Raw genomic sequence first — 72089 nt, forward strand, 5'->3', positions numbered from 1 at the left:
CATCTGGCCCGGGGACACAGTTCCTGCTCCTACTCCTGCCAGGGAAAGGATGCTAGCGAGTTCCAGCAAGCTGATACCTGCTTCACAAATTTTATGAAGGGTCAGAAAAGTGAAACTCTGCTTAAAAGCTCCATTAAAATTATTATTTAAGCTAAAACTAGTCCAAGGTCACACTACAAGGTAGTATCTCCTATCTCCATGCTTGGTGCCATAGCCAAAGATAAGACAGAGCTATTTATAAGATCACTTCTGCAACCAAGTTTTGCCAAAAAATAAAAAAACCTGCATTATTGAATGTGAAATGGTCTGTCTGGAATATCTCTTACTTGGCAGGAGTTTCTGAGGAAGCCCAGCAGATGTGGGCTGGACAACACCAGAGGCAGCAGAACTTTACAGCCCTGAGATCAGGTACGGCTCTGAGCTGGGAGACAGGCAGGTCCAGCAACTTCTGGCTCACAAAAATGTTTTTAGCTGAGGGAACTGAGGGGAAAAAAAGCTGGTTTTTTTATTAATTTGTTTGGGTTTTTTTGGTTTGTTTTGTTGTTTTGTTTTTTTTTTTTTTTTTTAATACAGATGCATTGCAAATGGAAAGTCTTCTTTTTAATAAGTTGCAGTAAACTCAGTTGATGCTCAGCCCTGAAGCACATTTCTCCATTACTGGACTCGATTTAATGCAGCAATGATGAAAAATACTAGAGTTTCAGGTCTGTTGGTACTATTTCAATTTTCTTTCATGGTTTTATTAGAAAACTATGGAAGAAACATAATTCCTTTCTTCTTGCTCAAGAAAACAACAGACTGAGGACAGTCCATGCCAGCCATGCCTTTTCCCTATTCTTCAGTGGAAGATTAGCATTTTTGTATACTAAACTCAAGCGTTTTAATTTCTTTTCAAAAAGTTCCTGCCCTTTTTCCTTAATTATTTGTGTGTGACAAAGTCTGACCTGTTTTAATGAAATCCTGTTTTAAAAATATTTTGGCAATATTTAGTGGGAAAAGAGATCATAATGTAGCCACTCTTTTAACAGTCTTAAAATGAGACAATCCCACATGAAGCAATGCTGCCCTGCCTTGCAGAATCATTACCCAGAGGAAAAGCACACCACACCTATTGTACAGTTTATATCTTCAGAAGACTCTGCCTGGACCTTCAGGGTGTTATTTTCTCTCACTGTCTATAGAACTGAGGAACACAAAAAATAAGAAACTAGTTCTATGTTATGAAAATAGAAACTCAAAACAAAATATAACACAGAATAATGTATTTAAGGTAGTAGAAAAAAATCGGGTTTTCATGTGAAATAGAATGGTTCTAAAGTACTCACATTTATCTTCTTTTTTCTTTATATTGGTATTATATTAATACATACTCTGACTAAGACACCAAACCTCACAGTGGACTCTAGGTTTAGGAGCTCAGAATAAAATGAGCCCATCATTTGCAAAAAGAGCTGCACAGGATATCTTGAAAACATCAAAACCATTCTTGATTTTGACTAATTTCCCTTTCTAGTATTGCAATTTTAGTGAGTCTGTGAGGCCAATGGACTCTAGATTAACCAAACTATTACAACCAAATTGGTAATTACTAATGGTCATCCCTTCTGGATAAAGTTTGTGGACTTGTAAAAGAGCTAATGAAAACTGTCCACACAGTAGAAATGTGAAGGGAAAAGCTTGGAAGTCTGTCAGGGAGGAAACCACAAGATTTACACTTTAATAGATCCACTGGTTACAATGGAGAAGTGGATGAGGACAACAGCTGGAATCAGAGCTGACAACCTCGCAGTTTCCATGGAGTTTCCACCACATCCTATTATTTATTCAGAAGCTATTTTCCAGGAAAACAGCCAGCCAGCTCATGAAAGTGTTTTCAACAAAATAATTTTCAAAGGATGGTGGAACAATAGAATAAGGAGGCCACAGAGAACAGGTGGCCAGGCTTTTCTTTTGGGTTACCCATATTTGCATGTTTGAATAATAATTTCAAGTGGGTGGTAGTATACTAGAATGTGGTAAATATGAAGTATCTCAATTTCGCACAGCCAAATTACATTTTTACACTACTGGCTCATTTCATAGCCCAGTTAACATGGAAACATGAAAGGTTTTTCATCTCATCACTACCAACTGGTGTATCTATGTGTGCCTCATAGTGTTTGGACCACATTAGTGGATCTCTAGCAAATGCAGAAGGAGATGAGACATGAATATTTTTGGTTGCCTGAGAAATATTTTTAACAGAGGAATGTATTTTGAAGTGGAGTTGGCCAGCAGCACCAGTAGCCAAAAGCACAGCAGCAGCTGAGCATCTGGAAAAACACTCAAGGACAGGCACCAAGTTTAGAGCAGCAGCAAGGCTGACAGCAGCAGCCTGGGATGAGGTTTGTGGGGAGACTGACTGGGGTGGGGACTTGGGGCACCAGTAGAAACGGGGTTGTGAAACAAAAAGCTTTGGCAGTTAGCATGGGACAGTTCCTCGCTGAGATATCTCAAGCCAGGGGCCCAATATGAAGCAAATGGCACAAGGCCAGGGCTGCTGAGCCACGCCAGCAGCACAGCACCATCCTTCGTGCTCTCAGGAACAAGGTGCAGCCACCACAAGCACTGCAGTCTGCATGCTGCTGCCCAAACACACCACAGGAGAAGGGAAGAACAGTTTGGTTGCACAATGAATTTTGATATCAAACTGAAATGTTGCCATAGCTCATCTAAAAAGCAAACAAACCATAAAGATACAAGCACTAAGCAGAAGAGGCTTCACTGGTTTCTCATGAACTCACGTGCTCACTAAGGTTCACGTATTCCCTGGAAAAGTCACGAACAGCAGTGGCATCTCAGGGTCATATAGCAGCATAGTTCCAAAATAAAGAGTGACAAAATCCAAAATATCCAAAATAAAGGGTGACAAATTTTACTTATTCCTAGAACAAACACCAGTGGGGGTATGAAACATGGGAACTTAAATGCTAATAAGAAATTTCTTACTCTTCTCAGACAATATTGCAATAACACTGCTAAAGAAAAAGCAGATATATTTTTGTCCTGAATTTAGCCCATACAATTTGGCCTATAAAGTTTTAAGAAATAAGTAAATAGCTACTTCATCTAGAAGAGTTATTCAAATGTTCTCAACAAGTATTAAAACCAGAGAGTATAGAGAATTACCACTCTGATACAGTTTAAAAAAAGATTTTTAGTGCAGAAGAGAAAAACCTTTATAAATCAGATACATACACACATATGTATTTGCATCTATGGGTATGCATATATATGTACAGACATAAATAGATCAAGATTCAGATTCCACTTACACAGTAATTAATCTTTTTTTCCCTCACTTCAATAAATGAAATAAATTTCAATAAATTATATAAATTTTTTTACTTTTATTTACCGGTACTGGAAAGAAAAGAAGATGCCAGTGGGTGACATCTAAAATTTAAGGAGCCAGACACCAGAATTCACATTCCTTGCTCAGCCAGGAAAGCACTCTGTATCATTGAGGGGACACTCCACCACTATACGTGATAGATATAAGTGTAAGAATATGAAACCCTAAATATATTCTACAAGAGAGTGCCATGTGAGCAAACTGGCAATGAACTCCTATATGAAATTAACTGCATATTTTGTAGTTGGTGGATGACTTCTCCTCTGTCATACAGCAAGACATTTAATACAAGCACTCTGGGTTTTTCTTTTAGACATAAATTATCTCATAACTGACTATTTCTTTTACTAAGTGATTCAATGACTTCTGTGAGAAGAAAAATTATAAAAATTACCTAGTGGAAAAAAAAAACTCTTTTAAATTTTAAATTAAATTTTTTGTATTCCAGGAAAAACTTATTTCCAGAAGTACCACAGTGCTCTGAAGACAGTAAGTCCAGTAAGATAAAGAAAGTAGAGTGATACAAGTAGTTCAGTTTATGGATTTATCAGTGCTGTGTCATTTGGTTTTACTTCAACAACTGAATAAGAGCAAAGGGCAAACCTTCTCCTGCAGGTGAAGTGTCGCAAACAAGTCTGCACCTTTTCCCACAAGTGACTCAAGTTCCTGTTCGCACTTAGAAGTCAAGGCTGAGAGTATGACTAAAGCAAAAATGTCCAGACAACAAGAATGACAACCTTCATTTTCACTTCAGTCCCTTCCTTTCCCAACAGAAAATAAAAATAAAAAAAAACAAAAATTTCAGCACTTGTATTCAGTTTACCTCCAGTAAAAGGATGAGGTGCAGCAGATAAAATTGTTACATAAATACCTAAAGCTTGCCTGGTATAAAATTAAATTTTAAATAAGGAAGAACAAGCAAGTCACTTGAAAGCCTTAAGCCTGTTGTATAAATAACCTGCGATGCTATCCAGAATCAGCTGAGCTGTAAGCATCATCTGCCCCGACCATGAGTCAGCTTGAGTCAGTTCACTGTACTTTTATGGTACTTTCAAAGGTACTTTTATGGTACTTTCAAAATGCATCTCCCAGCAGCATGAAAGAACTCTCTGAAATGTGAAATGAGTATTTGGTGGGAAGGTGTTCTCTACTATAAGATGGCAGTGAAATTAGTGGAATAAATAAAATGCCAGTATACTTAACATTTCTGTCTCCTTATTTTTAGCCCAAAGAGAGGGCTGAAATCAAAGCATGAAATGAAAAGCAAATCATGTGGTCTTAAGGCCAAGAATTTTAAACTCTTTGTGAACTGCTCCTTCTGCACAGCAATTCTCCAACTGTGCAAAGCAGCACTGTGGCAATATGGATTCAGCAAACAGGGAATGCTTCCAGCTGTTTGCATCCCTCCCACTCCCAGTATGCATAACATCCTGCCTGGTAGAAGTTTTATTTGTGTTTAAACATGATAAGGCTGATTTACATTAGAGGAATGTTTCTGATCAATCATTTGTGCTGAACAGCCAGTGACTAAGTGGAAATGTTTCACAGAGAAGAACTGAGTAAGAAGTTTAAAAAACTTCAGGACGTGGTTTCTAATCTATTTAGCAGAGAGCTCACAACTTCCTGTGGCCGCCTGCACAGGACTCTCACACACTTCTGCCAGTGCTCAGATCCATTATCCACAACCGTGGGACATAAAAGGAGAGAGGGAGGGCTCTCCACACCCCACTTTGTCCATGGAAAGTGAAGTGCCAAGTTCAAACTGGTTGTTACAGTCAAGGAAGAGAGATGCAAAATTTTCAGGCACTAATCTTCAGGCAGCATGAATCGGTGTCCACTGTTTGGGGTCAGCCTGGAATCTAAGGAGCTGCCCCTGGCTGGGATGGATCTCAGGGAGGTTTGGTGCTGGTTGCTTGCAGGATGGATCATGGGCTGGGCTCCTTTGTCAAACCTGGGAAGGTTTGGTGCTGGTTGCTTGCAGGATGGATCATGGGCTGGGCTCCTTTGTCAAACCTGGGAAGGTTTGGTGCTGACTTTTGCAGGATGGATCATGGGCTGGGCTCCTTTGTCAAACCTGGGAAGGTTTGGTGCTGGCTGCTTGCAGGATGGATCACGGGCTGAGCTCTTTTTTAAGCTGTCAATAGTGATGAGGCCAGTGCAGGTGTGGAAACCAGCAGAGGTGAAGAGCTGCTCTTATTTTAGAAAGCTGAGAACCCACTGGCCTGAGTACAGCAGATGTGTTCTTGAGGGCGCCTTGCAGAATAGTTTCATAGTCCACAAATAGATATTTACACTAGTAAAACATTTTTGCTTTGATGTTTGAAAAATAATTAAAGTAAATTAACTTAAAATAAGGTGTTAGGCTTTTATGATGCTTTCATAAAGGAAAAAACTAAAAGGAGGAGGTTTTGGACAAAAATGCCAAAATTTTTTTTTTTTTTTAAATACTTATGCTGTCAAAGGAGAAACTATCAAAATGGATATATTTCAAAGCTAATTTAATATATACTATTAATCATAGCTTTTAAACTTAGTCTGTCAGATCTGCTTAAACAATGAAATTACACAGCACAGACCAATTCTAATTTAGGATTTACATGTTATCTCACAACTATGTCACTTAAGATAATTATTTAAATTGAACACCATCTGCTTTTCATTTTACAGCTTTTTACAAATCTCAGTTCTGGGAGATTTGTAATATGTAAATTTATAATACGACTTCAGCAAGGTCCCCGTAAACCTACAAAACTAGTAGTTACTGTCTTCAGTTAAGTCTAAATTTCTGTTTATAACCCCATTTTACCTATTATAGCTTTGCTATATTAATGCATCAGGATGAAGGTATCTAAGGAAATAATTTTCCTGAAGTTGTGTGTTTTGCTCTGGAAAGTAAAAACAGACCTGCAATTTTCAATGGTGTAAAACAAAGATAACAAAAAATGAAGTTAAAATAATTCCTGCAACCTCCCATCCTCAGGGCAAAGGTCTTAAAGCCAAAGGCATCCCTGGCCTTTCTTATGACTGTAGGGGCTTGAGTTAACTTATGTATTGTAAATATATGTATGGCAGTGAAAGATCTTTGTATTGTATTAGTGACCCTGCCCTGATTCTAGTTATTGTAAATGGGCTGCAGCTGTGATGTCCTTGCTTGGGCAGCAGCTGTAGCCCATGGAGGTAGCTGAGATAAAAGGGGGTGGGGTGGTCAGGGAGAGCCTTGGAAAGGAGCCCTGACTGAGAAGCAACAACAACACTGCTGTGAAGATCTGCTGTGAGAAAACCACCCAGAAGGTATGAGACTCAGGAAATATAATTATACAACAATATGAATACAACATATGACTGCTTTGTAAATCAAGTTACTTGATGAGACTGGACATGTATATTTGATAGAAACTAGAATTTGACATTTTCCAAAACTTTGTTTATAGCGTGCTGACTCCAATGTGGAAAGTAGCTTGGTGGAGTTTCCTTGGAGCCTGCAGGTTCATTTTCAGAGGACATTGTGTGCCTCAACAGCTCTCAGAATTAATTTTTCTGAATGGGAACTGGGGACCGATCAGTGCAGCAGGAATGCAAGCATGAGGGTGTATGTGCCACTGGCAAAAGGAACAGCCCAGAGCCCACACTGCAGACCAGAGAAAGAGGACTGTACAAAACAGGTCAGGAAATCTGAAGGATCACAGATGAAAATGGGGAGATTAAAAGGGAAGGATAGGGTAAGATGGAGGATGGATCATACATGGTACAAGATTTTTTTGTGATACAGACACCAGACAAGCAAAGAGAATTAAGATTTATGTTTACTAGTCTGAAGACAGTTTAATTTTAGCTAAACCTCAGATACAGCAGAAAGCCAATGCCACATACTCAAGTATGTGGTTACAGAAAATACCACAGATCTCGGGTAAGCTGCAAGGCAAAAGGCTGAAAGCCAAATGCCTTCCTACCATCTGAGTAATGGGACATCCAGGATGGCCTACCTGTGCATTAGAATCATACTAACTTTAAAATACATTTTTAACCTGTACTAGAGTGATCAATTCACCTCCTTACAATGTTCAACCTTGTTCTTTTTGAGCTTTTCTCAAAATTGTTTGTGAATCTCTCTGTTGTATGTAAGTTCATCAACAATTATCTTTTCACTTTCATTCCTTGTTGGTTCATTACACCCAGCTAAAATCAGAATTTTGTGTTTTTAAATTCTGTGGCCAGAATATCCTACTGCCAAGGATATTAGCAAACTACAATTCTCCCTACCTGAGGATGAATTTCATTTAAGAGCCTGAACCTGTAAACTGAGAAACTCAGTTTTTGCTTGATGAGTCCTGTGAGTTACACAGCTTACTGCTGCAAAATAACGGCAACTGCTGCCAGAATCGTAAAGAAGGCAAGAAAAGCTGGCTGAATAGACAACAGAAAGTCAGAATTGCTTTGTATTAGACTCTGCTTAGATGGCAAGGTAGTGGGACAAATCAATACTAAGCAAAACTGTTATTAACGTCCAGACATAAGCTCTTAAGAAAAAGAATATTGATGGCACTTGTTCTAGAAAAATGACATCATATGGGGATCATTGAGAGTGCACAAGCAAAAGGTTCTGACTGTAAATCTCTGGCATCTTCATCCAAACATCATTACTGCCAAAGCATTTTAGATATGAGCCTTTAAAAAATAAGTTTTAAAAAAAGTCAATGAAATTATTTGATGAAACACAATCATGAAAATAACTTGAGGTGTTTAATAGTGGGGAGGATAAATTGAGGGTTTCAGAACAATCTCAACATAGGACTCTACTATTTGACAGAATTAGTATTAGAAAAAATATTCTGTTCTGCCCTTTTTTGCTATTGTTTTCCACTAGAACAGCCAATCACCTCATACAATAGTCATTCCATTTGCCCACATGTCTTTTCCCAGTGGTACCATTACTACTTATTTCCTTCAGACTATTTTTGCCTTTTTTTCTTGCCTACTAGTCTTGCTTGAAATATTCTGTTTTCCACATAGCTCCTCTTTCCCCTATATATCAATGAACATTAAATCTGTCCTTATTCCTGCTCTCATGACAGACTCAGTACTAGCAGACTTTTTCTACAGCTGAATACCAAAATCCTCCTTTCTCATTTCTATCCTTCCTCTCCTCTGCACAAGTCTAAATTTAAGTAATTTTATGCACTAATAACTACTGCATTGAGCTTAGAATGTTGCAGGATGTCCCTCTGGGCAAAACCGAAGCAGAAGAATTCTTCAAGGAAACTCTTGCAGTCCTCCTTGCTCATTTCTTTGGGGGCAGTGGAATTCATTTTTCCCCTGAATGAGCATGAGCTGCTTGTCTAAACAGTGGGAATCCCCTGAGAAGGATGGAACAGAATATGCAGGCACGTGATCTCAGAGTCTCACAGGAAAAAAGCAGCACATGGTAAGAATTAACTAACTGCTGAATCTCAGAAATTTACTGTGCATTCAGAATTATCATCCTTTGGGGATATTTTTAATCTCCCAAAGGCATTTTTTCTTGGGTAATTAAACACTAAAATATCTTCAAGCCTGAAGTTTTTAAATCTAGTTCTCTAGAAAACATGATTCATTTCAAGCAACAGAAGGAGCTGCAGAAGTTCTCTGCCCTGTGTTACCATGAGTATGAGTGTTTGAACATAAATCTCAAAGACTTTAGTCTCTTCACTTAATTCCTGCTCACTTTACTTTGGAACACAGGGGGCAACCTGTAGTTCATGCCTAACCATGAAAAAGGATTCCTGCCTTGCTTATTGAGGATCAAAATGTCTTATAGAATTTCTGCATGAAACAAACTCTCTTCACAATGACAGAGGAGTTCCACAAAAGTGCTTTCAAAGACAAACAATAAGGAATGTGTATGCTAATGGCAGCAGGGACTGTAACAGCAACAGCACAGCCTACCCTACCCAAACATATGCACAGAGGGGAGAGCAGCTCTTCAGCTGAAGCAAGTGCAGAAAAGGAGTCAGAGGAAGCATGGAAGGCACAATGCAGCTGGAACAAAGCTGTCCCCCAGCCCCTCTATTCCAACAGCCAGAAGGGCACAGTCCCACCAGAAGGGCCATGTGCTCTGGTGACCTCTCCTTTCTTCTTGCCTGACAGCCACAAGTTGCTTTTTAAATGCTGGCGAGCTGAAGGAAGGGCTTGGTGGACTCTGACCTTTCCAGGCTCATGTTAAACACAGGACTGTCAATTGAACAAAGCAGAGATCTCAGCACTGATCATAAACCAGGTGTGAATACATCAGCTTTATTGCACCTAAGCGCTGAACATTGCTCCCGTGAACAGCAGGCAGACAATCTTGCAGGGCAAAACTTTGCCCACAGGATACAATCTGTGGCAACCTCCTGGCTGAACATTTGTGACTCACTTCACTGTTTGTGTGGGGCAGGAGAACCAGGCTCTAGTGTAAACACAGCATTCCATATCCTGGGCACACTATACATGTCTGACAGGCTGCCTCCAGAGAAGTGCTGCTCACTCCTCAAGAGCAGCCAAATAGGGGCTGTTATCAAAAGCAATGACCACAACCATTTAGCACCATCACTTCCTGTACCAAGTGACCCTTCTAATAATACTTTCTCTGTGAATCTTCTGTCCAAGCCCCAACATCTCCTCCATCCTCCACTCTGGAAGGCAGAGCCCAGTGCTGACCAGCTGCCAGTGAGGTCTCAGTGCTCGCTGTGCCCCTTGGTGACTGCACAGCTGCTGCTGGAATAAAACAGCGGCTGCTGCTGCTCTCTGCTCCAAGGTCAGGCCAGGAAAACTGGGCACTCCCACAGCCAGTTCAACCCAGGTGGCTGCAGTCTGATGTATTCCCAGGAGAATATTCCCTGCTTTCTTCTCCTGGCTTCATTGGCTGCAGTTTGATCTGTTCCCAGAAGACCTGCTTTCTTTTCCCGGCTTCATTCCTATCCTTGGGAAAATGACTTTGACTTCCTCTTTTCTCTCCCATCCTTTATCTATCTTTTGTGATCAGACCATGATTTTTTATCTCAGCTTTATAATTTGGTTTTCTTTAGTTTGGAAAAAAAGATACCTTAAGTAGGGTAGGATCATTTTGAAGAGGCAGGGAAGGAAAAGAAGTGGAGTGGAAAGGGAAAGTACTTGCTGCCAGTAACAACGTTTGTTGGGAAAGTGGGGCAGTGCAGATAAATTATCGCTCCCTGGGGCAGAGGTGAGAGAGATAACTGGTACAGTATGACATAGTAAAGGTGCAAGTGTAAGTGGCTGGTGAAATTATGAAGTTGCCTAATGGTTGCCCTGATGGGAGGCATTTGCATTTGAGTATTAATGTGCAAACTATGCACATTAAAACACATCCTGTGTTTGTTATTACTGAGGCCCCAGTTGAAAAATATCTCAACCCTTTGCAAGCTGCAGGAGTGGAGAAGATGCTGGAGAACAGGGAGACAGCTCCCTGGCTGTGTGGGCTTTGGGAAGTCAGAGTTCAGCAGCCTGGCAGCAACATGTGGCAAACGGGAAACTGCAGCCAAGGAAATACCCTGATAACTGGTTAGGAGATGCTGCAGCTGTTCCTGCCAACCAGTTCCTGCTTCTCTGGAGGCACCCAAGTGACCCCTGACTCCAGAGGTTCCCAGCCTGACACTGGGAGGGATTGCAGTAGAGCTGCCTGGCACAGGGACTGCACAGGGACTGCCTGGCACACTCAGCCCCAGCCCTGGATCTGCAGCTGGGCACCCCTGATTTACACAGCTGGCTTCTTTACAAAGGCAGCACTGGACACAGCAAAACCTGCTTTGGGATTGGTGTTTGTGTAAAAGTTATAATAAAATCTGTATCTGCAAGGTAAGTTAATATAGTAGGAGTCCTAGTAAATATATGTATTGTATAAGTGGCCTTGCCCCAGTCCTAGTTGTTCTAAATGGGCTGCAGCTGTGATGTCCTTAATTGGGTGGCAGCTGTGGCTAATGAAGATAGCTGGGATAAAAGGGGGTGAGTTGGCTGGTCAGGGGGAGCCTTGGAGGAGCCCTGATGAAGAAGCAGGAATAGCACTGTTGTGAATAGCTGCTTGTGAGAAAATCACTGGGAAGGTAGGGGACTCTAGAAATAATATAACAATATGAATAGAACAAGTGGTGACCCCGACGTGATAGAAGATAGGACAGCCAAGAGTTGTGGCAGCCTGAGAGCTGGGACTCTAGAAACATAACAACAAGATATGATAGAAGATAGGACAGCCAAGAGCTGTAGAAGAACATGGTCTTTGAGTTGAGGAGCTGTGACAGCCAGGAGCTGTGAGAATATGGCCTTTGAGCAAGGAGCTGTGTGTGCTGTAAATGGCCTTTGAGTCATGGGGAAATATGTGTGTTGTACATGGCCTTTGAGTCATGGGGAAATGTATGTATTGTACTTGAATATCTATATTGTATTTGAATATCTGTAAGTAAAAGAAAAGGGGAAATATAATATGAGTCTCAGTAAAATATGTACTGTATAAGTGGCCTTGCCCCGATCCTAGTTGTTCTAAATGGGCTGCAGCTGTGATGTCCTTAATTGGGTGGCAGCTGTGGCTAATAAAGATAACTGAGATAAAAAGGGGTGGGTTGGCTGGTCAGGGAGAGCCTTGGAGGAGCCCTGACAAAGAAGCAGGAGCAGCACTGTTGTGAAGAGCTGATTGTGAGAAAACCACCTGGAAGGTATGGGACTCTAGAAATATTAATTCAACAAGTTAACAGTGAACAAAACAATTCCCAGGTTCCCACTCAATCCATGAAAACCCATCTTTTCTTGAGCCCTCCTGTGCAAAACTGTTCATTCACTCTCCCAGATGCCATGTACACTGCAGTATAGAGATGCTGCATTAAACATTTTGACATCACCTACAATTGTGTCTACTGGCTCAGACACCTCCAGCACTTGTTTTTTTCCCCTGACATCTTTAGTACTTCACAAATGTTGGAAAATAACTCATGATTTTCATACCCATCTGTGCTCTCCAAAGGAGTCCAGAAAGCAGCCAAACAATTCAGTGATTTTATTTTTCAGCCATTTGTGAGACTTTATCCTCTTGATTTCCTACTGCTCAGCACAGCCAGCCACTGGCCACTTGACACAATAAGATCTGAGCAGAGCCTTGGGTAGCACTTGAACCAGTCTGTTGAGCAGTTTTATTTACTCCTCAGAGCCCCAGTGATCTCAGTAGCACATTTTTGCCACCAGTTCTTTGCAGTATACTACAGTGGACAGCTGCTCACTATTTGCATATTCTGGCAAAATCACAGAATATTCTGAGTTAGAAGAAACCCGTAAGGATCATCAAGTCCATCTTTTAAGTGAATGGCCCACACAAGGATCAAAATCCACAATTTTGTCATAATTAGCACCAGATGTGATTTTTTTTTTTTTCCCCTGAAATAAAGAATCAGAGAAGAATACCACGGATAAAACTAATTTTTTATCTTCCAATCCCTAAATTTCACACATTTTTGGCAGATCACGACCCCTCTGCATTTGCTTTTACTTTGCATGGTGTTAATTTTTTAGCATTTTTAAAGCTTTGGCTTTCTGGTGGCTTTCTTCTTTCCTGGCAGTATTAATATTATATCTTGATTTGCCTGTTGAAACATATAGTCCCTGCTGTCCTTATCTGGATGTCAAAATTATTTAGCCACCATTTCATTTGTCCTGTGCTTGCTTTTGATGGAGCTGCTTGAAGCAGTAGTCTGTCATTTCAATCTCATTTTCCAACAACACTAAAAAAGTTTTGCAATTACAGCTGTGCCAGCATTAAAAGCTTCTGCTAAAACAGCTGTTATGAGACTGCACCCTAAGCCACTGCACTGCCCAAGTGGAACACGGGGTTGAATCACAGGCCACACGAGTAAACTAGAATCATTCCTTTCTTATTCCAAAATGCAGCTAGAAAGCAAGCAGAAGGAAAGTGATCGAAATTATAAACAAGTTGCAGCATTGCTGGTTAAGTTAACCATACAAAAACAAGAACTGGCACAAGCTCCAGTAGCCACACATAAAGGCACAATGCTTAGAGCTCTGAGCCGCGAGTTGATTGATAGCTTGTGTTTCCCAACACCTTACCTTCAGAAAGGTGTCGAATGGCACGCTTTTTCATTTTTTTTTTAATCGGTAATTTCCCAAGTACCTATTTTAAGGGGCACTCTGAAATACCAAGAGCATGCTCCGAACACCAGCAGGCTCCGGCCGAGGGATTTGGGGAAAGCTACTTTTTAGCTCGGAGAGTGTGTTAGCACCAGACAAGCCCACTCATCACTTAGTGACTTCCACTGCTCTTGGCAAAGCTGCCAACAAGAGGGATAGGAATCTCTGTCTGCCCAGATTCCCCGCTGTCCCCACGCGTGGAACCAGGCAGAGAGGGGATCAGGAGAAGAGCTCTGGACAAGGGCTGGGGTCGAGCAGCCTTTCGCCACCGCCGGGAGCGAGGGGGCCGCGGGGCAGCCCCAGCCCCGTCCGCACCCACCGGCCCAGCCCGGCAGCGGCCGGCCCGCGGGCAAACCCCGCCAAATAAGGCGCTGGCGGGCGGCAAGGAGGGAAGCGGGAGGGAAGCGGGCACCGAGCCCTGCCTCAGGAACGGCTCTCCCGTCCTTGCCCGCCGCGCCGGAGACGCCTCCCCGGCCCGCTTGACGGCAGCGGGGAGGAATGTGTTTCCGGGGCGGGTAGAGCGGAGCGCGGACCTCCCCTCCCCTCCCCCGCGGGCCGGGCTCCCGCAGCAGCTCGGAGCAGGCGGCGGCGGGCAGCCAGCGAGGAGCGAGCCCGGGCGTCCCGCCGCGCCCAGCCCAGCCCTGCCCAGCCCAGGACGCCGCCGCCGCCGCAGCGAGCCGGGCGGGCCGGAGCGCGCCCGCTGCCCGGAGCCATGGCCGAGGTAAAGGGAGGACGGGCGGAGGTCGCAGCCGGCCGGGAGCGGGATGAGCGGTGCCTGTGGCCGCCCCGGGGCTCAGCGCCTCGGGCGGGCTCCGGCGGGCGGCGCGGGACTGCGAGCGCCGCTTCCCGCGCCGGGAGCCGCCGCCGCCCCGAGTGCGGGTCCCTCGGCGCCGGTCCCCGGCGGAGGAGGGGGCGCCGCCTCCCGCCGTGCCTGCCCGGCGCTGTGGGCGGGAAGGTGTCGGGCCCAGCCTGCGGCTTCCTGTGGCGGCGGGACGGCGGCCTCGGGCCTCCCGTGCCGCCGGGGCCGGCCGGGCCTTTGTCCGGCCTTGGCCCTACCAGCGGAGTAGCGGCCGCCCCGGGCAGCGCCCCGAGCCCTCCTCTCCGAGAGGCACTGAAGCCGTGCGGGTGCTCTGCCCTGTGCCCGCCGCCGCCTCCCGCCGGCGGTGCCCGGGACGGGGGCAGCACTCGGCTGGGAAAGTTTCGGGCTTCTTCCCCGGAGTGTGGGCGAGGGCGGGCGGCCGGAGGGGGACGGTTCCTTCTACGGGAAGCGGGCTATGGAGTTACAAGAATGGGAACGAAAAGAGTGAGGCAGTGCTGGAACTGAGTACCCCGGGTTTTGACCTGCACAAATCTGCAGAAAGCGAGCCCTGAGAGCGGGGTCTGTGCACTTTGAATGACGGGATGGTCGCAGTGCAGCGTTTGCCTGCTCGATCCGTCCAAACTGGCTCTGAGCCTCTGTAGTTGCTAAAACTTGTGTCGGGATGGAGTGGGAATGCGAGGCCGCTGTACCGTGTCCCACATGGGGATTTCTGAAAAATCTTACAGCAATACCGCACTGCTTTGTCTCCTCTTATTGCCTTCAGTTACTGGTGGTTGGAAGGAAACATGGAGCGATGGGAAATTCATTCTGACTCACTGTTCAGGCCCATGTCAGATGTCTTTATGTTATGGAATAAGGATCTGACTGCCTGTTAAACTCATTAGGTAGTCTGTGACTGTTTATGAAAAGAAGCTGATCAGCGTTCATGTTTGCTTCTTCATTTGTCCTTGATAGAATACAGCAGTCCATTCATGCCAGCACATGTGCACATAGCTGTTGGGTGAAAAATGTTGATTTTTCTGGTAGATTTGCCATTGCTGCTACAGTCCTATTCATGCCAAGGTACACAAACTTTCAGGAGTAACGATTGTCTCCATTTAGATTAGTGGAACCACTCACGGCTAATGCATCTTGTGTGCTAAAGCGTTGAAATTAAGCAGGACCCTACGTATGTGGAAAAAGATTTAAATAACTTGTACTCCTGGCACGCAGATCATTTGGTAGGTGATGGTAGCAGTGTGAGGAAAATTAGTTTTGAGAAATGAGGCAGCTTGGTGGCAGTGAGGGGATTTTGTTGTTCTTGGTTGTTTGTATGGGCCTTTTTAAAGTAGTATTATACTACTAGAAGGATGTAAATTAGACGAAATTAAGCAAGATTAAGAGCAAAGACATTCATTGTCCACATCCATCGCAGCGATGAAACCGACAAAACCGATGATTCATTCTCCTGTCACAAAAAGTATTACTTGCCTCTGGGTAATGATTAAGTAGCATTTTGCAAGCTTGCCTAAGGCTCTATTTATAAGGGTTGCAGAAACAGTGAGCCATTGGCAATAGATTGGCAAGACAAGACAAGTTTAAGATGTGAACACCTTCAACTTTTGTCCTTTTCAAAGATGTCTCAGCTGAAAGGTGAAAAGCTGACAGGCATGCATAATCTTACCTTAATCAGAGTTGGAGCTGCTAAGTGCTGTATCTGTTTGCCAGCCACATGATAAATGAACCATATTTATTTCAAAATGAAATGTCAGCAGTTAAAACTCTGTTGTTGTCTGTGGGTGCAGCCAGGGAGCTCATTCTGCTGTCTCTCTTCAGGCACCTGATCTGTGCCGTGTCTCCAGTGAGGCCCACCCTTGTGAAGGACTGATTTGGAGGGATGCTTGTTTCTCTAAGAACGTGCATGAATTTCTGATGGGAGTGCAGAATTTTAGTGTCTTGTCCTGAGTATTTTAAGTGACTCAAGTGGTTAGCCTAACACCACTTCCTTTGGGAAGTGAGTCCCAAAGCTGAAAAAAAAACTGTCTGAGAACTTTTCCTGCTGTTCTTTCTTCCTGATTCATGATTCCATTCCCCTCTCTAAACCATTCTCTGTATACCTCTCATTGGGTAGCTCTGCTGTAGTTCAGATTTGAAAAAAAGCTTGTTTGCTGTAGCAATACTCAGGAATTAGATATAACTTGGGTGGCAGAAAGGTGAACTTGGGGAGAGCCGTGGCCTCCCTTGCCCTGAATACAATTCCCTTGCTGCTGCTGGTATGAGTGCCCGTCAGTTGTTTGTAAATAGTTGTCATGCCTGCCTTTCCACCCAGTCTCGATTTAGTTGGGTGATGTGATGCACGCTTTGCTTGTGGTTCTCCCAGCTTCTCATGGTCTGCTACAGGCCTCGTGCTGGGCTGTGGCTCTTGGTGCTGAAACAAGGTGCTGATTGCTCCACAGGCTGTTAACTACCTTGTCTTGGTGGGACCCTTTGTAAGCAAAGGCTCTAGTTCTGCATCAGGCTCCCTTTCCTTTTAGTGGACAGCCGTGCAGGGTCCCTGGTGTTCCTCTCCTGCTCGTGGTCCGAGGGCCTGGGTTTCTTCAGTGTGGACCCGCTCATGATGCCTCCTGCAGCCTTTGCTGGTGTCCCTGTTGAAATAAACAGGGCCAGGAGACTTCTTCTCCTTTTTAATGCCTTTATTAAAAGTGATCAGCTCAGGATTGGGCGGCTCGACGGGTCTGCAGCATCCCGCCGTCTCCTAGGGCGACTCGGAGGAGGAGGATATGCACAGCTCTGTCCACCAGGGGCAGGGCTGGGGGGATCCGGTCCTCCTGGGAGCCTTTAGGGCGTGGTATCCCCGTCAGATGTTAGGTCGGTCGGAGTCTCGCTCCCCTCCCAGACCTGGCCCGGCGGATCTCTAAGACAGGGTGAGGAACGATGAAGGTTTCCAGCATCTCTGCAGGCCTAGCGCTCCGCTCCTCACATCCAGACATCACTCCAGTCTCTCAACTCTTATTTGGCTCGTTGTTTTTGGGGTTTCTTCGTGGGTTTGGAGTCGGGGGTCCCACAAAGCATTCTGGTCCTTGGAGTCACTTTGCCTAACCCCCCCCTCCAGGTCTCTTCTCCTCACCGTTCTCGGGAAGGTCCCTACCCTTCACTAGCCAGGGCTTTTACTAATACAGAAACAACCATTAACGACAACGACCCGTAATTACCATAACACAGGCAGCAGCCCAGCAGTAGTGGAACTTTTTCTCACAAAAAAAATATTAACTGAATTTTTGTTCATAACACCTGTCACTGCTGCACAGGAGGTTTAGGGGTTTAATTCTGTGCTACTTTCTCTGGTAGTTCTGCCATGGTGTAGGAAGTGGGTTTTGTGGAGGAGGTCTGGATGAAGCTTGCTGGCCATTGGTATACCTGACCTTCCTCTTCCTCCTCATTCCTTTCCAAATGTGTCTTGCACCCCTTCCACGTAGAGACTGTTGTAATCAGTGAGGCATTGCTCAAATTAAGTTAAATCAGTATTAATCACTAGCTTTAAGATTGCTCATGCCACCTCATGAGGCACTTGGAAAAGACATTGATTAGATAGATCCAGAAAAGACAGAACCCATACTTAACAATAGCAGAACCTATTCTGCCTCCTTTGCTTTTCTAGAATGTCAAGTGATTTATTTTTTCCAACTTTTTTTTAGGATGGCCAATCCCCTTGGCATCCTTTTAATTCTTAGGGGCTGCCGTCAGCCCTCTGAGAGGGAATCCTTGTTGGGAGTGCCTTTTTTTCTTTTTTCCTTTGCCTTTTAAGCTGCATCTATTGGTAGAGCTCATAAAGCAATTACATAAATTTAATCAATCTTAAAAATGTAATTAAGGCAATATGCAGTTAGATTTATTTTGGAAGTGTCATTAAAAAGTACTTGCCAGTATGTGTACTATTCCCCTATGACTAGATTTTTAAGTCAGCTGCTATATTCTGTGCCTGGTAGAAAATTTCCGGTCTCCCAGCAGCAGAAAACTCCGAGTTCAGTCTGTGTTTTCCTGCCTCTCATCTCCCATCTGTCTTTATATTGCTGATTCTTCAAATTGTTTCACTCGTCCCACTCGCCTTACTTTGAAGTCACCTTCTAATAGCAGCATTCTCACTGCCACTTCTACTCCAGGTTTTTCAGCCTTCTGCTCTGGTGTAGGTGTGCAGGGATGTTTTTTAGACAAACACATCTCAGACCTGTACATGACAATAAGTTGTTGTTGTAGGGGAGAGTTAGCTGTTTTTTTCTGAAGAGGATGTTTGTTTGCTTTTCAAAAGGGAGGGAGTATCACAGATTTGAGAACAGATGAATAGATGAACAAATTCAGTGGCTCTGTCACCTGGACAGATACTAGCAATATCTGTGTGTGATTTAATGCTCCTTTTATGTCAGAAAATTAAAATCTGTTGGATAGTTCTAGTGCTGCTGACTATTGTCATTTATGGTGACAAATATGTTCTCCTTTTTACTGTCTAGTTCCTCCTTGCTCTGCTCTGTGGTGTTTTGTGTTGACAACTTTCTATAAAGGATGATGTTTCTTGTCATGTGGTCACCAGAGGGGACCACAATATTGACCAGTATCTGTCAGTTGTTGTGGTTATGGCGTTTTTGGGGTAGCCTACAAAGCCATTTTTGTGTTTACCCACAAATGGGAAGACATATTCTATTTCTTTTTTTTTTTTTTTTTTTTCCTAATTTGTCCTGCATAGGCGTGGTCCAATAACCTGAACTCCTAAAACTGTAAGTCAGAATAAATTTATGAGAAGACTTTTTCTCTGAACTTTTTTCTTTCCCAATATGTGGATTATTAGGGTAAGAGCCAGTAAAAATATATATGGCGTCATTGAAAGAAGTGGTTGTGTGAGTTTCTAGCCCAATGTATCTAAGCAGCAATTGTTGGGAATGTTATGCAGGAAATGAAGATTTTAACTTCTGTGAATGAAAAATGGGACCCTAGGCACCTTGTTATACATCACTAAATAATATTGCTTTTTTCACTACTAAAGGTGCTCTCTTTAGCAGAATGTTGCTATTAAACATCCTGTGTTTTTGTGATAACCACCTTCTATTATTTTTCTAGTCTTAAAGTAATCAGAGTGGTTAGTGGACTTCGTAGGCTATTGTATTTTCTCCTTAATGGATTGGATATGTTCAGAAAGATGTTAACAAAATTTGCACTTAACCAAGCACATGGTAGGGGAATTAGCCTGATGAGACTATAATATTAATGTTTTCTTTTGCAAAAGGTCATAGAATTCCTACTTGGAATCATCTTTGGGGTGTCACTGAGCAGAGGCTCTTTAATATTTTAGTGATTTTTTTTTTGTGCTATATCTTTTTCATTTCTCTTTACAGTCAGATGCAAAGTGGCTTATGAAACATGCTTTCTGTCTTAAAAGCAGTTTCATGTATTTCATTTGTTTCTTTTTCAACAGCAGCAACGAAATGCCATTAGTATTCTTGTGGTTTTATTAGAGGGGAAGTTTTGAGTAACAGAACTGAGTCTGGAATCTTAACTTTGTTGTTGCTCATAAGAGCTGAGAAGATATCAGTCTTTTCTTACCATCCTATTCATTCCTTTCTGTCACAGAAAAATGTTTTGCAAATATTTGTTTAATTAATGCAGTTCTCACATTTTGTCAGCAAATCATTAGACTATAAAAGTCACTTTCTCAAAAATTCTAATCTGTAAGACCATGTTTAAGTGCAGATTCCTCTTTATAATGCTCATAAACTGCAGCATATACAATACCTAATGCCAGAATTTCCTCACTCAAGTGATTGGCATCATATTTGTAGTTCTCCTATTTCTGCTCTGGGTTTTGTATGAGATCACATACTTAACTTAGTCCTAGTTTTTACTCACTTAGTTTTAACTTCTGCTCTTGGTACGTTCTAGTGTAAAAGCAGGAAGGGCTGTTGTTTGTATGAATTCTTGTTGTTTTAAACTACAAATTTCTCTGTAGTATTTTTACTACAAAGAAGTACCTGCATTTAATTTTCTATTATAGCTATTAACAATATATTTTAAATTGTGTAGATATAGAAGTAAAAGCATTTTTGATGTGGAAGCTGAATAGAAGAAGAGAAATATTTCTTCTTTTCTCATCCTTTGTGGTAGAATGAATTATAATTATATATTGGGCTGAACTGAAACACTGAACTTACCCTCATTCAAAGATGACTGATCTGTGGTTATTTAAAAGAGAAGAAAAATAATTGTGTCAGATTAATTTAGAAGGAGTCAGTATTTCACTTAGGAAATGGTGATGAGTCAAGGTGGTATCTTGGATATCAGTGGTCTCAGGAAAACAATTCTGATACTGGGATGGGTAGTTTGGCATAATCTTGCCCTTGAGGTAAATATTGAAATACGGATGTGTCCATTTGGAAAGGAGGATAAGGTGTTATTCTGGTGTTTCTTAATTTTCTTTGGTGGAATTGTAATTTAATGTGTCTTAACATGTGCTTACCTTGGGCAGTGGCACCAAGAGCCACATCTTCCCCTGGTGCAGGAAGCTGCATCTGATCTGTCCTCATCTGCTCTGGGTCCTTGCAGGCTGGCAAGACCTGCTGGGAGTGATGTTCCACAAAGCAGAGGGTGCTCTTCCAGTGAGCACTGGGGTAACCAGAGTGTCCAGGAGCATCCTGGGGACCATAGGAGGTCATTTGAAGGACCTGGCATTCCAGTAGCTTGGCCAGCATCCTCCAGTTCAGCTGCTTAAGTATTGAATTGGCAACATCCAGCTCCACCTTGATCCTCAGGTGTTCCAAATCTTGGGTAAAGAGGTTTTGGATAAAGATGAGTACAACTAAAAGGAAGGCCTGTAGTGGAGACAGATATGAAAGAACGTCATCTTTTTGATGTTAAATCAAAGCACTCTCCCAGGTGTCAAAAGATGACACATTTTAGTATCTGGTTATCAATAAATTTGGAATGAATTTTGTATCAGGATGACTTCTGATACTGCTGACACATCTTTGAGAATGGAGTGGTGGCTGAAGGTTTTATGCTTGTCCAGTCAGCAAGTGAAATGCTCCCTCTTCTGCTAATGAAAAGGAGATATGAGGAAATCTTTGCTATCACCATCCACAAGGTTGGCTAGGGTAAGCACGGTTGATGTGCTGCCAGTGAATTCTGGCTGGGCTTTTTTCTTATTACACTGATGTTTTATTTTCTTGTGTATTAGGAAATTAGTTTTAGTGGGCTTAGGAGAAAGTCAATAATTACTTTCTCAGAGCTTCCTTCTGTGCTTTTGCAAGGTTGTATTTAGTGTGTGTTACTGTGCTGACTTTGTGATGCCGGGTGGAGATTGTCCCACAGCTGAAAGGCACGCTGTAGCCCATCTGCATAGAATACAAGGCTTGACAGTTTTTTAATTGTCAATTTGCTGATTTTGGGGCAGAATAGATTAAAAATCTGTCTTTCAGTGACATATGAATATAACTTATGTGCATTTCCAAAACATTTGAAAGTGTAACGTTTTAGAAGGTAACACTTGTTCTGTGTAGTTCAAAAATGGGGATGATTTTTTGTGTTGTTTTTGTCACTTATATGCAAATACAAATCAGTGTGAGAAATTAATGTACAAGAAGTTCAGTGTAATTTTTCCTGGGTGTGGACTTCAGCATAAAAAAGGAAACGGCAAATTTCCTTTTTTGGAAGAACATGCTGTACATACCAGCTATAGGTTGTTAAAAACCACTTAATAAAATCAATAAACAGCAACAAACATTTTTTCCTGTTTATGTGTTATCTCTCTCCGCTACATGTTGTTTACACAAGTTTTCAAAAACTAGACTAAAACGTTACACAGCTATGTTACAGATATCTCCTTTCAGTGAAAAACTCAACTCCAGCTTTAAGGAGTAACTATACTGTGTGAGATTGCTGCCAGCATTTTTGCCATTGCCAGCTGTCTGGTTTGGATAGTAATGAAAGAGTTGCACAAATACTGCCTCTTCTTGGTGCATAATTCACAATACAGTTTCACTTTCTAAATGAAGAATATCTGTATTTAATATGATTAACATTTGTTGTAGCTGGAAGCAATTTTAATGCTATGTTGCTGCAGAGTTTAAAAAAAACTCACTAGTGATAACTCAAAACTCTGCAGCAGACAACTGCTTTTCAAATTTATCTGAATTTTATGTTTTGTAAAATGTTCCATTGGCTTTTGAGCCATGAATTCAACTAAAATTGTGTTTAATTTTCATAGGGATGTGGTTCTGCAGCAGTTGATACCAGTGCTAGGTCTCAACTGTCCCTCCTGCCAGTAGCTGTGCAATTTTGCCATCCTGCTTGCATCAGCTGTGGAAGTTATAGGGCTGTGCATTGAGTTATTGAAATAAGTGTTCTGGCTGAAAAATAGCTTGGCCAAAAATTAATTTTCAGCTAGGTCAGTTGTTGCAGCCGGGAAATCACATGCAAGGGACGTGCTTCAGAGCCAGGGAGGAAGGGGAAAACGTGCAACTCATAGAGAAAGTGTGTGCCACTGTGGCAGTCCAGAGATAAGTTGGCATAAACTGCTGTGGAACCTCACAGCATCTGCTCGTGCCTGCTTCAGTGCTCTTCTGACTTGAGTAAACCATCTTAACTTGCTAGATCAGGTGAGAAATCACTCAGCAAGGTGTTATTGCTCAGCTTGTTCCGCTGGCTCAGCTAAGGGGCAAAAGCGTTTTCCATAGTTGGCACCAGAGAAATGAAGGGTGCAAAGTGAGCAATTTTAGGGTCTGGAGAAGTTGAGCTGTCTCCTGGGTTCTCTAGTAGCAAACAGGTAGATGTACTTGGCTACTATGAGAAACCTCACCTTTTATTATCTTTTGCAGTGCTCTTAGAAGCAGCTTGTGGACTCCAGGCTTGAAATCTGCTCTGGAAAGCAGCAGAAGTGTATGAATAGGCAGATTGTTCTGGCCAGAACTGCTTTTTATGAAGTACTTTGTGATGAGCTGGGTAGTTTTGGTTTTGATTTTTTTATTAAAAAGTCTTTTAAGGTTGAAGTTATTTTTTTTCCCTGAGATTGATGAGCTTTTTGCAAGTGCTCAAATTTGCATCAAAATCTGGATAAAGTTCACTATTTGTTTCAGTTTGTGTTTCTGCCTAGTCTTTTATCACTGCCATTGAATTAAAAATCATCATCAATTATGTACACAAAAATATATAGCATACATATGAAAAATTAAATATATATAGAATTAAATTCTGTTCAAAATCTCATAGATACAGATTTATAAGGCTGTATGTACTTCTGTGGGATGACCAGTTTTTTATTGTTTCTACATGATCACTTTTGTAGACACTGGCATTAACAATGTTGAGGACAAGGGTTGTTCCAGTACAAGTCTCATTCTAATTGTGTTTGAATAGTGAATCTTTTTAAAAACTTGATGTTAAATATATTTGAATATTATCTGTAAACATTATTTTATGTGCTTGCTATTCAAATCCTGAACTAAAATATGAACAAACAACAACAAACCTAAAATCCTTCAGTATTTTGTTCTTTGCTTCTGTTAATTTTTTCTGCCAACTAATTTATTCTGATAACCTGTAAAAATAAAATCAGAATAGTTCCTCAAATTGGCTGGGTGTGTTGCAGAGCATTTCTAAATAATTCATCCAAGATCAGCTTAGGGTGGTTGGCCTGACTGCCTGAATTTAGGCTGGTTCAGCAGCAGAGAGCCTTCAGTGTAATTTTGGAGGGCAGTCAGTCTGACAGCCACCTGCCCCTTCTTAGGAGCTGTTTGCTCAGCACTCCTCTGTCCATGTGGAGGTCTGGTTTTCACTGAGCCTTACAGAAAGTGCCATTTGACACAGAGGGGAAAGGGATGGCCCAAGGTCCAAGTGGAGCTGGCTGGGATAGAGGTGAGGGAGGTCCCTGAGTTGTTAGCACAGGGGCAGAGGGTGCTGTTGTGGAGATGCTGCAGCACTGCTGGTTCTTTCAGCTGCAGTTTGCTTTCATCTGGGTTTTGGCTGCTGAAACCGTGCCCTGGGTGTTAATGATAGCTCCTGGTGGGTGAACTCTGCCATGTAACGACAGACGAGTTTCCGCTGAGCGGTCTCTTTGTGGCGTGCCAGCTGCCGGCTTCCTGCAGTACCTGCAGCAATTGTCAGCAGCACGTTTGCAATTGTTTTTTCTTAAAGAAATAGATACATGAGACACTGCATTTACTGAAACTCTCTAGCTTTTTACTTAAGAACATACTTGCCTCTGTTCTGCTTTTACTTTAACAGAGAAGCTTGGATTAAAGTAAGTTTAGCCAGATGTTGTGATAGTCATGGAGGCAGCACAGCCTCGGAAGCATCAGTTACAGTCAGCTGTGCAAGAGCTGTATTTATATGCTTAACTAAACTTTTCATTTCCCTGTGTGGATAAATGTGAGGTTTAAGTTGCACAAAATTAAATAGTGTCTTTATGGGAGTAGTAAGTGGTGCAGAGTTTGCAGGAATTTAATACACATGGAACAGACCCCCATGTTTTCTACTAGAATGGCTTGAATTGTGGCATTCTTGATTGTAATCTGTCTGTGATGGAAATGCTAAATGTAGCCAAGAAGTCTTGTAGGCTGGAAAAAGCTATGTAAACAAGTTAAGTATCCAGTTCACACTTTCTCCCACCAAAAAATGGTGTTATATTTAGACTAGAGCAGAGATTAAGTTGTTATGGCAAAAACAACTCATGGTTCTAAAAGCATGTAAAAAGTATTGAAACAACAGATTTTTAAAATTCTGTTTTAATCACAGTTGTGTGAAGAGATGCTTATAATAATGAAAATCCTGAGATATTTGTTATGGAAAAATGCCTGCTGATAACAGCAAGATTGAGTGCAGTAATAATTCTTATAAATTTCTGGAGACAACATGCTTTGAGTCAGTAAAGTTGTGATGAACTGTTGGAAGCTTATGTTTGGAAGAGCATGGAAAAGGGATATCTTTGACAGTGACAGTTTTAATGGGAAAAAAATGACATACATTTGTTATTGGTGTATATTGTTGTATATTTATCCTTAAAGAGGAAAGTTTCTAGCTCTGCATGTATAGAGGTGCTGTAGGTGTAGCAAACACTTTCAACCGCAGCAATAAAAAACAAAAAAAAGTAGCAATAGGCCTGTTGTGTTTCAGTGGTTTAAGCTTGGAGAGGTGCTGCCTTTGCAAGGTGCTTGCACACCAGCATAAGCAGCACAGGACATTGTTTTGTACTTTCGTGAAATTCAAATAGTTTCATTGTATCCTTGTATGAATCCTCGGGTTCTGTGGGTGGGATGCAATGACATAGGGTTTCATAGGCACAACAGTTTGAGAAATGTAGAGCAAGTTGTAGTTGCAGACTGGATTGTCAGGGATGTAAATGTTATTATAGCTTAAACAATGTATAAGCCATAGGTAATCAACACGTAAAGCACATTGATGTTTTAATGAGGTGTAGCTGCAAGTCTGAGTGCTCTGCTGGACAGCATGCAGAGTTGTGTTTCTCTCCTAATTTAGTGTTGAACTTTAAGCACAATTCACCTGCTTTGTTAGTCTAATTTTCCAAAATATAGCTGTCAGAGTTCATGCTGTAAATTGCAATGTGTGGATAACTGCCTGGTAAAAAAAATTAAATAAAAAGGAACATTTTTGTGAGAAAGAGCACCTGACTTGGCTCTTGAACTGTTTCATATATGTGGTCATCATGCACAGGTTGCTTGTTCTTGTGAGCTGTGTCAAAGTACTACCTGTCTTTCAAGCATTGAGATGCTTCCCAGAGTAACTCCTGAACTGTGGAATCCTGGCCTCAAATTATGATGCAACAGGTCAAGAAAGTGTTATACAAATCATCTCGTCATGTGCATACAAACCAAGCCAGGGACAAGGATGGTTAATACAGCAAAGCAGTGTTCTTAAATTGGTAATGATTTATGGTATGGTAGTACTGTGAAGATCTAGTCACGAGTTACAAGCTGTCTGTGCATGGCAGTGTGCACACACACTGTTTGAAGAAAGGTACTCCTTTCAAAAGTGGTGCTGACTAACCAGTGTTAATCCTGCCTGCACTACAGCGCTCTCCAAAAAGCCTGAGAACAAGGGGAAGAGATCAAGGTTGCACTTGGGGTTTGCTGACTAGAAAGATGAAGGCTCTTTGTCAGTAGCTGCATCTTCAAGTTGCCTCTGTGAATCGTTTTTCTGTTCTTCTACCTTCTCTCATCATTGTCAGCATGACATTCTGACATGTGTGGGTTCTGAAATAGAGATAGTTAATGAAAAGACAAATCGTGGTGTGATTCCTGGGACTGTCCTGTACAGGGCCAGGAGTTGGACTTCAGTGATCCTTGTGAGTTGGACTTCAGTGATCCTTCCAGCTCAGAGTATTCTGAGAATAAATTGAATGGGCTTTAGTAGCAGTGTTCTTTTTTACAATTTGCTATGGCACTTGTTTTTCTTGTGATGAGTATTACTTAGGTGTGCAGCCAATTGCAGGAGTTTGTCATTGAGAGAAGTTGTCAATAGATTTTGCTAGTGAAAACACAGAAATACAGTGAAACACATACAGAAATGCAGTGAAATCAGGCATGGTATGTAATTTACCCTGCTTTATAGGTTTGCTATGTTCCATAAAATTCTACATTCTGTAGGTTTTTCTGGCTTTCTAGAAGTTCCCTGGCTGTCTTTCGTTCCTTGTATTTGGATCCTTATATTCACTTTTAATGTAAGTTCCTAGAGAAGTCCATATAATTTGGATTGGTCAGGTCTGCAAGTAAAGAGGGATTTCAGTCCAGCGTGCACAGGTCAGAGTGATCATCCATGACACAGGAGGTTTGCAGTTGAGACTCTCTTATGTGTCTGAGTGTGAACATACATCTGTTTTACCTCAGGGTAGAGCATTTGGTGAGAAAGAAATATTAATTTCATACTCCAGATTATGAACCCAAGTGTCTGTTTTTTCTCATGTACAATATGCTGTAAGTCTGTAAATATTACAGGGAAAGTAACTGGAACCCCATTTACACCTTTTTATCTAGCTCTGCTATCTCTACTGCCCTTCAGTAAGTAAGCTAGAGACAAAACTATCATTTTTTCTGTCTCTGTGCACAACAAAAGGTTTAATTAAAGCTCATAGTAGTATATCCTGTAGGATGATAGAGCATTCCCAGGAAATGGGAATGCAAACCCTTTGGGGCTGAGGAGGGACTGGAGCCCATTTACCTTACTTACTGTGAATGCCACAATACTGTAAAATATCTGGGATCCATTACCACCTTCTGTCATGTCCCAACTGGATCTACAGCATTTTATCTTTCTCATTGTGCAGAGATGTCAGATACCCGAAAACTTTATCATCTACAGTTGTTCTGAAACCTCTACCTGTATTTTTTCTGATTATAGATTAAATTTATGTCTTCCATCAAGAAAAACCTTCCCCACAATTCCCTGCAGTCAGGCACCTAACTTGGGCAGATTTGTTTGCATTCCATAATTCAAATCAAAACCAAAAAGTAGTCTGCATAAAAATACCAGTTGCTTTTCATTCCATTATTTAGAACTGTCAGAAAATTGAGAGCTCCTGTGAAACCCAGAAACAAACATGAGCAAATTCTATGTAAAAGCAATAACTGGTCAAACCATGTGAGTGCTTGTGAAGTTACTGGTTCAGTCTTGAAGCAGCTGTGTCCTATATAAACTAACAAACACCCCATACTCTGGGGACACAAGATGATACCATGAACAGCCCTCCAGCTCTGTTCTCATGAGCTGTGGCCTCAGCCTGCTCCTACTTGTACATGAACATTTTCATTTATTCTGCTGAAGAGGCCATGTGTTGTAGGTGCCCATGCTGGGATTTCAGCAAAAGACACAAGGGTATTTTAGAACCCAACACCTACTGATTTTTCCCACTGCATTCTGTCCTTTTTGGTGAATTTTAAGCTACTTGATCTTGTGGGAAATTTTTTAGAGCTGTATGAATCAACTGTGGGTAGTAATGTAGTGTAACTCAGAGTCTTAGCAGTCGCATTACTATTGGAGTTTGCCTGCCTTACTGGGCATGGGGCACGGCACAGGAGTTTCGGTGTCAAACTGGTACAATTGTGGTATTTCTTCTCATGGTCTGGGCATGCACAAATGTGTATTCTCATCTCTTTTGGGACTCCCAACCCTGCAGGGGAATCTTCTGAACTAGCAGTGACATACACTAATTGTGGCAGGTAACCTTACAGAACCATACTGGAATGGAGAAGCCAGTCTCCCTAACCTAAGCAGAAAATCAGCTTTTTGTAGATTTTAACTCTTGTAATTGAAAGTTAAGTCTTAACTAGTTTATTATATATTATTTAAATATATAATGCCCTGCTAAAACAGTGTTTAGAAAAGTGATTTGGAGACATGTTTTATTCCATTAACTTAGAAATAACTGACAGAAGTTAAGTCCAATGTGAAATACTGTTGTTTCTTTTATGCTGTAGCATCACAGTAGCTGAAGTGTGTATGCCTTAAAGTTTTCTCAGGAAATGCTTTGAGTAAGCAGTCTTGATGTGCTGAACTTTTTGTGTAGAAGTTATTTCAGTGCTAAGGAATTTTTTATTTTGCACTTCAGTCTGTGATAACATCCCATTCTTTCCATATTACTGCAAGCAGTTCAAAAACTTCTGCGTTCGTGTCTGTAAAGTTACCAGGGGCAGAAGGAGCATTGTGGTCTTGAGCCGTGGTGTGAGGCTGGTAGATAGACAGGCTGTTGTAGGAAGGCTTACTTGTAGAATTCCCATTTGGATTGGTGTGTTGCAAAGCCCTCCTCTGGGGACTGCACTTCTGTTGTCCATCTTGACTTGTCCCATCAAATTTACTTTTCCTACGTGGGGATGCTCTGCTAGTTCATCCATCATGATGCAAGGTCAGGAGCTGGACCTCTGTGAACAGCAACCATCACAAGGCTCGTCTGCATCCAGGGAACAAATAGTTCTGTAGGCTGAGTTTAGGATTGGGTTCTTTGATTAAAATTGCTGGCGATTCAAGCAGCAGTGTTTATCCCAAATATCTGCTTGTTTATTGAAGAATGCATCACATAGTTTCTTAATGGTGATCTTGGAATTTACTGTGTGGGGTATTCTGACTATACTTCAGTATCACAGTAACACTGATTAAGTAAATAAGATAGCTGTGAAGGTCATAAATGAAGAATTACCAATTTAAGATTTGTGGGAAAATCTATTCCTCGGACTTGAAAACTGTAATCAAAAGTAATTCCTTAGTGTAAAACTTTTTTTTTTTTTTTGGTACTGGTGCCTTAGTAATGTGCCTCTCTCAAAACAGAAAAGAAAGGTACCACTTTAGTGCTTTCTTTTATAGTGAATTGCTTCTTTAGAGTGAATAGTTGTATAAGCAGATATGTTTAGAGTTGTTTCATATGCAGGCAATTTGGGGATTGTAATTGATTAACTCCCTCTGTTGAGGGAGTTCTGCTGTCAAGAGTATTTGCAGGTCATTGCTAGGGGTTTGTAGTCTCTGTGTCATTGTGTCCCATGTCACTAAGGTTGTTTGCTTCTTCAGGCCCTTCTTTTCCACCCACTTTTTTTTTCAGAGATATCAATGGGATTCATTCTGCCAGTCAATAAAATTCACACTGAAAAGCATGGCCCTCAGCTACTGCTAGGAAACCTTCTGGAGAGAGGGAAGAAGGAACTGTTTTAGCAGGGTAGCCACCGAGTTCTGAACCAGGCATCTCCAGAGACTGTTTCATTCTGCTTATTTTAGAAACTTGTCCCTTCCTGCTCCTTTTTTAACCAGAGCCTTCATGCCTGGGGGTGGGGGCTTGGCTGTGTGACCAGTGTAGTCCAGCACAACCACTGGCTCTGGCTGAGCAGCAGGAGCTTTTGCTTCCCATCCCCTCCAAGTTCTCTTTTTCTCCATCATCACCACTTGTCCCACACCAGGAGAAGTGATTTTGTAGCCAGGTGGAAGGAACAAGGCACTTTCTCTGTTGGATTAGTTTCTTGTTCCAGCCCTCCTGGTGGCCACAGTAATGCTGGCATTGATCAAAAAGGATAGCAGTGAGAGTAATCAGCCAGGAGGTTGACTAACAAGAGGGAATAATCAGCAAGGAGAATGGGGCAGCTCTCTTCAGTGACTTTCCATCCTTGCCCTACATGAAAGTGGCTGTAAAGGTAACATCAGCTCCAGGAGGAATCAATTCTGTGCCGCATTTCTGAACCGAGATTGAGACCCATGAAAGTACAGCTCATGCTAAGAGGTGTCAGGCCGAGGGAAGCACGAGTATGAGTCCAAAAGTGTGAGTGGTGTATTCATTTCTAGGTTTGTAAGTGCAATTAGAGTGGCGTGTGGGGCTGTGAGTCAGTTGGCTGTCTGGATCCTGCTTCAAAAAGGTGCAGGATCGGCTCTTACTGCACACTGACAGCTCGGCTCTTACTGCACACTGAAATGTTTCCCCCGTGCTCTGGTTGCATGTTTCAGTGGCAAGCTTTGCACTAAGGCAGAGTTCAGAATGCAGTAGGGGCAGATGCCATGGAGTGTTTTCCTGCGCTTGCCATCAGCTTGGTGCATTCTGCATTACTGGGGGGGATGAGCAGCTCCGCTGAAGGGAATAATACTGCATGAACCCAACACGTCATTGTTAATATTACCTTAATATCTGTATAAACTGTGGCCTGTGGCAGTGCTGAGCTGAGGAGTGATGGGAGGAGAGCATCATAGCCATCAGTGTTTAATTTCAGAGGATTAAATGTGTGTATAACTATAACCTTTCTTCCTTGATCCTATTTGTCCAGTTAATTTTCTGTAGGGATGATATTTCCATTCTGATAAATAAATTTTAAAAGGCTTTGGTACTGTGGAGTAGTCAGTTGATGATTAGCAGAATGTGAAGGTTCTAAATACTTAATTTGCAAATTGAAAATTCTATGGAGAAATAATGCTTCCTTCTGTTGTCACTTAATGAGTCTCTCATTTCAAATTAAAAACTCCAGAAATTTCCATTGAAGCTGATTTTATAAATAAAAAATTTTCTTCAAGCATTACTGTTTGTCAAGACAGTAAAAAAAAAAAAAAAAAAACTTGGAAAGCATTGAATCTAAACATTTAAGGTCATGTCCATGTTTGTTTTCCTAAAATATTTAACAAAAATAGAGTATGGTTCACAAATGTGCAGAAATAATTTTAAAATCAGTTTTTCAACAGCACACCATTTGCAGCCTTTTAGAAAGGATCCAAGTGGCGATACAGTATTAAAGAGATTTCAGTCTCTTGGCTTTGAGTTGCTTTTTTTCAAGGAGAAAAAAACCCACTTTTTCAAGGATTCTGGAATCTTTTTCAAGGTGTGAAAAATGCATATTTTATGATTGGCTTTTTGCAAATATTAAAATGAATATTATATGTGTGGTTTTAGAAAGTAATGCTGTATTAATTCTCTTAAGTAGTGTGTTAAATATAGTTTTAGGTTATAAAAAATGTTAAAATAGAAACTGTGCTATGTAGGATACTTTTTTTAAAGAAAGGACTTGCAGCGAGATAGCAGCCACAGGACACCTAAATCTTTCAGAGAAAAAGAATTTATTGCCCTCTTATCGGAAGAAACGAACTTCTTCCAGTCTCGAAGGCACTGTCAGGATTCAGAGGAAGAAGCTGACGATGACCAGACAGAATCCTGTATTTGAGTGGAATTTATGCATCATGTATGAAGTGTATGAATATGCAACAGGCTATTGCTTTTAAGGGTTAATCCTTTGTTAATGGGGGTCCTTTTTAAGAAAAAGGTACCCAGACTCTTTGTTTCTGTTGTCTCATATTGTCCTAATTCAAATTGTCCGTATTATTATTACTCTAATTGTATTACTATTTTTATAACCATTTTATTACTATTAAACTTTTAAAATTTTAAAAATACAAGTGATTGGCATTTTTCACAAAGGCTTTAGAAAGGGCGGATCAAGTATAATAGCAAATAGTTAAATGTGGCATAAAAATATTAATTCATTGTAACAACTGGGGTTTTATTCAGTTGCAGTCATCTCTGGTTGAATACTGACATTTAGTTGTAGCTTCACCAAGGGTTTCCAAAGGTTTCCTTTGCCCAGCCGGTGTACTGGGAGTGATTTGTTTGGGTTTATTCCCTCGATGGAAGAATCTGCTGGGACTTGCAGGGAGTGCATTCGGCGCTGCGGCGGCCGCAGGAGGGTGGGAGGACGAGGGCGTGCATGGCTTCGCTGGCACGGGGCAGCAGGCAGAGCCGAGTCCCAGCAGAGCAGATCTGTGCTCGCATTTCCCAGCAGAGCAGATCTGTGCTCGCATTTCCCAGCAGAGCAGATCTGTGCTCGCATTTCCCTGCGCCCGGCAGCTGGAAAAGCTGTTCGGCTGGGGAGGCAGAGGAAGAGAGCTGGAAAAGCTGTTCGGCTGGGGAGGCAGAGGAAGAGAGCTGGAAAAGCTGTTCGGCTGGGGAGGCAGAGGAAGAGAGCTGGAAAAGCTGTTCGGCTGGGAGGCAGAGGAAGAGAGCTGGAAAAGCTGTTCGGCTGGGGGGCAGAGGAAGCGAGCCCTGGGAGAGGCATTGGCGCGGCCATATATGGGAAAGGACATTTTCCTTGTTAGCCGTGCCGGGACTCTGTGCCCAGAGCTGCGTTCATCACGCGGATGCGCTTCCACTGGAACGTTTCTCTTCCAAACGGTCTTAATCATAGCTTTAGCACTGTGTCACATCTTTGCTGACTTATTTATATAGTCTGTGTGGACTTGCTGTGCATCCACTCTTAGTCTGCCCTAAAAAGGTGAGCTGTTTGTAATTTTTCTTGTCTAGGCTGACAGAAAAGATGGTGCTCACCTGGTGCCAGCAGCTTGGCTTTTTTCTTACTGAAAAGTCCACCCCATTCTGGGCTTTTCGTACTAAGAGCAAAACTGCTTCTCGAGTAACAAAATCACTTGAGGGAAGTGAGGTTTGCTGAACACAGCATACCTACCATAAAACCAGGAAAGAAGAACCTGAAAGTTGAGTGACCTGGTAAGGACTTGCTGTCCAGACTCCTGGTCTGGTAGGTGAGATCCCAACCATGTAACCACTGTCCTTCCAAGCCTTGTTTCAGTCCCTTCATCTGTCCTCCACCTGCTCGAATTCCTGGGGTCACCATTCTCTCTGATCGAGGTTTGTGGTTGCACAGGTTGAATTTAGGTGATTACTTATAAAGGGACTTAATAAAAGTGTTCTGAAAGAGAGTTTTTGTGAATGAAGGACTGGTCACTTGCAACAGTGTGCAGAGAGAAATTCAAGTTGTGTCTATGCAGAAAGTAGCATTCAAAAGTTAAGTAGGATATAATTCATGCTTCAATTTTTCCTCTTTTTTAACCACTAATTTCTTTTGTGTTTATGTACAACATCTGTCAAAGTAGTTCAACAGGATATTCTCCTAATTCTGCTGTGTCTAAACTCCACTGCCTGTCCTCTCACCATAGCATCCACTGAAAAGTGAGCCAAAATGATTTATCAGAAAAATATGAGCCATCTAATACTGTTGTTGGATACAATTTGTTAGCAAAGGGTTGGCTTCTGTTTGAAATTTTCCCCATTGGATTTTGGAGCAGCCATCCCTTCTCTGATAGGTCTGGCTGGATGCACAAATTAAAAACTGTGTTTCAGTGTGCAAAAACCAAAGCTCAACTGCTGTACTAATTGAGCACTGCTTACTTTGTTGCTAATTTATACAAAAAACAGTATGGCTTCTAGAAAAATGACATATTCTGTTTAGGAGATTCTGCCAAATTCACTTTTCTTTAGCTATACTGCAAGATATTTTTTAGGACAAAAAGTTATTAAGAATACTTTTGTTTCCAGGATGACTGGAGAGGCTTTAATTAGCAGCAATATTTTAGGGTGTTCAAGGAAACTGGCCATTATCATCTAAATTCTCAGAACTCTTATAATGAATAAAAGAGAAATATAATTTAAAATAGTATCAAAATTAAAAAATCAGCTGACCCTGCCTGACTACCTGCTATTAAGGTAGGAAACAATTTAGAAAAATTTAGCCTTTCATTAATACTTATAGTACTGAACATTTTTTTTTCTTTTATATGGGTTGTATCCATTAATTTTCTGTTCTCTAAAGAAAAAACGGGTGGATTTTTATGTCAGGAATGCTTTATGGTGCATATTTTGAGATGAAATTTCTATTTTGTTTTATAAAGTGCAAATCTGTAAAATGTCTTTTGAAGATTACGAAGAAAATGTTTTGTAAAAAACATGTTTTGGTGTTTATCTTAAAACAGAGGTGTGAGTGTAGAAACTCTGTTTCCGTCCTGTATTGCTGTGGTAGCTTTATTTAGAAGTCTCTCTCTGATAACATTCAGAGCATAAATATTTTTTATAAGGTGTTAAAAATTTGGTCTGGGTTCTTCCTCCCAAGTCAACAACGTTTCCAAATTTCCCATAGCTTGCTGGTTTACCTAGCAGAAGAGCATTTCAAAATAATTTAAGAAGCTACCCCTTCTAAATACAGTGTAGCCCACACACACGGTTTGTATTAGGGCAAAACTGTCCAGTGGTACAACTAAGAGAATTAGATTTGTGTTTGTTCTGTGTTCCTTGTCTCCTCTGAAACACTGTTGTATGTCCACAGCTTCGTGAAATTATCATTTTGCACTTACTCATTAGAGTAAATCACCCAGTTTGGTTTCTGTTTTGTCTTCCAGACTAATTTCAAATGGCTCACATGTGCTGGCGTCCTCTGTTGCTTGATATGGAATGGATTTGCCCAGCAGGGTAAGGCACTCGATTGCACTGCAGTAGTTAATAAAACTGTAGCTGTTTAGCAGTTATTTATGTGGATAAATACATCCTCACTAGACAAATGCTAATGGCAGAGATTAACATATCTCATATTAATAACCTGTAGTTGGAACTTAGTCTACAAAACCAGAGCGAGCCGAAGTGAAATGCTGGTTTGTTGTTGTAAAAGACCTTTTTATACCTGAAGTGATGGATTACGTTCTTCTCTAGGTGGAAGCGACTGCATAAAAGCAAATGCTAAGTCATGTGGGGAGTGTATACAAGCAGGACCAAACTGTGGCTGGTGTAAAAAAACTGTAAGTGCTGCAAACATCTTTTTATGGTTTGGTTTTTCCCCTTGGTTTCAAACTTTACTAAATACTTTACCCATATAGAAATGACTGTTTTCATTAATAGTAATTTCCTGTAGTTCTTCAATTCGATACTTATTTGTACTTTACCAATCAAATGCTGTGATTTTTCTGATTTGAGTATAAACATTTTTCACAATGTGTTTACTTCTCCTTTTCTAAATTCTAAGTGTATACAGACCCTATAAGCCGTCTCATAGTTATTTAAAATCACTCCAATGTGGAATCTGTCTGAGTATGCTTAATTATAGTCTTCCAGTGACATTAGAGTTAGAGCTAATTTTAGACAGATGTAAGTGGAGTAGGGAAAGAGATTGAAGGGGATTTTTCTTCTAAAAGAAAGATTTTCAAATTTTACTTTTCTGTTGATAGACCTGAGGAGTAAGAGATAGGTTTGTGTGGGTGGCTAGTTTGTTTCATTATGAAACAAAAAGGGTATGTTAAGAAAAATTAAGTTTAGGAAACTGCAAAATATAAGATATAACCACCGTCTGCTGACATATCTTATTCAGGTTAGGAACAGAAGAAAATATTTTCTATACCTCTTCTTTGGTTTGTTATTGAAACTGAGAAATTTTCTCTTTTCTTGCTAGGAGATGATAATTTATTTTTATTTCTATATATTGCCTACTTACTCTTCCCCATACCAGCTTATAAACTCTCAATATTTAATTAAACTGACTGATTTTATAATGTCTCCTTGAGCTATTAGATTTCCTGGAGGCCTGTGTCACCAAAAACTGACAAGCTTTAGTATACATTTATTTATATGCATATTTTAGGGGAGGGAGCAGAATCAGAATTGCCAAGTTTCTCAGTTAGAAGCCATATTTATTTATATTTGAGGTTAGAGCTTTTTAAAGTTTGATGTAATGATAATTTGTTGTTCAGAACAAAGTTAAAGGATTGTTTTTGCTTATGGGTGTTACTTTCAGATTGAATTTCCCCAAAATAAGAGTTGTCTGTCTTTGCCCTGCTCTGTCAGCTATTACTTTGTTGTGGAGTACCAAGGTATACTTTTATAATCTTAATTAAAAAGGAAAGAATGTTAAAAGCAGGCTGTATGAGTAGGTTCACATTATTGGTACTATGTGAAAATGAAAGATTTTTCTACTCGCAGTCACTTCTAGAGTAGCCAGTTTAAACAGATGTCCCACTTCTGGTGGAGTTGGCATTGGGCTTTAATTTTTTTTTTCCCTCTTGCATCTTATGCACAGATAAGTATAAGTAGATGCAAACTTCTGGAGTAAATATTAGCCATTGAATATATGTAGTATCATTTAATATATTTCAAGACCGTGTGTTTTATTACTGAACTTTGGAAAAAAATAGATGTGATCATTGTAGGAAGAGCAGTTGTGGGTAGAATATAACAACTTGCACATAGCTGTAAATGTGATTCTCTTTTGCTTTGTTTTCTAGGACTTTTTGCAAGAAGGAGAGCCAACATCTGCCCGCTGTGATGACTTGGCAGCACTGAAGAGTAAAGGCTGTCCCGTGGAAGATATAGAGAATCCCAGAGGCAGCAAACAGGTGCTCGAAAATAGAGAAGTAACAAATCGTAAGAAGGGTGCTGCAGAGAAGCTGAAACCAGAAGCCATTACACAGATCCAGCCACAGAAATTATCACTGCATCTTAGAGTTGGTAAGGACAGTTTCGTTCCAGTTTTGGGATGATTCTCTGTCACCACCACGCCTGCATTTTTTGATTTGTGTCTGTAACCATTTTGTTACAGAAATGACTATTTTTCGGATAACAAGAATGATAGCAGAGCCATTCAGTTCAGCTCCAGGTGTTTAGGTACTCCAAATACTGTTTGATTTTTGAGAAAGATTAGATACTATCACTTGTTCTATTTTCCCAATAGAATTTAGGAGAAAATTGATACAACATGGATTGTTAGATATATCAGAAAGGTAAAATTGTTTTGTTTTCAGTATTTTGTAGTTGATTTTCTACAGTGTGCCTGTAGGATGAAAGTAGGGGAGTCAGCAAAAACTTCAAGTTAGTGGAGCATTTCCTTTTGCTTGAAGTTCTGCTGTTTCCTGAAGTCTGCATGTCTGAACAAAGTGGTTTTGCAGTTATGCAGCACAGTTTTTGGATTGCTACGTAAAATACCTTCCAGAGGCTAAAGATGTGGGCACAGAACCACAGCAGTGAAAACACAAAGTAGTTATATATAATTTCTAGCCCCTAAAGAGAATTTTATCTAGTTCAAATGAGGGGAGTGGGGAGAAGCAGGACTATTGGCTCACTTGGACACGATGAAGATTGTCCTCAGGGAGAGTTCTTAGATGCTGTAGGCACATGGAGCAGCTGCCTTGTGTTTTCCTGGAAGATGAGCTTGTACTTGGGGTCAGCTGCTTTCTGGTAGTTGCAGTAATAATTGGAAGGTGACGTGAAGCAGGCTCGGCATGATGTAGAGAGAAAAGAAATGAAAATTATTTTGCAATTTTGGTATGGCTCCTATTTATTTCTAATGTGAACTTTTTTGCTTCAAACCAAATTATTGTTCCTCTGCTGACACAGAAGTTTCTTCATCAGAACATAGCAGGGACCTGGACAACCAGAATCTAATTACCCAAAAGATGTTTGTAAGCACTTCCATTGGTATTAGTTCTCTGAGGGACTGAGAACTGCAGAGAGAGATACTTGCTTTCTGTGCAGGCTTTTTGAAATATTAGCTAAGGAAAATGTAAACAGATTTTTGTGCTGGCTTTTTTCCCCCTTTGTTGTTTGGGGATTTTTTGGTGAAAACCATGTTACAATGGCTGTGTGACTTAGCCATTTTAATGTTTTTCTTACATTACTAATTTTGCTGATGTTTAGCAAATGTTTCCTAATTATTAAGCAAACTTAAGTAGCAGCAATACTGCCATTTAAGCTCAATGACTGAGGGGAGGGGGCAATCCTATTGATTTAATTCCATATTTCATATAAAATAGGCAAAAGAATACTGTTCCAGTTTCTGGGAAGAAGGGGTATGTGGTATGTATGTGCAGTCCTTCTGCACTGTCTTTCAGCATCAGAGTGAGACTACATTCTTCTGTAGGTAAAATGCAGGGTCTGGCCTTACAATCACAACAAATACTGACTTGCTGTTCTCTCACTGCCATTTCTGTGCTCTGAGCTTGGTAGATGCAAAGTAACTTGCAGTATTCAATCCAGAATTAATTTTTCTTTTATAAATCTATTAAAACAATGTGGTTTTTTAACTTTTGAGAATTACTGAAGTCATCTTGGATGAAAATAGATGTCAAAAATTTGTGCCATTAGGTGTTACAGGAACCTTGTTAGAATGACTACAACTATGAAGATTTGAAATTGCAGCAATTATAAGAAGCTTGGGTTTTGGCATGCTAATTTTTCTGTGGGGAGATAAAGCACCTCAGAAATACAAAGTTGAACGTTTGAAAGAAAGACTTGTTGAAATTTTTTTAAAATCATAATTTGTTGTTAAGCATTTCAGTCAACAGGAGGAAAAAATAACTCACCTTAATAACATAACTCACCTTTAGCAATTCAAAACCTTCATAAGGATTTACAAGCCTTTCCTTAGAAAGGCATTTTTCTTGCCAGTGCAGTTATGGAATTTTTAATGGTTTCTGTTTGTTGTTTAATCTGCAAAACAGGGGAACCCCAGACATTTTCATTAAAATTCAAGAGAGCTGAAGACTACCCCATTGACCTTTATTATCTTATGGACCTCTCCTATTCTATGAAAGATGATTTAGAGAATGTGAAAAGTCTCGGAACAGCTCTGATGTTTGAGATGGAAAAAATAACTTCAGACTTTCGGATTGGTAAGAAAGATTTGCCTATTCTAAAAATACAATAATTTTCTTCTAAGTTTCCTTCCTGATGTTTTTTACATTATTGTAAATGAAGAGTATTTTTTTTCAGTTTAGCAGTATTATGGCAGATGTTTTAATACATAGGACCCATTGAACAGTGTAAAAGTATTTGGCACTGGTGGAGATGGTGAGACATAAACAAGTATAAGAGCTATTTCTGATGTCAGTACAGCTATAATGCATTTGAATTCTGTTGTGTGATAATAGAAATGAGACTTCCACTCTTCAGCTTACAGGGATTTTGTTGTTCTTGTCTTAGGCTTTGGCTCTTTTGTGGAGAAAACTGTGATGCCTTATATAAGTACAACACCAGCCAAACTCAGAAATCCTTGTACAGGGGACCAGAACTGTACAAGTCCATTTAGCTATAAAAATGTCCTCAGCCTTACCAGTGAAGGAAACAAGTTCAATGAACTTGTAGGTAAACAGCACATTTCTGGGAACTTAGATTCTCCTGAAGGTGGATTTGATGCAATAATGCAGGTTGCAGTTTGTGGGGTAAGTGTGTATTATCTTTTTTTACTATTCTATTAGATGAAATTGTTTGAATGCAGCCATTGTGTTTTATGGTGGCTGATTTTTGAATATGTCACCTCCTGTGAGCAAGACAGGGTAGGTGAGGAAGAATTCAGTGAGTGAATGAAACTGGGAAATGTGAAGGTGCCAAACAGAGGTTGTGATCACAGCACATAGGGACAAAGCTTTTAAAGTTTGCTATAGAAGAAGACTCAGGTTCTGCTTAAAAGTGTATGAGATCCTGAGGTAGCAATTATTCTCAGATTATTTTAAAGGTCTTTAAGCTTCTTGTGGTTGCAGAAATTTGGTGTGTTGTGACTTTTACTAGTTTCTCAAAGTAGATGGAAAACAGGTTTTTTACTTACTTTTGAAGGCCTAAAGATTACTTGTGTCTGACATTTTTTCAGACTGTTCTATGCACCTGTACCAAATGGATTTCCAAAAAAAGCAATACCCAAGCTTATTGCTCTGTTTCCATATTATTTTTGCTGTTGATCAATGGATTGAAGACTTTCTGAAATTATCTGGAGTCTTGATTTGAAAGTGCAGTGTTTATCATAAGCCTTATAGGTTTTTTTTGGTAGTAACTTAGTATATGACATTTCTGCATGGTCATCTTTCATTAAATTAGCTAGAGCTTCAGCTCCATGGATAAATTTTTAAAATTAGAAAAGGGCAATTTATGTAATTAAACAGTTGTGAGCCAGGATGCTGATGGGCCAGTCCTCTGGCAGGCACTGTGCTGGTGCAGATCTGCACTAGGTTGGCAAAGCCTGATGGTTCTCCAGAGTGTGATGCTGGGCAGCTCAGAACTGCAGCAGTGCTGCACACCAGTGTCCTGGGCTGCCTGCTCATGGCAGGGGAGTGGGACTGGCACTGAAGAGCCTGATTTCTAAACCCTGTCACTTTTCAGATACTCCACTGAGAACTGAGCAGGGTCTATCTCAAAAAGAATCTTTTTTGCCTTTGATGAAAAACCTGCAGCCAATATTTTGGAGCAGACATTAAATGAAACACAAGTGTTTCCAAGGTTTACATGAATTAATGTTTTCCAGGGTGACACTTCTGCAATGTGACTTCTCCTGAGTCTCTAACTTTCCATGCACTTCTGTCTCGAGTGTTGGTTCCCAATGCATTAAAATAAATTGGTACAAAGTACCAGAAATATGTTTGTGTTTTTCCCAAGGAACAAATTGGCTGGAGGAATGTTACAAGACTATTAGTATTTTCCACGGATGCTGGTTTCCACTTTGCAGGAGATGGTAAACTTGGTGGAATTGTTCTGCCAAATGATGGGAAATGTCATCTGGAAAATAATGTGTACACAATGAGCCACTATTACGTAAGTCATTATATCATCTTCTAGGGAAATGAATATTTTATGATGCTAAAGCTCAAAAGAACTCATTGGGTCATCTGATATGGTGTCAGACCACTATGTCTTAGAAAATTTATCTGTTTACACTAAGTGATTTTAGTTAAACTAAAGCAAATGTGCAAGAATTAATCTAGCCTTAATTGGAAAATTTCAAGAAATGGCAGCTTTCATGCTATGACTATATGTTGCTGGATTTTAACCTTTCTGATGACTAATAGTCCTGTATGCTACACTGAATCACAGAATATTCTGAGTTGGAAGGGGTGCACAAGGGTCATAGAGTCCAACTCCTAAGCTGGACTTGTATGTCCACTGGAAAACTGATGATTGTGTCATTAGTTTATCATTTCACCAGTCTTCATTTTCAGAATAGTTTACTAGTGAAAAATACTGTAAAATATCTGCTTGAATGGTTTTTTAAGACTGAAGTCTTCTGATGCAAAGTTTATGGTAAGAGTATGGTTAACATTGTCTTCGTGGTTTATTGGGAGGGAGATCAGACAAAAAATGCAAAGAGAAAAAATTACCAGATGGGGTAACCACAATAAACTTCACCAAGTTTGCGTGTTCATATATTCATAACTTGGAGTGAAAATACCACAATAAAAACCTAAAATTAATTCAGTTTTATTTTATCATTTCTTTGTGAAACAGTACAAAAAGTAGTGGTTTTGAGGGACCGAGGATAATTTTCTGAGGACATTGAGATTAAGGATTTAACCTTTTGTATGGCATGGAATGTGATAACATCCATGTGAAGGAACACCTATCTTCATGAGGCATATATGAAATCTTACCAATGCCTGTTTGTTTCCAGAGGTTGTTTTGCTTTAGAACTGTGACATGAAGAGTTAGGAGTTCTGTGTATGTTTCTAAAGATGGTTTGTATTTATGATGTCAGAGTCTTTTTTATTATTTTCTAGCAACGTGTCTCAAATTTGAGTTTAATTTTATGCTTGACATTTTTAGGATTATCCCTCTATTGCTCATCTGGTACAGAAACTTAGTGAGAACAATATTCAGACAATCTTTGCTGTTACTGAAGAGTTTCAGGCAGTCTATAAGGTAAAGAAATTACTCTGAAGTAATTAAAATTTACTAACTTTAAATTAATTTTGTGGAAGTAAGTGATCATGGAAGTAGTATTTTGCTACCCACATAATTTGTTATTAAGCTTTTTTTATTTCTTCAAATCAAAACTGACTCTCTGTGTAATTTCCAATAAGAAAGTGCCCCTTGTCCTAGCTACTCTTTATAGGTATGACTGAGTGGAGAACACATTTGCAGTTCTAATTTTTGTCAACCTTTTTACATCAAAATAGCTGAGGGGGGTGTGGACACTGAATCAGGGGACACACTTATGAAAGAACATATTTTGTCTCTTTTGTTCTATTTATGTGTCCCATGTTTAAAATTAACTAAACTGCTGGATGTGATTGTGCAATAGGAAATGACTTTGTAAAGGACATGCATATTTTTCCTTCTTTTAACCTGTTTTTTTGGTTTTGGGGTTCTTTCTTAAACTGTATTCAAATTTTTGTTGGAAAATGATGCCTGCCTATTTTTAATGTATTCTAAGTGTGGTTGAAGAGAGATTGTGGTCAGCTTGTACAAGGCTTAGTATTCTCTTACCAAATGCAGAGTTTGTGCCAGAAAGGCTGTGTATAACCTCAAAAATTGTGTTCATCACTGGCAACACAGCTTTATTTTCTGAAGTACTTGACTAGTTAATCCACTAATGCATTGTATCACCATTTTTATTGCGAATTATACTCTGTTTGTTAGTAAGACTGTACTTTTCCTTCTTTTTTGTCAATATTGAAAGGAACTGAAAAATCTGATACCAAAATCAGCAGTGGGAACATTGTCTTCAAATTCCAGCAATGTGATCCAGCTGATCATTGATGCATACAATGTAAGTTCAGATTTTATGTATTAATTTTTCTTGCTCGTAAGTTTTTCAAGCAGAGACTCTAAGGTGGATTAGTTAGTGTTCTACACTATAAATACACTCCTTTGCTGTAAAACCATACTAAACATTAAACCTCTGTGGCAGTAAGAGATTAGATGAGTAAAAAGATGCACTCTTAAAGTCATTTAAAATGGCATTACAAGGAAAACTTATCATCAGCGTTTTCCCTTTCAGAAAATAAAATTCATAGCCAAATCCTACACTGTTTCTTCAGCTTCTTCACTTTTACCTTCCTTCCAATTGTTAGCAAAAGAGGCCATTTTGCTGGGTTTGGCCCCACAATATTTTCTTCATTGCTGCATTGTGTGTAAATGAGGCTCACTTCTGGTGTGGAGGATGTGGGGTAAACGAGTGCCTGGGGGAACCTGTCCTGACCTTGTAACAAGCTCAGACATGGGAAGGAGTCACCACAGAGTGACTTTGGGCAGCCCTGGGCTGGTGTTTCTCAGCACATTGGAACTTAAATAATTCCAGTGTGCCTCTGGGGTTGGTGCTTAGACTGGGCATAGTTGTATAATGTCTGCTCTTCAACAGAACACTTCTGCAATTCAGCTTGAAGTTAGGTAATAACTGCTGTTTCAGTCCCTTTCTTCAGAGGTTATCCTGGAAAATACTAAGCTACCAAAAGGAGTGACAATCAGTTACAAGTCTTTCTGCAAGAATGGAGTGAATGACACACAAGAAGATGGAAGGAAGTGTTCTAACATTTCAATTGGAGATGAGGTAACTCAGAGCAGTGCTGCTGCTCAAATACAAAATGCATTTAAAATGTCCAACACAGCATTTCTTTTAAATAGTACAGACAAAACTCCTTGTAGTAACATGACACTGCTTTTTTTTAGGTTAGATTCGAGATTAATATAACAGCTAATGAATGTCCAAAGAAAGAACAAAATGAAACAATTAAAATTAAACCCCTGGGATTCACTGAAGAAGTTGAAATTAATCTTCAGTTCATCTGTGAGTGTCAGTGTCAGAGTGAAGGAGAACCTAATAGTCCAGCCTGCCATGCAGGAAATGGAACATTTGAATGTGGTGCCTGCAGGTAAATAAATACACATTTTCTTTATTTTTGCAAAAGAGAAATACGAGCAAGATCTTTGTTTCCTTAATTAGGGTTTACTTGAGTTCACTAATTTTTTTTTTTAAAGAACAAGAATTGCTGTTAGAGGCCTGTTTCTTTTAGGATACTCTGAAATACTGCCATATCTCTGCAAATAGTCCCTATGCTTAAATATTGATCATTAGATCAGCATTGTTTTATGAGTCAGAATTCAAATTTGGCCTTGTGTCAGTACTTTAAAGGATACAGATCAGTTTTTGGTGTTCCTTTTTAAAATCAAGAGAACAGATTTTCCCATCTATGTGTGGAAGAACTTCTTGTACTTGGTGTCACTGTCACTTGGTGTCCACTTGGTTTCACATGGGTGAGAACAGGCCTGTGGGTAAGCACAGACTTTCCCAATGATCTGTTGTCTCTGATGGACACCATGTATCAGTCTGTTGATCACTGATGGGAGCAAGAGCAGCCTCCATTTGCTCATCTGTATCTTACCCTTGATGATGAGAAGTGCTGATCCCTGAAGTTCTCAGTTTGGCAGCTCTGAAGATCATCTACTCTCCTTCTTAATTGATGTTCATAAGAGCCTTTTCATTGAAATACCACAGCAGCTACAGGGAACAGTTGATGTCACTTGAGAAATAATTACTGTTCTGTCACATGAGAGAATAATGATTATGTGACAGGTTAGTTAGAGGGAGTGACACATAGTCTCTCACCTGGAATATCAGATAATCAGCATAAAAGCAGCTTAGTCCAGTTTGCTCCACTGCCTTCAAGAACTGGTGCATAGGTGTCTGCTGGAAACCTCATTTGAAGATTAAGTTGGAATATCCCTTGAGAGAGTAGTCACTTTTAGTGCTGTTCTTTGTGCTATTCTTGTGGTCTTTTTTTTTTTGTGTCTTTCAATGAAGGTTACATTTTCAGCCATGCTCTTACCTTGCAGATGTAATGAAGGACGAATCGGAAGACTATGTGAATGTAGCACAGATGAAGTAAATAGTGAGGATATGGATGCTTACTGCAGGAGGGAGAACAGCACAGAAATCTGCAGTAACAATGGAGAGTGCATTTGTGGACAATGTGTGTGCAAGAAAAGGGAGAACACCAATGAGGTGTATTCTGGCAAATACTGTGAATGTGACAACTTCAACTGTGATCGATCAAATGGTTTAATCTGTGGAGGTGAGAGATGCTTCAGCTTTCTGCAGGCAAAGCTGGTCAGCACTTCACAAGTCTGTCTTCTCTACCCAGCAGAGTAGGCATACTTAGCTAAAAGATCAAAGCCACTTGATAGCAGAGATGAGGATACTCACAGATTTAGTGATTACAAACACTTGTCTGTTAATAAAACAGCCCTCTGAACATGTAGTCTGTTAATGCACATTTCACCTTCCTTCAATCACAGCTCCAAGAAGGGTGTAAAGTGAACTTGACTCCTGCTGTTTATTACAGAATTACTCTCAGATATTTCAGTAAAGAAGGCTGACAGCTGTCCTGAGATTGTAATGTTGTACTGGCTCAGTGTAAGCACTGTGTCAATAGAAAGAGAGAATGGCCTCAGCCTACTTGTAATAGTGAATGCTTGGCTTTGGTGCTTGACAGGATACCAGTGAACTGCTTGACACTGTTCTGAAAGGTAAGTGAGGACCAGAATGTGCAAGATCCAGAAAAACACTTTAAGACTTCAGGCAAGACTTTGATGATAGTTAATTCCTGAAATCAAAAGCAATTTAAAAAGCCATTCAACAGCCACTGTCTAAATTATTTTGCTGCCTTGCATGTGGAAGTATTTAGTAGGAGTATAACTCAGTACTATCTCAGTGTTGTCTGTGCTGCAAAAATTAAACAGAGAAGCCACTAAGCTCTGAGTGATGAGAATACCTCATTTGTCTGATTTGCTCAGAATCCACTATTGCTCTGCAGATGATGGGAGCAATGGTGGTGATGTTCCAGAATACACGGTGACAGGAAAGTGTTGACTGAAACACTTCATTCATTGGAGAAGGAGGGGTGTAGCCAAAGACCTTTCTTGTCATCCAGATCAGTATAAAGGCATCTTGTTGCTTGTGCAGAGAGTGGAAGGAGCATGAAGTTGGGTTGGGTGTGTGAGGTCAGAAGTAGAGCAGCTGAACATTGGTGTCCTGTGGAGCCAAAGCTGTTTCATTTTTCTGTGTTTTGAATACTCAGTGCACTCCTTATCTTTTTCAGTCTTGCTTTATACGTTTGTATAGTGATAGATAAGAGGTCAGGAGCAGTGAATTTATCTGTAGTGGTCTATATCTATCTATATTTTCGTATAGCAGTCAGTGCATGCCAGATTGAGAACTGAAGCAGTGCTGTCATGCTTCTACACTCAGGGGAGATATGGTCATCACATTATGCTATTCTTGATCTGATATTCCTGAGTCTTGTTATTTTGTTTATGAAAAGAAATCCAGATGTATGGGAGAATGGGAAAAGGGGACAAATGCCTGCAGGTAGTCTTTCAAGGAGCTAAAATGTATTTTGTACCTTTTAATTCATTCTTCATTGTCTTGCCATGGTTTCTTTTTCTTTTATCTACCCTGAGGTGGTGAACATTTATTTCTCACAGTCACAGATGTTTTTGTATTAGACTTGATCTCATTGCAATACCTTTCACTGCACAGGAAACGGGATCTGCAAGTGCAGAGTGTGCGAGTGTTTCCCCAACTTCACTGGCAGCGCCTGCGATTGTTCCTTGGATACTACACCGTGTATGGCATCGAATGGGCAGATTTGCAATGGAAGAGGAACCTGTGAATGTGGCACCTGTAACTGTACAGATCCCAAATTCCAAGGCCCCACCTGTGAAATGTGTCAGACTTGCCTCGGTGTCTGTGCAGAGCACAAGTATGTACCCAGAAAACCAAGTCCCAGCTTCTGTGTGTTTTGAGTTTGTGATATGTGAGGATTTTTAAAACAAAGCTTTTGATATTTAAAACTTCAGCTAAGATTTTTGCTTAAATGAAATACTGAAATTACTAACTTGACAGTCAATAACTAAACCTAGACCTGTGTAGGCCAGTGAAATTTGCATCCTTCCCTTTGGAAATCGAGGTTTTTAGAAACCTAGCATTTTCTGCGTGAAAACTTTGAAATATGTTTAGGATTAGTGGCTAAGAGGATTCCTGTGCAACTCACTTTGTGCTGAGAAAAAAACTTGGTATTTTTAGTAAAAAAATCCTGTTCAATTGCATTTTTCAATGAATTATTCAGTGATACCCCACTGTAAAGCTCATCACTGAGTTTGTTCTTTTTAACCTGTGTGTGTTCCACTGTAAGTACCCTGTTCTTACAGTGCCTTCTCTGAGAGTATTCATTTCCCAGGCAGAGGTGTTGAAAAACTTTGGGGTTTTTTCTGTCCTTCAAACCTGTGGAACATTCAGGGAAAGAGGATTTTATGAAAAGGACTTTTGTTAATCTCAAGGTGTATAAATGTTTTGACTGGTACAACTTTATTTTTTTCCTAACCTTTATGGCAAAATGGTTGGGGTTTTTTGGGCTTTTTGCCCTGTGTTTTCTCCATAACATTTCTTGAGATTAAATGCTAGAAATCTCCCATGCACACATTCAGAAGCACTTTTCTGTTTTGTTCTTGCCCAGGGACTGTGTTCAGTGCAGAGCTTTTGACAAGGGCGAGAAGAAGGAGACGTGTTCGCAGGAGTGCATGCACTTCAACATGACGCGCGTGGAGAGCCGCGACAAGCTGCCGCAGCCCGGCCAGCCCGACCCCCTGTCCCACTGCAAAGAGAAGGACGTGGATGACTGCTGGTTCTACTTCACTTACTCTGTCAACTCCAATGGTGAAGCCAATGTCCACGTGGTGGAGACCCCAGGTAGGATCATGATGTTGCCTGTCCCTCCTTTGTTGTTGATTTGTGCAGTTGTTGGCTGCCTCTGGTTGGTTTGGGTGAGTTAAATGCATTCAGAAACCAGTGCCTGTTACCTGAGTGACAGTTGTGCATGTCCAAGTGGAAAAAAAAGTAGAAAAAAGGTTTAGAAAAACATGTGTCTCCTTAGATCTAGATTTTTCAAACCCTTAGGCTGATAGAAACAGATTCTTTTTTTTTAAAACAAAAGGTAAATCAGATATGCAAATTTGTTGAAACATTTCCTGTCTGCACTTGATGTACTCTGACTTACTTTATCTCTCCTGTAGCAAGTCCTATTTAGATAAATTGGATAATTTTTTTAACTACGCTTCTGTCATAAACCATGGTGTCTGTGGGGTTTTGTTCCTTCTTTTCTTTTCCTTTTCTTGATAATTTGGGATCAGTCTGCATGAAATTGTGTACTATGCTGCAAACTGCTTGAATTTTTTTATGCTGAGAACCTTTACTTTGACTTGACTGTGGTACCTTCAGTAATAGATCCCAAAATAATTTTGTTTAGTTAATCCCAAATAGATCAATCTTATGATAGGAAAAAAAAGTGAGAACAATTCTATAGCTCCATCAGTAATTTATCTTTTCTTTACCAAGAGTATTGTTAGTTTGAATCACTGCATATTGCATCTAACAGTGCAGAATTTATGGTTCTGTGCATTAGCAGTTTGTGGTCTCCTGATTTTTAAAAGCCTGATAGAAAATGCACACCTTAGAGATTTAGTGCTGTATTATATACTTGTGGAATTTTCAGAATTGATCATTTTGATGATCATTTCTTAACACAGTCCAGTGGCTAGTGGCTCTTAGAAATAAATACTGCTTCAATTCAGAATGTTTTAAATTCTCTACAAAAGTAGTCCAAGTATAGAGGAGGAACTTGAGCTCTCTCCTAAAACAAGCTGTATATGCCCTATGCTTTTAGGGCCTGACCTTTTCATGTTCAAACTTCTGTTGCCTTAGCTCAAAGGTGAATCAAGCCCATTGTGCACGAGGAGGCACCTTAATTTGTGCCATGCAAGTGCTGAAGGAACAAGCTCTGGCCAGTAGAGCTGTGTTCTGTGGAGCAGACACTTGTTCCTTACTGTCTCCCAAGGAATTCCTGTTGTGTCCCTTCCCACTTCCCTGACTCTTGCAGAGGCAGCTATGAAGACAGGGAGTGTGGGGGAAGCTGTGTTCTATCCACAGTTGTTCTGTTGCACAGGACTTGCATTCATTTGCTTCTGACTCCTTCAGTCTGTGCACTCAGCTCTGCAAAAGCCTTTCTTCAGTTTGTGATTATTGGGAATTTTACGTTAATAGTGGAGTTGGATTTTAATTTGGAGGATTATTATTTCTGTGTCAGCCACTTTAAATCACCTTGCACCTCATCACAGTCTACAGCTTCCTCATGAGGGGAAGAGGAGGGGCACACACTGATCTCTGTGGTGACCATGGCAGGACCCAAGGGAATGGCCTGAGGTTGTGTCAGGGAAGGTTCAGGCTGGATATTAGAAAAGGTTCCTCACCCAGAGGGTGGCTGGGCACTGGAGCAGGCTCCCCAGGGAAGTGGTCACAGCACCGAGCCTGCCAGAGCTCAAGAAGTGTTTGCACAGTGTTCTCAGGCACAGGGTGTGACCCTTGGGACTTCCTGTGCAGGGAAGGAGTTGGACTCAATGATCCTTGTGGGTCCCTTCCAACTCGGGATATTCTGTTTCTGTGTGTGGGGCCTGTTCTGCTGGTTGGCATTTGTGCTGCCACAGCTTTGACTTGGAGCTCTTGCATGTTTAAATACAGTTGCTAGTTATTTTACTCTTAATATTGTAAATAATTAGCTTAAGGGGTAAGCAGTGGATAGACTTTATCTTCAGAACAGGTTGTTCTGTTGCTAAGATCAAACACAAATTAGAAGGATAAAAATAAGCTGGAATGTTACAGGATGTACATATTCCAAAAATTCTGTTATTTGAAAGAAAAGTAGTATTGGCATATCTGATATTTAAAATATTGGCTTCAGTACAAAATCAAAGATTAACAGCTTCTGGATATGCATTACCTTTACCATTTTGGAAAATCATGTTTCCCTTGCTTTGTTCCCCAGAGTGCCCCAGTGGTCCTGACATCATTCCCATTGTAGCTGGTGTGGTTGCTGGAATTGTTCTTATTGGACTTGCATTATTATTGATTTGGAAACTACTAATGATCATTCATGACAGAAGAGAATTTGCTAAATTTGAAAAGGAGAAGATGAATGCCAAGTGGGATACGGTGAGTCAAGAAGCTTTTCTATGCATAAAAGCTACAGTAGTGGAGGAAAAATAGAAGATTTTTGTTCATGTGCTTTAAAGTGTTTCAGATTATAACCAGTCCTCTTGGAGAGGTGTTTCTTGAGGCAGAAAAGAGAGTAGTTGCTCGGGTTTAAATAACATTTCAGAGAGGAAATGTGATGGTGACAGAACAGTTCAGCTTTGCAGTTCTATCACGCTTTACAGCCTATGATTAAAACATTTATTACAAGGATGAGTCACTTCTGTAGAAAGCGAAGAAGAAAATTTTGCACTGATTGAGGAAATCTTGTAAATGCTCACACAGGGTTAGTTGGGAGACTTCCATAAAGTCGCAAAATCGTGGCTGGTACTGGTTTGTTGAAATCTTCCCAGCTCTTTGTCATCAGAGAAATGTGCAAGGAAAGCAAGCCTGTGGTCTGTGGCTTCCATAGGCTACGGAGTCGCTGCCTCTGGGCAGGGTCTGGAGTCTCTAATCAAGAGCCCCTTCACCACAGTTCTCTAGAAGTCAACACCCCCATGGGCTTGATAAGAAAATATCTTTTTAAAAAATTGTCCTAGGAAGCCTTTTGGTTTTATTTAAGAAAATTGATTATTCTCACACTGGGGAAAAAATTACTAACATTTTATTTTATATATAGCATGATTCTTTTTCAGTGATATTTGAGAATGTTGCTTTTTTTTTCCTGTTGAATTATTCGACATTGACCATTTCTTTTACTTCAGCAAGAAAATCCAATATACAAGAGCCCTATTAACAATTTCAAGAATCCAAACTATGGACGTAAAGCTGGTCTCTAAGTCTCAGTTTGTATCTCCTTTCATTTTCTTTCCTTTTTTCCCCCTTTGCATGTACTTCATACTCACTGTGTGTCACAGTCTGTTAATCACAGTTTGAGTCTTGCTCAGTGTATCTTACTTCTGCTTTGATTGTGGGGCTTTCAAGAATGCAGCTTGAAAATTTTTAACTGGTTTTGACAGTGAGATTGCTTACTTACTAATACTGCCAGTACTGGCTTAAACTATACTACAAGTGATTCTTAATTTTTTCTAGATGTGTGGATACATAATAGAGCAGCTCCTAGGATTGAAGAATATTTTTGGATTGTAGAGAGACACACAGGGGATGCTTTGTCTTCTAGTTCTTCAAATCAGCAGTCAGTTCGCTTAAAATCAATATTTTTGCTAAGCTAGATTAGATACTCCTAAAATATCCCAGCCTATAAATATCCCTGGTTTTATTGGAATAGTTCTGTGAACATGCAGAGTAGCATTACTTTTTTCTGTCAACTGCTTTGGCTTATTAACCTAGTGTAGATGTAGTCTGTAATTAAGGTATGAAATGCATATACTCTACTAATTTTATAATTAAATATGCACCTTATTTTTTTTCATCCTTATTTCTATTGAAACTGGCAATATCACAGTCCTTGTAACCTAGCCAGGTTTAGGGTGTCCATAGATATGGAACATTAATAGGACAGGAGGAATTATTCTTGTCCCTTCTAGATGCATTTTTCACTCAGTTTCTACTCCCTCCTAAACTCAGCCTGAGCACCTCATTTGGTTGGAGCTGCTGAGTTCAGTCCTCTTCACACCCAACACCCCAAAGTAACAGCAGTGTCCAGGAGAGGAAGTCAGGGAAGCACAAGGGATGAGCTGATGCCTTCTGCAGACTCAGATTGCCCTTCCATCAGTGCTGGAGGTGTTCTCCTCCCGGGGACCCCCAGCTGCTGGGGAAGGAGGGAGAGGGAGGCTGACATGGGGAATGGATGTCAGAAGAGCACTAAGAGAAAGTAATGCAGAGATGAGACTAGAGGGAGGGGAATTAAGAAGCTGTGAAGGCAGCACATCCATTAAACATCAATGGAGTTTTTCAGAAGCCAGTGGAAGGGAAGGATCCATTGTCTCTAATTTTATACTGTCTGCTGTCTCCCCTTTTCAGTGTTGCATTCAAAAGTTTTTTGTAAAGGAAAAATAAGGGGAGAAAGCAGAAACTGAGAATATTTAAGCTCTTACTGTGACAACAGTTCCAAATACTTTGTGTAGCATTCCAAGCCCTTCCTGATGAATACTTTCCTTTTCTCTTCACAATCATTTCACTTTGCAGTGTGTCTAAAATGGATTGTAAACAACATTCCTTTTGCGTGCTACGTCAACCACATTCACCTCCCTTTCATTTTTCTTCCCAGAGCCAATTATTCTGGGGAGGAGATTGAGTTTTTGGTCCTTTCTAACACTTGACATACTCCATCTGGTTAAGTCTCTGTTACCTGTTCTTCTGCCATTCTCTTAATTGTGTACTTTCTGTTGCATGCAGGACAAGCACCTAACAACCCATACGGTGTGTAACTTCCATTCTGTGCTCTTGTTCTCTACCCTGTGACTCTTCAGGATGTAATGTTTGGTGCTGCCATTTCTCCTCAAAATGTATTTCCTGCCAAAAGCTTTTCTCTGGTGTAAATGGAGAGATTGACTTCTGCCTTTTTGGCTCGCTCAGATACGAAGGTTAAAAGTGTGAAAGGGTGTGCTTTGGGTTTTTTAAGCATGACTTTGTAATTGTTAGTACTCATAGAAATATTAGAAGTCTGGGGAGAGAGGGAGGTGGGTTTATTCTTATGGAACACTGGAAAGGAGGAAGTCAGAATTGTCAAAGTAGGTGAGCCATGAGATGTAAAACAAGGTCCTGCTTTTCCCTGTAGATAAGATTTTCTGGTGGTCTTAGATTATTGTCATAGCCTCTCATTTAGATGAAGAGTTGCCTTGTAATATCAAGGCAGGAAAGTCATCTGAAATCCCATTATATGAAAATCACGCTGTAGTAGATTCCCTCCAGGTGTGTGCATCCACAGATTAACTTTGTGCAGTTTGTGTGACCCTTCTCCTGTCCCACAGCCATCATCCACACACGGGCTGGGGCTGTGTGGTGAGGGAACTGCAGCACCTGGAGTTTGCCATGGACCAGGCACTCAGGTATTTCCCTGGTGCTGCTCCATGGTGGTGCAGATGATGCCACAGCATCCCAGTGCTCAATGCTCAAACAGCTGGGTTTGCCCAGGTTCTACCCCAACCAGCCATAAAAAGCTTTGGTGCAATCATGCTTGTAACAAGTCTAAGGATAAATTTCTTCTGGACTAAAAAGCTGTGCTACAAATTTAAAATACGGAGCTGCTATCTGTAGTGAATGCCATTAGCACTCCTGCATGGGGATAGATTGTGCATTGCAAAGCATCTTCAGAAAGATTCCAAATTCAGTCATCTTGAATTTTACAAGTGATGAACACATTTGTATTAGACATTAATAATAAAATATGGGAAGTTTAAGAAATTTAGGTCTGTAGTAATTTGGTTAGCCTTATTAGCAGCTACTAGTTAAAATGAAAAAAAAAAAAACAGAAACAGTTCAAAGCGCTCAAAGTCGCAGAGACTTGTCCTTCTCCTGAGTTGGGTTTTATGCCTGTGACTTGCCTTGCTGCTGAGTGATGGAGGTGCTCTGGGTGTGGGAGCAGAGATACCGTGTTTTCAGTCCCTTTCCTGTGAGTTGTGTTCAGTGAGCGCTGGTTTGTGGCCCAGGGATGGAGGGGTGGACAGATGGAGGGATGGATGGACGGAGGGACGGACGGATGGGGCTGGCGGCGCCCTCTGGCGGCCGCCCGGGCACGGAGCCGGCCCCGCGCTCCTGGGAAGCAGCGCTGGGACAGCGGCGGGGGCTGGAACAGTCACAGGCAGCTCTTGAACAGCGTGTGCATGAGCTTTAACTCCTTTTCTTACAGTGGCTTAGGTCTTAAACCCACCATGGAGGTAATTCAGTGGCTGTTGAAACACTGAGCCCCTGCAGCAAAAGGAATAAGAAGGTTAATTCAACACAGAACTATTCTATGTGATAGTTTCATCTTTATGTAACACTGGACTGAACTGTTGTCCTTTGATCACTCCAGTCTTTTAAAGACTTTTAAAAAGTACCTCCATCTTTATTTTGCTCAGTATTTCGCTGAGTCTTGTATGTGGTTACTGTTTGTTAGTTTTAATTTTGGTTTAAGTGTGCATGGAGTTTTCATTTGTAGGGGTATGTGGCAAATGTGTTTTCCCTAACTCTGCATGCTTAAACCAGTGTATTCTCTGCAGTGCCATGAAGAAAAGGGAGCATTCCAAATCATACTATTAGTCTAAGACGTCAAGTTTGGAATCCCATGTTTTAGTGGCCAGTGAAAAGACTGGAATGCTTCTAATGTCTGAAAATACATACCCTCTGCCAGCTGTGAGAGGCCCTGAGTGAGGGGAGCATCATGTTGGATTAGTGGATATTTATTTTAATGAAGAGCTGTCTGCAGGAGACCCTGCTAAGGCAGGCCCAAGGCAGAGTGGTTGTGGTGGCTGGAGCAGCCAGGGCTTCACCAGAAGAGAGCAGGGAAGGAACCTGCAGATCCATCAGGTGCCTGTGTTGCAGTTATAGGCAGTAGAGCCTCAGGAGCCATTTAGCTGATCAAATGTCAGGTTGGGTTAAGCTGAAGAGTTGTGAATATTGACTAAATCTCCATTATTTGTAATGGGAACTGAGACACTGACCTGACATGGGGAGACAGCCAGTCGAGTGCTTTATCCAGTGACCTAAATCCCACTGTGTGCTTCTGAGAAGTGCAAGTACAAGGGGAGGCAGGACAGAGTTTCAATATCCTTAAAGGGCTTATGCTAAATCAACAGCATGAGAACTTCAATTCTGACTTCTCTTCAAAAAGCAGTGTAGTAGAAAACTTGCAATCTTGTTATTCAAATTGTATGTTAAGCCTGATTTCAGGTTCAAATTAGTTCTATGAGTAGCACCTAGCAAATTTTGAAGTTATAGTCCTTACCTTTAGACCCATTCCTAGGCTATCTGGTAGAATTTATCTCTCTTTTAGAAATTAGGAGATGTGAGTGTATAGCCCCTGTATGTGCTGGGGGGAGTCTGTTCTGTAAAATGTTGGAGGCTAAGCATTACACACAGCACAACTATTACATAATGCCTTGCCATGGAGGAGCTGCACAATAACTTCTACTCTGCATATGATACAGCCTCTCATGCTTACAGACTTCCTCTGCATCATAAACTTTATTGGTTTATATTTGTATTTTTAAGAATTCTCTGTTAAAACTTGTCAAGGAAATAAGCAATGTACATTGCCAAGAACTTTGAGGCATAAAGAGATACTTCAGTACCAGATTAAATCCCCCATCCCTACGTGTTTTTCCCGTTTTGTTTGCATGTTACTATTGCAAACCTTTTGCTAAAAATATTAGGGAAGGTCATAATTTTGCACATATTGTGTGAGAACTGGCGACATCACATGATTGTCCATGATTTAAAATTGAAACAAACCCAACCAAATGTTGCTTCTCATCCCTTCCCAGACCAGTAGGTGAAACACTTCTAATCTAGACAGCATTTGCCTGGGAGCTGATAGAAGGGGGAAGGGACTTCTGCTGTTCCACTGTATTTGTGAAGCACAGCCAGCACTGAACACCCAGCTCCTCCTTCAGGTGACACCTCTGTCCAGGTGACATTGAGTCAGATCTTGAGAAGACTGAACAGAGAGCTTTGACTTCCATTGTCTGGCAGTCCAGGTTCTGGCTGGACAGGTCTCTTGGATCTAGGCAAGATTGGATGTGTCTTCTTGCTCTTTGCATGCTAGAGAAGCTGGCTGTGGGGAGAAAAACCCTTTTTCTGTGAAAGGAACCATGAGAGCAGCTGCAGCCTCTGGTGTTGGGGTAGAGCAGTTACTCATCCTGCGCTTGCAAACAGAAGGCAGCAAACTTCCCAGGAGCCATGATGAAAAGATCTCACACCAAGTGAGGTTCTTGCTTGCCTTTGGCACATTCTGTGGTATTCCAAGCTGTTTTTCCAGGTTTATGACCCTGAAAAATAGACACCTGGTGTTTGTGCATCGTTTAATTGAGTGTAGGAAAAATTGGTTTAACCTGAAATATTGTAAATGGAGTTGAGTCAATATGGTTGTACAGCCCATCTCAGAGTGGGGTGGGGAGCTCTGGAGGGACAGAGATGCCCTCACTGTGCTGCAGGGCAGATCCAGCCCTGGCCAGGCAGCCCTGGAGCTCACATCCTCGCTGAGCTCAGTTTGCTCAGGAGGCAGCTGTGTGTGCCCAGAGAGCTCCGTGCTGGCACACAGCATTCACTCAGGCTGAGGTTCAGGCTGCAGCTCCAGGCCCTTCTAGCAGTGGTCCTTTCTCCTGTGAAGATTTATTTGTTAATTTTGAGTTCAAGCTGTTCATCTGAGGTGTGCAAGGATGTCATAAGTGAAGGAAGATGTACTGAGATAGAAGGAAACCTGGGGGAAAAGGAAGCTTAAAATAAGCTTCATTTAGGGGGTTTTAAATCTCAGCAAGAGAGATGTAAGCAATTGTTCTGTAGGCTTGCCTCATATCAGTAGAAATAATTGTTTTATTACAGCATCTGCACCAGTACAGAAGTTTCTTTGTTTTATCTCTACATTTTCCTCTTATGGGGGTTGGGGAGATCTGCAGGAATAAAATGAGAATGACAAGTACTGAATGTTCACTGTAAATATTGACTGTGTATTAGCAAAATACTAGCAGTCTTTCCAAGTTGTTTCTAGAATTCAATTACAATGAAAGATAAGCTGTTTAAATGTTTATTATAGCAGAATGTGGCCTGTGGTCAGTCCTGGTGTCAAACATTGGTGTTTACAATTCTGTTCTTCTCTATAAAATGCCCTGGGCTGCAGAGCCCTGGGTGATGCCTCAGCCCTGAGGTTCAGCTGCCTCCAAGGAATTCTGTGGTGCAAATGGAACAGGATCCTGCTAACCCTTTGCTTTATTTATTAGCTGTGCATGCCTTTGTTCAAGTTACTAGAAGGAAAACTAGTTTGACTTAAACTGTTTGTGTATACAAGCAAAGCATTAATGGGTAATTTTTATGCTGATTTTTATGCTTCTTGCAAACACAGATCTTTTTTCATATCTTTACATGTTAATATATTTTTTTTTCTTTTTCTAGGGTGAAAATCCTATTTACAAGAGTGCAGTGACGACTGTGGTCAATCCTAAATATGAGGGAAAATGAACGCTGCTTGTATACCTTCACAACACTGTATGCAGTATAGCAACTTTTGTAGTCACAATAAGATAGATTTAGGGCAAGCTGCAGTGATTTTACTAATGAATTGCATACAGGTTTGTTTTCCTGTGTGAAAATAGACCTTATGTAAATTTTTTTTTTCTTTCTTTTTTTTTTTTTTTTTTTTTTTTTTTTTTTTTTTTTTTTTGCAAATAAGAGTAATTGGTGCCAGAGGTGGGACAAAAAAAAAAAAAAAAAAAAACTTGAGACTGTGTAGCCTAGTCAGCCCAGGTCACATGGTGCCTTTTTGACCTTTCCCATTCCCGTGTTGTGAATCCAGGTCTTGTGCAGGGCATGGTGCTGCATGGCAGGACTGGGAGGGAAGGGGTTAAAGCAATCAGCATGAGGGCTCTGCCTAGCCATTTAGTATTAAACTTTTTAGCTTTACAGGGAAATCAGGGCTTGAGTTTGCAGATGTAATTAAACTCATGTAGCATGGAGCTGGTGGTTAATTGGTCTTTGACTTGCTAGATGAATGATTAAGTGTTTGGTAAGTTGAGTAAGCTGGAGGGGAGCAGTGTACAAGACTGAAAAGCGTGTGCATACTTATCTTTGATTTTCAAGTTGCATATTGCCAGGTTATGGTTAAAATGAAAAGTTTTGAGAAGAATGTTAAGAAGGAAAAAATAGCTTTAAAACATGTGCCATTACTGAAGAAGTTGCTGACTGGTAACTTACTTAGTTTTTCTTTGTAAATTCAAGCCCTGGGTGGCAGTATCATGAAGTACCTTACCAAGACATCCTCAGATCACCTAAGGGCCTTAGTGATGCTGTGTCTTTATTCTGTAATGTTTCTTTGCTTTCAAGCCTGGTGCTTTGTCACCTTCTAATCTTTTTAACGTATTTGGTTGCCATTATTTTTGTAATATTTTTGTATCAACACAGGCTTTTTTTCCTTTTTTTTTTTTTTTTTGAGCAGTCTTAGCTGTAAATTTGCCTCTACCCTGTAGCTAAGATTGCATAGTTTGTCATGTGAACAGTCACACATCATTCTTGACATGTGCCATGTATATTTGCCTTTGCAAGACCATTCAAACTGCATCATAGTCATATTCTTATTTTAAGTGCCTTTTTATTTTAACAGATGTTCACTTTTTACAGGGCTATTACTGAAGTTATTTATTAAATAAAAATACCTTAAAATACTTGATCTTGTCTCTTTATCTTGTAGAAGTTGTTACTATTCAAAAAACCAGAGCATTGCATCTCTGCAAGGTAGTAATTGTAATAATACCAAATATGCCCTGAAAGGAGTTAATGTCACACAGGAAGCTGACCTTTAGGAACACTGACCCCTATGCAGTATTACCAGTGCTGTCAAATTAGGCCAATATTTAATTACATGTGCATTAACCTGTCCTCATTATATTACATGTTCTCCAGTTTCCTTAACAAGTCTGGTTTCTAAATGCTTTTGTGGATTGATAGGCTGCTTTCCCACAGAGATGCTGAAGGCTTTGAATTTAAGTGTCCCATTAAAAGAGCTTTTCTAAACCCTTGTCTGAACTGGGTTTCCAGCAGAGGCTTCCAGGCAGATGGATGCTGCTTAATATCTCCAAGTGAGCAGTTCTTAAATGAGAGAGAGCAGCTGCCACCCTACAGGATCAGATTCAAGATAAGGGTCACAGATTGTGGGATTTGCTTTAACCAGGATTTTGGATGATGCAGCTAAGAGAGAAGATGTAGTTCAAATAGGATAAAATCTGGATGCTGGGAGCCAGGAGTAGTTGTGAATCCTCCTTGGTTTGTAAGCAGTGTCCTCAGGTGCTTACCTGAATTCTGCCAGTGGACAGAGCAGTGAACTCCTGCAGTCAGTAGCAGTGCATCAACCCAGAAGACTGATCCCACACAAGCCACATGTAAGGTCCCAGCAGTTTCTCTGTTTTAAAATAATTACAGTTATTATACCCATGGTCTCACTATCCTTAATCCATCCATCTCCTCAACTCCTGTCTAGTAACTAAAGAGCTAAGCTAGAATTGTTTTATGGCAGTTGTAATCATCAGAGTTTCTTACCCTGGATAGAAACTAAAGACAAAAATACAAGTCAGCTAAAGAAAATAATTCTCTGCAATCATGTGGTTCATTGATTAACTAATTTTGCAATGGTATGTTGAGCCTCCTACCTTAGAACTGCCTCTAAGTCTGCTTGGAAAGTAGCCTTAGCACAGCCTTGAGCACCTGCACATGAGGAATCTGGACTGATAAATTGATGCTCTGGGGATGCTGATGGGTTTGTTCCTTTTCTGCAAAAGCTACAATACGTTTTCTTTTCCATAACAAATAAAAATGCATTCTCAGAGGAACATAGAATGCAAGTAGAATAAAAAGGAGAAGCTTTTAGTTAAGTAAAGTACTGATGAAGTAGAGATGGTGAATATGTTCTAGCTACACACTTCTCTTTAGAGGGTGTTTTTGAAGCACTTCTGATTTTCTTTTTGAAAAGTCAGTTGCTGCCAAAGCATTTATCTAACAGAAAGAAAATATTTATTAGCAGCTGTGAATACAACTATCAGACACAGATTGCTGCAATGTAACTCCAGTGAATGTTCATTAATTATAATAAATACATTAACCCCATCTCAATAAAATGGATAAATTTCACATAGAAAAAAAACACTGTAGGACATAATTTCAACGTACTTTTGAATGTTTTTAATGAGGGCGCTGACATAGCATAGTATCAGAATAATAATACAATCAGAATAATATCAGAAACTCTAAAAATATGACAATTGCTAGTCAAACCATCTACTGTAGTAATGCCTAACTGCAGAATGGGAAAATAAAATTAATTCAAGGAGGTAGCTATAAGTATGTTTGAGTGGAGCCACCAAATTTTGCTTGGGCACCACAGAACCTGTTCAAGGAAGATTTTAGAAAGATTACACAAAGAGAAAGCTGGATTAAAAAGCCAGTAAAAGCAGCTGATCAAAGATGTCCTTGAAAAAGCTGAAAATATGAAAGAAATTTAAACATTAGAAGTATGCTAAAGAGGATTTAGTTCCTCATGAAAGGCACAAGAAATAATAAATAGACTGTAAAAAGAAGTCTGACACCGAGATTAAGAAGGACAGTTGGGGTAAAAAAATGACAGAATATGTAAACTCATTCTTTGCTTATATATTTCTTATGGAAAAGTTTCATGAGACAGCCAACCTAACATTCCCCAGCAGAGGGCAAATACCAGAGAAATTATTCAAAATATTCTAGAAAGGAATCAACAGAATGAATAGCAGCAAAGTGCCAAAAGCCAATGGTAATCATTTGAGAAGCCTTAAAGAACTCAAAGCTGAGTGCCTGGTCTCATTGCCATATGGATGGGAAATGTCTAACACACATAGTTTCAATTTTTAAGAGGCTTTCTGGGACTTAAAATTTTAAAAAGAGTTACCAAGATGTTTCTACCACTGTCTGGTAGGAATGATAAGTGCACACAGGGCAAGTGTGACAGGGTGGAAGAATCAGCATGGGAAGAGGGATGTCCCATCTCACAGATGTGCACTTTGAGGGAATCAGCAACATGCAAAGAGGTCATTTCATACAACTGGACTTCCAAAGCCTTCTAACAATGCTTTGCATCAAGGACTATTGCAGAAACTGCCAGGGGATGTGAAGAAAGTCTTCAAAAGAATAAACAGCTATTAAGGCAGAAGGTTAAAAACACAGCATAGGAAGTCAGTTACCAGTTCCCCAGCCTGGGAGGTGACATGGGTGAGTTTTCAACCTGCTGGCAGTTCCCCTCTCAGTGCAGTCCAGGACACCACTGCCACCTTTGCCTTGGGGGCACTGAGCCACTCCCTGGTCCTTGTGCAGTCACCAGGAACAGCAATGTCCTTCTGCAGGGCTGCCTTCCACACACTGAGCCCCAGGGTGTGCTGGGGCTTGGGTTTGTCCTCCCCAGGGAATGGCCTTGGCACTTCCCTTTATCGCATGTCCAAAGGTCTCTTCCATTCCCAGTTTCTCTCCATTCCCAGTGTGCCAGGTCCCCCTGCAGCCCCAGCCCTGCAGAGAGCCAGCCACTCCTCCCAGTTTTGTTCCTCTCTGGAGGTGCTGAGGAGGTGCCTCGTCCTTCAGGCCATTCCAGGGGATGCTGAGCTGGGAGGGGCCCAGTGTCCAGCCCTTGGATCCCCCACTGGTGGCTGCCTCCAGATTGGTGCCACCAATCTCTGCCCCCTCAGCCCTGGCATTTCAGGCAGCTTTCAACCCATCTCAGTGCCCTCCTGTCTGCCCTAAACTCCATCACCCTGTCTGCAATGGTGTTGTGGCAAACAGTGTCAAAAGCTTTACTGAGAGGGAGATAACATCCACTGCTGTGCCCTGGGAAAACCAAATCCATCCATTTAAACCAAGTTAAGGGTACAAATCTGTCATTACCCGTGTGTATTCAGGGACAGTCCCTGAACTACCTGGTGCCTACTCAGGAAATCTGATACAGACCATCACTTTAATGCTCAGTAACAGTCAATAAAACACACAGCATAAGTAGGGATTCCTAGAAAAAGTAAAAAGCAAAAGAGAAAACAGTATTTTTTTTTTTAAGAAAAGACTGATGTGACTGAATGTTGAGTATCACTTCAGTTTCAGCCTTCTCAACAAAGATAAAGTATAATGAGAAAAGATACAAAGGAGGATAATGTAACAAAAGTTGCACACCAGTTTCTGTACAGGGCATTAAAAAATACCAAGGGATTTTCAGCCTGGAAGAGACAACGAGGATACCATAGTGACTTACTGTGAGAGGCAGTGGAGAAGGTGAATAGGGGAAGACCAAAGAGTTATCAGACAAAGACAGCCCCAAGAAATAAATCTAAGGTACATCTTCCCATAACCCATAAGCTGTAAAAGATTCTGACATGCTGTGGGTAGTATGTATTTAAAATGAGCAGTTCAAGTCACAAAAGAGGAATTTATCATGGGATATTAGCTACAGAACCTAGCAAATATTGCTTACCTTGAAATTGGAGATTATGCTGGGAAGAATCAATTTTTTTCTCTACACATTTCCATGTGAGCACAGATGGAGAGAGGGCACTGGATTACATGAAGCCTTAAAGTGGCCCAGGAAGGTCAGAAACCTTTATGTTCTTTGGTATTTACCATTCATGTCCCTGACCAGCACTGACCAGCTGTAAGAGCCCCAGCTTCTCGCAGAGCTTTCCAGTTTGATTCCAATCTTGTAAGCAAAAGCTTTCAGTTACCTCCTGCATTTTCTTTTCCATCACAAGAGAAATACTTTGCAGCAATAAGTAGAAGTAAATTACATTTACTATTTTAAAATACGAATCAAAAGAAATAATGGACATATTTCAATAAGGCTGTCTGCCCTGCTCCTCTGTGTCATGCTAATGGGCTCATCCAAACATCCCTCCCAGAACAGAAAACAACAAATTCTTTAATTTCCAGGCTCTCCACTGAAGTACAGCTAGAGCACTTTCCCATAAATCTCTCAGACAGCAATGCATGTAGTGTGTATTAAGGGATCTGGGAGCTGTTGCAGAAGAGACTCCTGGCAGTAAGAGACTCTTCACTTTAGTCTGATACATCAGGAAAAAATATCCAGGCTGTTACCAGTACCTGATTAGGGAGACACCCCCAGCCCACTGCTCCACGTTCCATTTTTTCACATGATGCATGAATTCTCCCACCAGAACAGGAAGTGCAGCCATTTCAAGGCAGTTTACAGACTCTGGAGTTACCAAAGCCACCTCTAACTTGGAAGCATCCAAATGCATCTTACATTTCTGTAAGAAGTGGTGTTTCAGTGAAATGATCCAAGTGCCAATTCATTTAATCCCCAAACGGAATACAGTCATTCTCTGCTTGTGTTGGAAATATTGTCTACAGTGAGCAAACAGAAAATACTAGAAATGAAGTTTTATGGCCATTATTTCCTTTCACTGGCACCTTCATCCATACAGGACCCAGAGCCCTGAGCCCTCCCAAGTACGATACAGTTCAGTGGCTGGAGAACACCATGGAGTAAGAGTTTGGTGGGACTCCATTCCCTGTTGAAGCTGGACCACTGTGCAGTCAGAAGCCTGGAATTCTTTTGGACAGTTGAAAACCAGGAAGGCATGTTACTCTGTAAATAAGTAATTACTTAACACATTCAGCTTTTGCTGTACTGCTCTCTTGGGCACCTGTTTTCTATGGAACATTCTGCCTTAAGTGCCAAATTGGTAAGGTCTGACCTTGGCACTGATTTCAGGGTCCTGCCATCAGGTTTTCCTCAACTGATTCCTTTTGAGATGGAAAATTAAAATGAAGATAACCTATTTTCATTTTACACTGGTAAGGAACACACCACAGAGCTGACAAATATTCAGCTGGAATTACTTGGCAGAACAGTTAATTCCGTATTTATCTAATTTTGTAGTAAAAATATCTTTCTGCAAAACTCTACTAACTTGCAGATCTCAGCTCTGCCAGCATTATAACTGCTATTAATAAAAAGGGTACCTTCAGCAGTGCTCAAAAATAAAAATTCGGTTGGTTTGCATCTTGTCTTCATAAAACAAGAATGAGTGAGGTCAGCTATATTTTCTTCCCTTAGAATCTTTTAACAGGGCAATATTAACAGAAAACTATCTGATATAAAACTGATACTGTCCCCTATATTCTTTTAAAACACTAGCACAACCATTGGTTTTAAAACACCTGCACAACAGTTGCTCCATTAGAGCTTCATGGAAACTCTGCACAGTTTCAAGAACGACCATAAATTATCTGTCCAAGCAGCTCCTTGACCATTGTTCCCATTTGTTCAGCACCTTTCCAAGACAACCCTCAGCTCACAAACAAGCACTCTGCTCATGCCCCTGCAGACTGGGGCACTGCCTGTGCCCTTGTAGTAGAACATTTTGTAGTGTAACAAGGTTAATATTTCTTTCCTGTTATCTGAAACATCCCATCAGTTTCATTAGAGTTTAACAAAAATCAGAAAATTGGACCAAAAATAGTATAATTTTTTTTTTCTGAGCCAAGATTTTTCTGCTCTTGGAAAATCTTTCAAAGATTTATTATTTATTTTAGTAGTTCCCAAATAGATATTATCAGAATTTATAGTCCATCAACAGTTTTATACCGAAATGGTTTCTCATAACTACAACATTTTATCATCAAATTTTCATATTAAGTTCATATACTAAAATGTCACTGGCTACATAACAATTGCAGAGAGTAATTAGGAGTTATATTCAGATATAAAACATGTCCTAGCCAACACCTAAATCACAGTACAGTTTTTCAGGGGCTTGCAGAAGGAGGGCAGCTGCAGCTGAGCAGAGAAGATGAACACAGCCCATAAAAGGGTTCTGCATCTTCAGGAACTGCAAGAACACAGAACAGCAACAACTGCAGTGAACAGAACACAGAGGAAAAATCTACATAAATTAGCTCTGCCTCCTGAGCCTTAGAACACTGGTCTTCAAAGGCCAAACATCACAAAATTGTATTTCAAAACTCACTAAGAACTTCCAGGTAAATTTCATTAATATTAAAAATACCTCAGTACATATTTGGATCATTAACTTTATTTTTTCTGTTCTATTAATTAAGTTCTGAATTAGAAAGAAAGAGACTGAGGCCTCTATGAAAAAAAGAATTTAGAATCCCCTGACATCTTCCCATCTTGACAGGGCAAAAGACTGTTAAGGCTAATTATCTTTTATAGATAATTATCTACATAGATCAGTTTAGAATATTCACATTTCATCTGACGTATTCCAAATCACACCCACGTATCAATAATATGTATTTTCAGTTAAAATAAAAATGAAAAAATAAAAAATACTTTAAGTAACCATCTTAGGACTGTCTACCAAAGGCACAATTTTTACTGACTGTACACGCAGATGAATGCCCACTCTCTGACCCGTGTGCACTTGGCTGTTCTGCTGCAGAATTCCTCACTTGCTGCAGGTCTTTCCATTTTTCTTTCAGACTTGCTGCTAAAATTCTTTTCAGCTCATATCCTCTCTTCCCTATAGGAATTGAGAGAAATATTTTTCAATTTAAAGTTTTGCAAGCTCTTGTAATGTAAGATTTTAAGATAGAGTGCTTACTGTTGAAAAGTTGTCTTTGCATTCTCATAGTAAATACAGTAAACTGAAATTAGACACAAAAAATATTAATATTAAAAATATTTAAAGTGAAGGTTAAAAAGAGTCTATAAACTGAAATTTAATATGACAAAGATATAATGCAAGTGTGTAACACCCTCTCTCTGTACAGCTTAGGGAATAAAAGCACCTGACTCCTACCTCCTGAAATTTACACCTTTGATAACATTTTTCATTTATAGTGACAATCTAGTATTGCAGATATAGATCAGAAGTTTATTTTTATGCATCTTTAACTAATATGCCCCTCGCTTATCAGTCTTTTAATGGTTTTTATTTTAAAATGTTTAAGTAGCTCTTAGACAATATAAAATATCATTCCCCCATGTCAGAAGTTCAGTCAGTGTCCATTTTCACTTATGTCAAAACAGATATTCCCTTCAACTTCCTTTTCTTCACATCTCAAGGGAAAGAATTCGAAACATTAAAAATGGCTAAAAATAATTTCCATGTTTATAAAAAGCCAGACCTGCACTCCTAGTCCTGAGAGATATGAATGTCTCCATGATTCTGCTCCATGGACACACATGAATAAATAATCCAGCATCAGACTGCAGCTGTGTGCTGCCATTTGTGCTGCCTGCTTGGCTGCCTGCCAGACCCTCCCTTTCCTGCAGGTCCTTCAGATTTCATTCCAAAACTGCAAGAAGCCTTCACTGGTTTGATAGCTCCTTTAGATAGAAAACTATATTCATATTTTCTTTTAAAATTTAATCCTAACAGAAGGATTTTGAGCTTAAATTTTATGTTGGAAATAACATCCATGATAAATTATTAAGCCTGTACTGTGAGTGATGTTGAGAAAGAAATTTCTAAGCTGTGAAAAGAAAGCTCACATTTAAACAATTCCAAAATTTAAAAGTGCACAGGGACTGGCAAACAATAACATTTCTATTATCTTGTTAGCTCTTGCCTCCTGAATATGTTGTAGTTGATATTTATGCCCTTCAAAACACAGATTATCTTCCTGTTTTATCACAATGCAGCTGTGATTCTCATTCCAGCCTCTAGATCATAATAAATTATTTTCCCACCTTACACATTTCAGTAGCAAGAAGGAATAATGGTCAGACATAGGCCTAGGGTGAGTCCCTGACTCCAGTTAAACCAGTGACCACATTCCCATTACCGGTGCCTGAGTCCTGTTGTACTTTCAGGGATCCCCAATGAAGGGAGGAATGATGAATCTGACTCCATGTTCTTAGAAGGCTAATTTATTATTTTATTATCTATATTATATTAAAGAATACTGAAGTAAACTATACTAAAGAATACAGAAAGGATGCAGACAGAAGGCTAAAAAGATACTAATGAAAATTGGTGACTCCTTCCAGAGTCCCAATAAGCTTGGCCATGATGGGCCAATGAGTGAGAACACTCAGAGCAGAAACCAATGAAACAATCCCTGTTGGATAAACAATCTCCAAATACATTCCAAAGCAGCAAAACACAGGAGAAGCAAATGAGATAATATTGCTTTCCCTTTTCCCTGAGGCTTCTCAGCTTCCTAGGAGAGGAATCCTGGGCAGAGAGATTTTTCAGAAAATGTGACAGTGCCCGAGCCCAGCCCCAGGCCCTGAGTGCAGGGAGTTACTGAGCCCTGCCTGGTCCCCTGCCAGGGGCTGAGCTGCCCTGCCCAAGGCTGGCCCTGGAGTGGTGCAGCTGGCACAAAGCTGAGCCCAGAGCTGTGCCAGACCAGCCCCTTCTCCCCAGGCTGGGCCCTGGCAGTGCCAGGGAGTGCCCAGCCCCTGCTGGGCTCTGCTGTGGGTTTGGTGTGCCTGGCCATGGCCTCACTGTGCTGTCCCCTGCCATGGCCTTGGGCCTGCCTGGTCACTGCACCCCTGCCCGAGTCTCTGTGCTGGGATTGGGCTGGGCTGCTGCTGCTGGCCACATTCTGACCTTGACATCAGGTTATGTCTCACCATTTTGCACTTGCCTCATGATCTGGACTGTCTGGGGACACCAACAGCCTCAACCTGACCAGCTCAGCTTGCCTTGCCCAGCCTCTGTGGGACTGTGCCCCTGTCAGTACCTCCAACCATCTGCTGTCATTGTCATGTCCCAGAGGCCCCCCCCATGTGGGAACACCTACTACTGCTGCTCCTTGAGATGCATAATCTCCCTGTCCTTCATCCCCACACTTCCTTTCTTTTACCTTCCAATTTTTGATGCCATTGATCATTCTTGCCTTCCTGGCATTTTACACCCACTAGACGTGAAGATTGTCTTTTTTCACTCCAGTTCTTTTCAAGGCTGTTCTTGTAGCTGATCTTTTCATGAGGATTTTTGCTCTTTCCCCACTCTCATTATTCCCCAGGACAGTATCTATTGCCTTTTGCTCATCTTACATTATGCTGTCTCTCCAAGCAATTTCATCACCTGACACATCCTCAGTTATCATCTCCATGCTGATGACTAACAAATCAAGCTCAGCATCATTACTTGTTCTTCCAGCAATATTCTCCATCTGTCCTTCTCTCAAATTGTGTAATATCAAGGTTTTATCAGCTTTGACCAATCTTAAGAAAAAACTAGTATCTTTCTTCCCAAAAACTTGCCATACCTTTACTTTCTGCACATTTAGGTATGTGTTCTCAGAATACTTTCAAAATTTTTCCTCATACTGCTCTTAAAAAAGAAAATGTACATGCCATTTCATCTACTCATCATCCTGCTTCCCTCTTTGTCCAAACAGAAGAGGCTTCTTCAAATCCTAATAAGATGTTATAAAAAAACCTTTTAAGTACTCTTTCAATTTGTTCATGCAACACCTTTACCTCAAGACTGAACCATCTGAATTCTTCCACCAGGGCCCAGTTCCCTTTGATATCAAACCTACATTTTTCAGTATTGCTTTTAAATGTCCATGTGACATAAAACTGCATGTTAAAAAAAAATAAATTGAACACTATGCAAGATAAATTATATCTAATTGCCAAGTAGAAGAAATATCTGAGCTAGTTTAAAATTAGAAGCAGTGAAGTACCCCCAGTGGTACTGAGCTTCTTGGCAGAATGCATTAGCTCATGCACAACTCTGTGCATTCATGGGCACTCTTCCTGTTCATCTCTATAGCTCTACAGTTCTCTCACAACATATCTGCTCATTAAGCTTGATGCCTATTTATATTTTGTACATCCTGCCAGTATTCCCAGTCTTGTGTAATATGTTTGACAGTCTGTCATCTATGTATCATATAAAGTGGTTTACCCTATTTAAGTTCCTCTTAAAATAATTCTACTTTTCACGGCATCTCCATAACTTTCCCAAGCATCTGTTTCTTCATCCTGAGACTGGGAATGGCCAGAGCAGTAACATTTCTTGAATAAGTGCATGAGAGGTGGTAGAGTAAATTAAACAGGGACCTAAATAATAGAATACAGATCTCTGTATCTCTGCTGCATTTAGCAGTGCTTCTGTCTATTTAACTGTCTTCAAAAGCTCCTCTGCCTTTCAGATCTTCTGTACCTGATGACAGCTTAGCAAGTTTTGCTGTGCCAAAGCTCCACTGTTTCCTTGCAAAGATAAAAGCTGCTCAGAAAGATGTTCAATAGAGAAAACATCTAAACAGTGTCTGCTTTTCCTCTGGAAACTGGCACACGGTGTTTTCTGAAAAGAGTGAAGAAAACTTTCTACAACTCGTAAGAATTGGCCTTTCTGCCATTTCTTGCTGCAGGCTGTGCAATCCCTGCATTTTCAGTCCGTGATGAAGGCAATGCAAGAACCAGCCCAGACACAGGAATTTGGGCCCATTTTGGAAGGCACTTGCATAGCACAGAGATTGACAATTTCATCCTCAGATGAGAATTCTACCCTTCACTGCAGCATATCTTTACCTCATCCTTTATTATATCCTTACCTCATCCTTTAGCAGCCATTTCGTGCAGATAGATGAGGAAGCGGCACAAACTTAAGATTTTATGGAGCTGGTCAGGTTTCAGTAATAGCAGAGGGAAAAACCCACAAGAAGATAAATAGCACCTCGCTGGGGCAAACTGTCAGCATCCTCATGCCATGTTTCATGTTCTCTGATCAGGACCCTTCAGGAGCAGCTTTCCATTTAGCAGTTTCCAGGCCAGCTGCTGCTGCCTGTTGGATTTTACTCACTTGATTTATTGATGGCAGTCTTTTGTCATCTAGTAGAAGTTCTAGTTCCTTGGGAATGGTGATAAAAAGCAAAGGTTACTTTAGAAAAACCCATAAGCTTTAATCTAGGACATAGAGTAACATATTTTATTTTAAAATTATGTTCTATATTTAATTCTATGGTCTTTTTGGACTATAGGATCATAAGTATAAGTACATAATACATTACAGCCTTGATAATAATGTATATTAAAGCTACTGCATACTTTCCTGCTGTTATAATAATGAAGCTTTAAAATAGCTGAAGCATCACTTAGTACAAAACAAGATCAAAAAAAGGATTAATATATATCATGTTTCTGTTGTTGTATATTTACCTAAAACCCAAGATTTAAAATTTTGCTATGTTACAGACTTATTTGCATGATGAGAATATGTTCTGAAGCAGGCAAAGCTATCTGCAGACTAAGACTCATTATTTCTTTTTACAGAAACAAAACCTCAAGGTTCAGGAGACAGGCATGAAAAAAGTTAAGACAAATTAATTGCCAATGTGGAAATATCAGTGCAACATCCAAACAGTACCTTTCTTTTTTTTTTTTTTTTTGCAGTCTGGAAAGACTCAGAACACAGATAAATTGCAGGTTTCTTGGCTGGAACCTATTGAACACAATTATTTCACTAATTTGTAGAATTTTAAAAAGTACTTATGCTGCCATATTTTTAGCCCACAAACAAGGAGCACCTAAGGCTGACAGTCATTTCAGGAATTGCAGCAGGAACTTTAAAAGGCCAGGTGTGTCTGATTTCTCCTGCTCACCCTGCAGGTTCAAAGCATTTAGCAATTAAGGAGACATAATGTAGTAATTCAAGGAAGACTGACTGCCACAGAGAATAACTCTAATAATGTATGGAGTTACTTTGAAAGTAATCATTGTCTTTGCAGGGACCCTACATTATTGTTTGTCTGGACCTAATTTAATTATGGGTATTTTCTGCTTCTGGTGCAGGCTCCTCACTTAACAGCTATTACAAAAGTATGAGCTTTACTTGTATAAATATTCTCCATACAGCAAAAATATTTTTAATGGCAAAACACATTAATGCACATAAATTTTCATATAATTGTCACCACATATTATGTTTTACAATTATTTAACATTCATACTTTCTGTATGTCAGCATGATCTGTAATATATAATCAGCTCAGTTGGAAACCTGTTTTTTTGGTATAACACATTCCCAGTGCAGCAGAGAGAAATGGTCCTTGATATTGTTAAACCACTGGGTTTGGGAAGCAAATTCCAAGGTCTCTGGTGATTTTTGTCATGATGGCAATAGTTACAATCAGGTAGTCTTCTTTCTAAAGAAAAGAGAGCATTTATCTTTAACATCTACTACTTCCTTTTAAAAAAGTCCATGGAAGATTTTCTTCCTCAAGTAAGATGGTTTCCAAAGTTAGATTCTATAATGAAAAATTATGACATTATATGATATTGTATACATGATGTTGTTATTACAACACTAGTCACCTGAAAAATGCTTTCATTTTAACATATCCAGGTCCTGAGTAAACTCATTCAAACTACAAATTAATGAGCTACCTTGAAGAACTCAGAAGCAGTTAATTAATTTAGTAGAACTAATTTCAAAACCGATAAACTTAATAATGTTTCCCTTTTCCCCTCTCAATTTTATTTATACAAATTCACAGAACCTTATTCACAATTCAATTCCTTCTTCACTTTATTCCACCAACTTTTTCAAGATTGAGAAGTCTGATATGAAACCAATGAAATGCTGGCAGTTGATGACTTCAAAGAAATTCTTCAATATTAGGAAAACTACAGAATATCTATTATTGTGGAGGTATTGGGGTGTATTTTGAACTGCTGAATGTGGGAACAAATATGGCAAAGAAGAGAGCTCTCACACAGTAGTGCTGGATGGGCTGTGTCATCTTCCAATGCTCAAAGGAAAATAGAAATAATGAAAGTTTCCTGTAGCTTCCACTGCTGCTTTTGAATCATATTCTTTGTTTCCTCATGGCTAGCAAACATGGAAGTATTTTGCTCCAAAATTTGTTATTGATTATATTTTAATGCTTTTAAGGGTAATCCTATAAATTTCAATTTCTCTGTTAGGTTTTTACCTCCATCCATCATGAGGTTCTTGCAGATGGCTCTGGAATCAAATACTGCAGTATAAATGTCATGTAACAGTCCAGTACATTCCACTACAGCCTCTGTTACTGCATGTAGAGGAACTGATGAAGTCCAAAATATTTGCATGAAAATATTTTCATG

General features: G+C 40.4%; 1 protein-coding gene across 2 annotated transcripts; it reads left to right on the forward strand.

The window, feature by feature from the left end:
* The first annotated feature begins 14207 nt into the window (after nt 1–14207).
* On the forward strand, nt 14208–58719 carry ITGB1 (integrin subunit beta 1). 2 transcript variants are annotated; one of them, XM_063148647.1, is made up of 17 exons: nt 14208–14276; nt 35043–35112; nt 35350–35435; nt 36912–37134; nt 39123–39293; nt 39604–39842; nt 41047–41202; nt 42208–42303; nt 43064–43153; nt 43793–43933; nt 44053–44255; nt 45217–45455; nt 46922–47144; nt 47898–48130; nt 50259–50425; nt 51169–51249; nt 57455–57669. In XM_063148647.1, exons 1-16 carry the CDS (start codon nt 14268–14270, stop codon nt 51241–51243), a joined length of 2421 nt encoding a protein of 806 aa, XP_063004717.1. In that variant the 5' UTR covers nt 14208–14267; the 3' UTR covers nt 51244–51249; nt 57455–57669. The 2 variants fall into 2 exon arrangements, with proteins under 2 accessions (XP_063004717.1, XP_063004726.1); XM_063148656.1 differs by lacking the exon at nt 51169–51249 and having other exon boundaries at nt 57455–58719.
* The last annotated feature ends 13370 nt before the right edge of the window (nt 58720–72089 follow it).

Source organism: Melospiza melodia, chromosome 1 (genome assembly GCF_035770615.1).
Source record: "Melospiza melodia melodia isolate bMelMel2 chromosome 1, bMelMel2.pri, whole genome shotgun sequence".
NCBI classification, from domain to species: domain Eukaryota; kingdom Metazoa; phylum Chordata; class Aves; order Passeriformes; family Passerellidae; genus Melospiza; species Melospiza melodia.

Excerpts from the sequence above, each read along its gene's own strand:
- ITGB1 (XM_063148647.1), top strand. Across the intron at positions 39,843-41,046 it reads TGCAGGTTGCAGTTTGTGGG|GAACAAATTGGCTGGAGGAA; the intron begins GTAAGTGTGTAT and ends GTTTTTCCCAAG. Across the intron at positions 45,456-46,921 it reads AAATGGTTTAATCTGTGGAG|GAAACGGGATCTGCAAGTGC; the intron begins GTGAGAGATGCT and ends TTCACTGCACAG.